Here is a 58,116-nt window from a genome sequence, read left to right on the forward strand (position 1 = left end):
TAGTTCCTTGTAGTAACAGTTTACCCATTAATCGATGGAAAACTGCGTAACAAACTGTACATATATGTACGTGCATATAAAATGGCGTATTAAAAACTAGGTAATGAATTAATAGCGTATTCATAAATTAGCACAAAACACTAATGCACCGTATATTGTATAAATGATTTCTTAGCGTATTTAATTAGCGCATCGTTGTCCAAGCCAAAGGCGCTAAAATATGAAGCCCGCTTTTTCAAGAATACACACACTATATGCACAAAGCCTCCCGTGACCCCTTCTCATCTAACATTGTTAGATCTAACATCAAACATTGGATTCAGGATGTTAGCCAGTCCTCCGAACTACGTACCTTTATAACAGCACTAGACGCGTTTAACCAATTTTGACCGGGGTAGCTTAAAATGTTTCCGTTTGTTGTAAATTCAATTACTTTAGAAAGTAAATTTAAATGGTCTTTCCTAGACTCCTCTGTAAAATAATGAAAGTCTAAATATGGGATCAAGGATGTTAGCCAGCTTCTGGCACAAGGATAACCTTTTTAATGGTATCATAGCTATTGCTATCATTTTGGTCAGGGTAGTTATATTGGTTTGGGATCCTTTTTTTTGAGCTAGACTTTTGATTCGATTTTCAACATGCATTATATTGAGACAATTAAGATTTTTTTTTCAAAAAAAAAATTATTTTGACACTGACGGTAATTTGAATAGCGACTCGGGCACACCCCACCGAAGCGAATAACCTAACTTCTGACTGCCGCAGAAAAACCCTTAAATGTTGCTAGTTGAAATGGCCTATTTAACAATATTTTACAATTTATCCACTTAACATCTTTTATCATTCGGAAATGATTTCTTGTCTGCTAATGTTATAAGAAAATATTTCACAGTGTTCAAAAGGTTACTTAAGATTTGAGTAGATATTGATCTCATTTTTTTCTATGATTATCACAGATGTATATAGATGCAACAATATATTTGTGAAGTGGTGTAAATCAGATTTGGATAGTTTAAAAAGCTTCCAAGGAATTTCAGAAAATTTGAAATCACAAGATTTTACCAAAATCAACAGCTTTTAAAAAAACTTATGACTTTTCAACTTTATACACAACCATTTCCCACGATAAATTAAACTGTTAAACGCCAGGCTTTTTGATATCATTGACAGCTGCGTTTTCAATAAAAGTGGAACTCGTAAATTTACTTACCTTGCCATCGGTCATTCGAAAAATTGTTTTAGTTTTTTAAAACATTCTGATTGTACACACAAATACTCTGAAGTTGACACAAAAAAGATGCTTGAGTGGTGGAGACTAGGTCTTCCAACAATCTACTAGTATTATAATTCCCAAGGGTACCCATTGCGCCCCGTTATTAGCAGACCTATTTTTGTATTCATATGAAGCAGAATTTGTCTAAAGTCAAGAAAACACTTGCTGTGGCAGTCAACGTGACATTTAGATATATCGACGACGTATTGTCAATTAACAATGGTTAGTTCCATTCTTATGTCGATACGATATGCTTGAAATGAAAGATAACGAAAAGTCTGACACATGTGTATGATATTTGGATATTTTACTTGATAAACACGTTAATGGTAATCTAACAACCAAGGTTTATGATAAACATGATGACTTTAACTTTTCAGTCGTCAACTTCCTTTATTCCTTCATCACCTGCTTAAGAGGTTTACTGTAAACCAACTTTTATTCGCGACGACTTTATTTCGCGATTTACATGGGGTAAACTAGTTCGCGACGATTAATTTTCGCGATAAAGATACCTTTTTAACAGACACATAGACTTTAAAAACCGGTTCGCGGCGAGAAATATTCGCGATGACGAAGCTCTCGCGAACTTCGCAAAAATTTCTCGCACGCAAATAAAAGTTGGTTTACAGTATATCTCTCAATTGATGTGATACATGTACGTAATTACATACTCTTACGCATGAACAATTTCTGAAACGAGGTAAGTTATTAACAAACGTTGATGAAACAAGAATATCAACAGTCTCTTTTAAAGTAATAATTTTGTAAGTTCTATGGTTGATACGATGGCCATGTCAGCAAAATCTAATTTATGATTAAGTCAAATGCCGAGTGATAGCAGTGGTTAGAAAGTCTGTTCTAGAGTCGCGAAGTAAGGAGTTGAACCTTACTTCCTGGGTTCGAATTCCACTGTAGGATGCGGAGACCGGTCCTTTGGATGAGACCGTACATGTATAACCGAGGTTCCGTGTCGCAGAAGGAATGGGCATGAAAAAGATCTATCACTGCTCAATGGCCTTAAGTGCCGAGTATAGGACAAAATATGCAGCTCTCCACCGGCAAGGGGTGGCGTCTCCATATGAGCGAAAAATTCTCGAGAGGGACTTTAAACAACAAATACTGAATAAGATTTTTCATACTAATTTTAGGTCATTATTTACACACTGAATTGTCGACAAATTTTTCCATTGTTTCCCGATCATAACAACGAACACACGGCAGGTGTGGAATACTGTTCGTTTATCTCCATATAATTTAATTTTGTTTATATTCTCGCCTCTCATTGGTTGATTTCCAAAAAGGAACGCAGAACATTTTGTATAATCTGGTTTGGTATGGGGACGCACCCCCTTGACGACCAGCTTAATCATCTTATCCATGCAATCCCCTCATTTACAAACTCGGAATCCATGGAAAATTCAAGATTTAATAACTGTATCTTTAATTTCAAACATTTACTCGATCTTACCTCATGTAAACACACAACATGGCTGCTAGATCTATGTATCAGTTATTACCTCCCCTCGCTTCACATCACTTCCGTTACTAAGGTTGTATTATTGCGCGGTAAATTTGAACTTGTAAAAAGCAACACAATTTTACATCCAAAGTTGTTTAATTATTTTAAAATTAAATTATAAGGAATGACTCTAATTCTTGGCCAAATTATCGAGTATAATCTGGTTTGGATCAGTTTACGCTTTTTTATAATCCTCTTCGCGGATTATAAAGCGTAAACTGACCCAAACCAGATAATACTCGATAATTTGGCCAAGAATTAGAGTCATTCCTTAAATATTTCATTTTAATCTTTATATTCTGAGGAGTTTATTCATTTATCTTATACATGTATTCTTTTGGCAAGCATTATTATAATCATTTACACGCATCAAAATAAGACTTATTCTGAACCTTAAATAAGCTGTATACTGATACGAAGAACAGGTGTGCTTATTCCCAAATGTTAAAATTCTTTGGTCTAAGTAATGTCGATCGGGTGCCGCTCTATTTATAAAACTGCAAAAAATGATCAAATTTGTTGAAAATCCTCGTCTCCGTATGAGACAAAGGATGGTATATGATTTTGATGAACAAGAAACTATCTTTTAAAATTCCGAAATTCATTTCCTCTGAATCAATGGCCTCTGGAGTTGGAGCGGTGCTATAGTGATCATACATGGATATGGAAATATTAAATCTGTGTTGAGACGTTATTCCCTTTAATATATTTTTACTGATTAAAAAGTATAAAAAGGGAAAAAATATGAGGATTTTAAATGTATTTAATACAAAGTACAAAAGGCACTTTAGTCAGATAGACTTGTTCATAACAGATGAACAACAAGACAACGCTCATATGAGTCACCACTGTCTTGCTTTTCTACATCAAGACATTTTTTATATTCCTATGTAAAATTTGATCACTTTTGTTGCCCCATCCGACCCGAGAGATCATGATGTAAGAACTCTCCTTTTATAATCCCAGTTGAAACTTTTGGGTAACACCCTACCCCGAGGTCTTAATAAAAAATGGTGGAACGTTCAAAGTCTGATGATGCTTCCGTATTATAAATTAAATTTGACAAATAATGCCTTTGTTGTGTTAGAAAACAATTTCTAGATTCTGTCCTTTATACCCTTGTAAATAAATGATCTCCAGTATTTCCTAAGTTCTCCTCACTCGTTAAACTTTGACTATTGTGGACCACCCTCTATAATAGTATAATAGAAAGACGGACGGAGGGATAAGAAAAGCTCACTTAATCCCTCAGCTCAGGTGAACGAAACAAAAATTAAATGTCTAATGTACATTTTTTTTATTATCATTCAACAGACAATAAATGCGTGACTGAGCTTCAAAAGATATAAAAAAAATTAAAATATTTTATATACTCTGTGTATATCAACAAAAGAATTTAAAACTCGTCTCCGATTACTCTCCTCCTATGTAAATTTATTTACCTTTGTATATCTGGACAGGTAGATTCAGCCAGGTAGCAAAGCTGGTAAGGATTTATCTCTAAACATGACGGCCCTGTCAAAGTATAGTATAGGTAAACATTAATTACTGAACTCTTTTTTGTGATCAATATTATAATGCATGTTGTGAAGTATTCTCAGTTTTGAATATGAAGTTAATTCTTTTGAATCAAATGTTCCATACAAAATTTGCTCAGAATTGTTAGAAGACTCACATCTATAAAGTTCGTTTGACTGATACACTCCTTTTGGACACGTTTCAGGAAATATATCTGTACACTTTTTCCGTGGGTCAAAAGAAACATTTTTTGTGACTGTATGGTAAACTGCACAATGACCTGCAAAAATTATTTAATATTCTTAAAAAATACTTTTATATGCTAAATCAAGATGATACACATTCTATCGATCGATTATTGATTATTTCCAGTGTTTGCCAAAACCATCTAAAAGAATTTAAATCCCAGTCCGGTGGTATATACACGTAATGACATGTTCCATTATGGTCTGGGACAATTTTGTAGGTAACATTTTGTATAGTTTTTTTTATTGATCTCACCATTTTAGCAGAACAAGGAATGGTAATATTTGATTGAGACTTTAATTGTTGACAGAACATACAATTTTAAATCAAGTAAGTAAAACGATTATTTTTCAGTTCGACAATTTTACGTTTCCCATTTTACTTGAAACATGTAACACTATGTGGAGATAAGAAGGAAACATAACGTGGATCAAATTACAATGTACCATACAGAACACTCACTTTTTTATCCTTCCTTTTTATCAAATTACAGAATGTATGATAGAATAATTGATAATCTATTAAATGCAGTACGAGTATACACTATTTGAATTGCAGGTAACAATTGCTTGATTTTGGATGAAAATGATTTGTGCTCATACCTGGCTGTATTGTTTGTGGAATGAAGCAGTCCTCTATTGTGTCATTCAAATTGTTTGTAGGGAGACAATGATAAACACGATTTTCAGTATTGTCACAGATTGTCTTTGATCTTTGTGTCCAAGATGTTTCATTCTTCGGACATTCCTTGCCACTAGAGTGTGGTATCATCTGCAAGAGCAAGTTTAAAAAAAATCTTCAACATATAGCAAATCACCTTATCCTATAGATGTGTCCTTACTGTTAAACAAGGTAGGTTTTATTTTACTTCCTATCTTTATTTATTTATTTTAATGAAATGTGTTTGTTTTGCCTCATGGGATATGGTATATATATATCTTGTTTTAAACTTCTTTTTTATTCATTGCAAAATGATCAATAGTAATAGCAATGCAGCAGTAATAGTCTTTGCAATAATTCTTGATTTATAACGCACTTCTTTACCTTTCAGTCTACAGCAGCAAATACTAGTACATGATGCATGAGACGCTTATACCAAGATCAAGGAGGTAATAAATTAATTTTTAGCTTTCATAAATTTATTTTAATGTTAAAAATGCATTGTCACAGTGGCATGAAATCAATGACAAATAATTAAGAATAACAAACTATGATCTTGCTCATAATGATGAATTGTAGGGATATATTTTTTGGAACCACAGTAGCAATAAGGTAATTGATATTCTGAACTTCTTAATAAACCACTAATTTAATAATAAATATGTATTTACAAGTAAGGTAGCATTCCACGTAACGTTCATTTATGATTTTTAATAGCATTTAATGAACTCTACATCAACTTAAATGTCTGTATTTTGTTATGATTCTACATACTCAGACAGTGGAAACACTTGTTTTGTAAGTTTGATTTTCTTTCTCTATATGTCATGATTTATACCTATCCAACTCAATCTGTTCATAAAATTTTCGTTTAATATTATTTTATTTTTTGCTATGAAAATAATATTTATTTATTATGTTTGTAAGATGTACATGATTGGAGATACTTATAGCTATAACCTTGAACAACCTTTGACAGTTGTCAAATTTTGTGAACTTTCATTTACTGAATTTTTATACAGTATTATCTTTCTGACATATCTTCATTAGCGAAAAAACATCTGCATTTTGTCTGTACCTTCAAAATGTAGATGTTTTGGAAATAATTGAAAATAAGCTAGAAAGAGACTACACCCACCAATACTTTCTATATTTGTTATAGCTTGATCATGTTGATTTGTAGTTTGCATGCCTTACTATATACATTTCCAAATATATATTTTCTTAATTAGATTCTTTGCAGATTAGAAAACAGCTCAGTTAATTTAAAATAAATCTACCAGGACAACAAGGACTCCACGGATTATGACATACTTCTGTAACAGGTGCAAATCAACTGTTTTGTTTCAAGAATTATCAGTGATTAAGATGAATTTGTGTCAAGTCACCAGACATTCACAAATATAACAAATATATGACATGAATTTCATTTTTGAAAATTGAAAATGAGTTTCAAGAACTACAACTCTTCACACATATGAATATACCGCGCCTCATGAAATAATTCGGAGTGAAGTGTTGTATAATTCAGGTTCTCGTGAATTCTCAAATCTTAAGAGACTATCTTAGAATACTGAATACATACCAGTGAAAATAAGTACACAAAATTTAACATTTTAGATAAAATATTAGGTTTTTTGTCTATGTTGTATCTATTTTTAACCGCATTTGCTAAAGCTAAAAAGAGAAATTAGGGGTATAGATCCCCATGTTGTTTGAAAAATACTGTAAAACACATACTAGTCATTTTAAGATGCAAATAACAGGTAATAAAATTGAAATCTGCAGGTATGCTCATGAATTTTCATAAGATACAATTTTTTTGTCATAAGACATATCTTGGAATTTAAGATAAGCCTTGACATGTAAAACTAAAGTAAACTATGAATATCTTAAATTAGTTTGAAAGTTCCATCCTATGCATTTTTTGAAAAACAAACATCACTTGTAATTATTTTGTATTTGCAATTCCATAATGTGAGCTAAAACATTTAAATAATCTAAAACTGCGATTTAAAAAAGTCTTTTTGGAAGTAATCTGATTTAAATTAATTGATAAGAATTCCAAGTAGACTATACATGACATAGTACGACACAGTTATACAGACCTCTCCATTTACTTTCGTAATGTCTAATTCATTTTGAACCGCCCTTCTTAACATTATTAATTTTAAGTACATAAATATAGACCCTGTATTATGATAGCCTTATAACTTATTACTTAGAAAATACGAGGGAGAGACGTAAATATATGGTGTTTTCTGTTGAACATAGAGAAAAGCTATAAAATCGTAGGCATGTAAAATTATCAGACCGAGGAGAGTAAGGATATTGGGCTGTCATGTTAATTTATAATTTATTGCCGTTGCTCGTTCAAAGTATACTCTCCTCTCCACCTCTCTCAATTTTGGAAAAAATCCTTTGTACTTTTATTTTTGAACGATTTAACTCCTATCAATTCAACTTTCCCCCATCACCCAGTCTAAATTCCTATATATGTCCAAAACAGTTTTTCATATCTACAAACCAAGCAACTGTATCCATCTCCATATAATAGGCGAGTAATTAAATGTTACTTTAAAAAAATACAGTGTATCAATTCATAGGTTTCAGATACCGTAGTTGTGTAGGGCCCATAAAAATGAAGTACAACTTCCCTTTCCCACCATCACAGGTCAATATTATGTTTTCTTTTGATTTTTTTCGTATGTCTTCAGCTGAGCGGTAACCTGTCTCTCCTCCTTTGATTTTAAAGTTGGATGTTTTATTGAAAAAAATAAATGTCCCTCATTTCGAGATATCAAATTCCTGAATCCGCCGTTGTCCTATTTATTGACTTGTTTTCATAATTTCATTCGTGCATACGTATTAACGATAATATACTGACAGTAGGTAGTGTCATTGAAGTGTAAAATTTGGCAATTGCGATTTCCATTTTGCATGGTAATTGCAGTTTACAAGCTTTTAATGGATACCGTTTAAAATACTAAGAAAAAAAATCAGTCGTATTGTGAACATGCTAAACCTTATATTAAAACATAAACTTCTCTATACCTGATGGCACAATTTGAGAAGAGCATAGGCGTGAGAAAAAATTCCTATCAATTGAATTCTCCAAATAATATATTCAACTTGGTAAAAAAAAACGACAGGAGAAAAAAGTTTGTTTTTCTTGTAAATAAACGTAAATGCATGATTTCGATATGCATGAGTAAAGTTTTTGAAAAATCCATTTATTAAAAAGTAAATCATCTCAACACATAAATTTGTAATGTAACTCTTAGGTACGATAACATACAGCGCTGTATGCATAGCATACTTGTTTTGAGGGAACCTAATTTAAACTGCTTGATTTCTTCCTTCAAACAATTATTATTATTAATAAGACATGGACAAGTCCTTGACTGTTTTTTCCCCTCAGAAATGTTATGCACACCGAAGGATCATATATAAGTGCTAAATAATAGCATTATATTTATCATGTGACGCTTGTCATAATCTACTGATTTTTGTAAAAGTCTATAACATATTTTGAGCTTTGGGGTTTTTAGCCAGTACATGTATTATTTCCACTCGGAGCTCCTCGAATCACTCGTACCTATAGTATCCAAGGCCTTCCGAGAGCAATTTGTAAATGTAAACAAAACAGCAAAAACAAGTTCGGTTCGCTTCTAATTAACTTATTTCACTATCATATCATTAGTTGCTACTAAGTACATCTCAATTTTCAGGATAATATTTTTTTCTCCAAGTCCAAAAAGCACTTTTTGTTAGTGTTTAGAGCTTCCTTAATGCTATATCAGGACTCAGGGGCGGATCCATAGTTAAAACACTGTTAAGTTTACATTTAGGCTGTTTACTCGACTAATGGTATTTTGTTAGCAAGTAAGATTATATTTACATATATCAGCTTCTGATTGTACATTCTGACAATTCTGTACATTCTGATTGTACACACAAATACTCTGAAGTTGATATTAAAAGATGTTTGAGTTTCTGATTTACAATATCTGTGTAGTTTTTGGAGACCAGGTCTTTCAACAATCTATTGGAATTCCCATAGGTACCAATTGTGCCCCTTGTATTCATATGAAGAAGAATTTGTCCAAAATCGTATACAAGAAAAGAAGAAAACACTTGCTGTGGCCTTCAACTCGATATTAAGATAAAGAGTCAGTTAATGATTGTTATTTCCATTCATACATCGTTAGGATATATATCTCAATTAGCTTGAAATAAAAGATACCAAAAAGTCTGACACATCTGTTGTAAAGGTATTGAATATTTACATGTACTTGAAAAAGACGTCAACAGTAATCTAAACTTTATGATAAACGTGATGACTTTAACTTTTCATTCTTCAACTTCCCTTACTTATGTAGCAATGTACCTTCATCACAAGGATATGCATGGGGCTTATATCTCTCAATGCAATCGATACGCAAGTGCATGCTCTAGTATCTACAATTTCTAATGACAAACAAGTTAATGATAAAAGAATATAAGCGGTCTCGTTAAAAGTCATCATTTCGGAAGTTTTTTGGTTAATACAATAACACTGTCAACAAATACAGTTTATGAAAGAGCCAAATACTTGGTGACGTTTTTTCATATTACCGGTAATTGTTACCTAGGCCATTATTTACACGTTGGATTGTCGACGGATTTTTCCGCTATTTCCCGATCATGACAAGGAGCACATGTCGGGTGTGAGTAGTCAACATTTGATGCTCACTCCTCCATAGCACCGGACCCACCCCTAATGTTTTGGAGGTCTGTGTTTGCTCTGTTCCTATTATGTATTTTTCAATGGAATTTAGCTTGAATACTGTTCGTTACCTGAATACACTTCATTGACAATATCTATGTCGTTTTTTAGGATTTTTTTTTCAAAACAATGTCTGAATTCCAAAGGTTAATTGTGTCCCATTATTAGCAGACGAATTTTTGTATTTTTTAAGATGAATTTGATATATCATTGTGATGCATAATCCAAAAAATAAAGCTTTTATAGGCAGAGATTTTTTACCAAGTAGTAAAATCCAGGTGAGGGAGGGGCTTATTTTGTACAGGTGTAAATGCTTTTGGGGCTAGCAGTCTACCTGTGGCCATCTGTCTCCTAATCCATATACACGGGAAGTGATTTTTAAAAAAATACACAGTGAAATACCCCGATGTCAAACTTTACCAGTGTTGGGTATTTTGAGACAATTTTAAAATTAGTAGTAAAAAGGTTTTTCAATTATAGACCGAATATTATTTTACTATTTGAAAACACCCCTAACACTATCCATTTAAAAATATTATGATATCATACTATAAATTCAAATATTAAAACAAAGATTGTTTTAGATGTAATTAAATGTATTAATTTGAAGAAAACAACTCTTGTAACAACCAAATTAGACTTAAATTTAATTCATTCATCCCCTGGATCCCATCTTTTAATTATTAAATGAAAAGAGAGCTGTGTGAACTACATTTCACAAAAAAAATATCTGTACTGTATAGGTCTATCTTAACCTTAATAAGGCTTTATCACCATGAAACATGCTAAAAATGATGTAAATTCTCATCCGAATAAAAAAAGAAAACGTAAGTGACCCATGATTAGAAACATTTTTAAAAAAAATTAATTACTTCACACAGTGCTGTTCTGAACTTTAATTATCAATAACATTTCCACTTTAAGTTTACCAATTAGCATATTAAAAATAATATCGAAATTTCATTGGAAAAAAGTTTTATGTACCAAAGTTTTTTTTGTTTTAAAAATGCATATTATATTATTATCCTTTCAAATACTAAAGGTATATTTAATTCATATATTAGCAATCTAAAAAAATTCATAGTAGTACAGTTATTCTGTATACCAATACATGTACCATGTTCAGTAAATATCAAAGGATCAAAAGTTAATTAGAAGGTCACCACGAGTTCCAAACAAGGTGTACAGGTTATACACAGGGACCAGTAAGTAAATGTCAATCAAGTTCCAGCATCCAATAATCGACCTTCACACACTTGATTGACAGGGCTACCCAGACCAGGTATTTTGAAGGCGGTGCTTAAAATCTCTGCCTTTAAATGCCTTAATTGATAAATAACTACAATGTTAACTGAAGCATGTCCATTTCATAGAAAACGTGAAAATGTTATCCATACTAATTAAGAGGGATAAATTTCTCATTTTTTCTTTGCATTTTTGTTCTTTATGTTTGTACTAATTAGAAAATCAGAAAAAATGTATACTGTATGCGGCATTTGATCCCAGAAGAGTATGATAAAATAGATAGTATGGTGTCTGCAGGGGGTTCCTTTGGAAAGATTTGAAAAAAATTAAAACAATGAAATTAATATTTATTCTTCTAATGAAAGAATGTTGCAAATAGATAAGTAAACATAAAAATGTTCACTCTAGATAGATAATCCATCAAGTAAACACCACAACACATTTCCAATGTCGTTCCACAAAATTGGGGCAACCGGAAGTTGAGAGGACTGGGTATGGGCACCAATGCATTGGATGACTAGCAGGTGATATAATAGTCAATCACTGATAATTATTTGATATTTTACGGGAGACTGTTTCTGGTTTAAACTCAGGGACCGTCATCGGTAATTAGCAACGTTTATATCTAGGCAAGAAAGGATAATAAACATTAGAAATTCAGATGCTGACTAGCGTTTTTATAGCGTTTTTATTACTAATTGTTAGGTCATTATTAACAAATTGAATTATTGACAATTTTTTTCGCCATTTCCCGATAATGACAAGAAGAACAAAGCGAGTGTGACCGTCGGAAGGGAATGCTCACTCCTCTAAGGAACCTGATACCATCTGTGATGTTTTGGAATTGTTTTTTGGGGTCTATGTTTGTTCTGATTCCGATTGGTACTATTTCAATGAATTTTTTAACTTGATTCCTGTTTATTATTTCCCTATTTTAAGATAATTAAGTTTTAAAGCTTATTTATAGATTACCTTTCACCATCTCTGATATCATATAACTCAAATATTATAAAAAACCTTAAAGTGTAAGATTCCTGGGGTTATATTGTGCTCAGACACGGCTGTACGCGGTCAATTTAGCATGAATTTCTTAGACAGTAGTTATTTATTTACAGATTATGTAAATAATTATATAAGGATTGCTTTAATTTTTGTATTCTTATTACTGTAGAGGGATTCGTGACGACATTGTATATGTTGTAATGCAAAGACAAGAGTTAACTTTGGTCCCTTTGTTTTATATACATGTATGTATATCAAAAGATAACCTCTAGTAATCCTCTAATATCATTCCACAAATATTGGTTAATTTGAAATACCTTCTTTGGCAATGTAATGCTTATAGGTTAATCTATTGTTATTAAGAGATGACATATTATTGCATTTAGTCATGGGTATCGGTCTTATACAATAAACCTTTACTACACGATGCCTCTTAAGAATTTTTTAATGTAATATTTTTTTCTTTGATCGCGTAGCGCATTGATGAAAAAGTTTTCCGTCCAAATTTTTTCTTTGATACATTGATCAAAGAAAAAAATATTACATTCATTTCTTATCATTTAATTATTATTTTAAATTAATAAAATGAAAGTGTCTTTCATTTTTCTATTAAATTTACGCATCAAAAACAGTGCGCACGAATACATCACCATAACGTTAACGTTGCTGAAAATTCAAAATGGCTCTAACCATACTAAGGAAAAAACCTTCTCAAATATTGTCGTGTGATTACCAACATTCTCTGAAAGAATTTACAGTTCTTTAACACAAAAACTTACCTGTTGTGTTAACCCTCTGGGTATATTTGTCACGGTAAGTTATCTTACTTCGTAAATATAAAGGGAAGCTACTCAAATATCCTAACATTTCTCGGTCACAGAAATTTTGGATTTCATTTGCGCATCTGAATTTCAAACCGAATATGTAAATAAGTATCTCACAACCTGTCAATGCTGTAAAACCTGAAAGAGTCTGCTGCCGACTGTTCAAGAAGAAAAGAATTCCGTCCTCAGTCATGAAGTGTCGTTTTTCTCGATCATTCGTTTCCCACAATTTAACAGATTTACGGTTTTCCCCGCTTTGGTAGCATAATAAAACTTTTTTTCAGAGTTCTATTGTTTCATACCAGATATCTCAAAGTCAAACATTTAAGAAGAATATGCCGATTAAACGATTTCTTCCCTTCTTTCCCATAACTGTATTGTCGTCATGCAGACGATTTGATTTGTTTAGCAAAGGGGGATAAATGAAACGAAAGTAGAATATAAGTCAGGAACGTAACAGACAGGTCCCGAAATTCAGGAAAATATTTATTAAAGTAAAAGTATTTAATTATTCCTTCAAAAAGTAATCTGGAAGCGGGAACATACATGTAAAGACTGCCAAAGTAGTTCCGGCTGCTTAGTGCAAGCGAACTCTAGATTTTATTAAAAGAGTTATCAAAAGAAATTTTTATCCAATCAGAATCAAGTATTTTATAGAAATTAAATGATTTTTGATTCATTACTATCTTACACAGGAAAAATGTCTACATGTGTTAAACATGTGTTTGGTTTCACATGTGTTCAACACGTTTTTCACATGTAATACATGTGTGTAAATAAACACATGTAAAATATGTGTTTCATTTATATGTAAAACATATATAATATACACGTGTAATACACCTGTGAAATAATATATATGTAAAACACATGTTTTTCACCACATATGTATAACACATGTTATATATATGTAATATATGTGTGCGAAAATACAGATGAATTATACATGTTTAATTTATATGAAATATATGTGTATTCATATTCACATGTTATACACATGTTTATTTTTTTCTCGTACGTGTGGGGGATACAGCCTATTAGGTAAACTTACGCTTTAACTGTATAGTGTTATTATACATAGGCAATTTAGCCACATATTATCAACATATGCATTGCCTTTCATATGATGATCATATGAAAATCATATGTATTTACAATCGTATGAGAATTTAAAGACCCTGCATAAGAGAATCATATGAATATCAGGGGCGGGGTACAGGATTTGTGGTTGGGGTGGGGGCGTGGATAACTTTGTTGAGGCAAGGGGTCTGGGGGCCGCCTTAAAGCCCCCAATGGGTCCAGGGCGAAGCCCTGGTGGGGGCCCGGGTGGCGACGCCCCCTGAAGTTCCTGGGTTTTCGTGTATTTTAGAGTAAAATCAGGCACAATAATAGTGCATATTTTTCAATTATGTTTGTTAAAATTGGCATATAGGTCCGGATGTTTGAATAATAATTCATTGCATTGAATGTTTCTCAATTTTCATTGTATTGTAACACATGCCACTATAATAAACGATTTACTTTCTTATTACTTACAAATAGTGGTATTGGTTAGTGTTGTTCCAAAGTACGATGTGTTTAATACTAGTCATATCATACTTTGAATGGTGGGGCCCAGGGGGCGCAGCCCCCGGAAGCTCCAGGATTTTTGTGTATTTTAAGAGTAAAACCAGGCAGAATAACAGTGGTTTGGTTAGTTTTGTACCAAAATGTGGCATACTAAATAATAGTCACATCATACTTTGAAAATGTTAGGGGGGCGTGCGCCCCCCCACGCCCCCTTTAAATCCGCCAGTGGTTATATGTGTGTAATTCACCACTAACATAACAACAGACAAAAATTTGACTCAGAAACGTGTTTACTCAGGTTATGAATTCATAAAGGGCATGAGTTTTTTCAATGCAGAAATGCTTGAAATCTTATAACACCAATAAAAGGCTTTTCATCGCAAAAAGTAAGCAGCAAACCAGAAAGAATTACAGTTTTTGGAGATAGTCAAAAATAAGAATTAGTCGATGAAGTGTCAATACCGGGTATGGCCTTCCCTTGAATGACGGCATGACAACATCGAGCCATGCTGTCAATAGGCACCCGGATGTTTCCAATGGAAAAGTTATTCTACTCTTTCACGAGGGCGTTTTCGAGCTCTGCCGAAGTCGTACGTTGTGCTCTGAGGCGTGAAAGGGCAACCTGCAGCATGTTCCTTACATGCTCAATCGGGTTCAAGTCCGGCGAGCGCGCTGGCAAGTCCATACGGACAATTGTCTCCTGCTGAAGATACTGCTCCACCACCCTGGGGCAATGTGGACGGGCGTTATCATCCATTAGGATGAACTCAGGGCCAACAGCACCAGTGTAGGGTCTGACGTAAACATCACATCCTGGTACCGCACCCCCCGTCATTGTTCCTCACTCCAAGACATGATGATCTGTTCTTCCATCCTGCTGATTCTACCCCAGACCATGTTGGAACCACCACTATAACGGTCATGTTCCCTGATGTTGGTATCATAGAAACGTTCACGTTGTCTTCGCCACACTCGATGTTTTCTGACTGTGATGTCCAAACATTACCTGGACTCATCGGTGAACAGAACTGTTACCCAATCGTTTTGTGTCCAAATGACATGATCCTCAGCCCGGTCCAATCGCTCCCGCCTGTGTCGAACAATCAGAAGGACACTAGTACATGCCCTTCTCGAGATGTAACCTGCATTGTGAAGCCGATTACGTAACGTCTGAGTGGACACATTTACCCCCGAGGCATTCATGAGGTCATTACGTAGGCTTGTTGCTGTCCAGAAGGGATGGCGTTGTGCCTGAAGAGCCACAAAATGGTCTTGGTGTTGAGTTGTCGACCTCTGACGACGATCACCCCCATGTCGATGTGCTGCTGTACCAAAAGTTTGCTGTCGGTGCCAGGCCCGGTTTACATCGCTTTGGCTGACGTTTAGTGCATTTGCAACGTCACGTTGTGAATAGCCAGCGTCAAGCATTCCAATACATCTGAGTAGTATAAGGCGTCTAGATAGGGGGGTCAACTGAGTGCACTTTTTATGCAAATGAGGTCAAAAATACTGGATTCTGATATTGGCTGAGGGGATAGGGAGGTCAAAGGAGTGCAGGTTGGGGGTCTGGGGGCATAGGGAGGTCAATTCAGTACAGCCCTAACCCTGGGGTTAGGTGGGTCAACTGAGTACAGCCCTAACCCTAACCCTAACCCCTAATCCTAACCCTACCCCCTAACCCTAACCCTAACCCTGGGGCTAGGTGGGTCAACTCAGTACAAAGCCCTTATATGTCCAGTAGGGCGCTTACATTATAGCTTTTTACTACGCTGCTACTACGATTCAACGTTGCTTCTACGATTTGGCAACGAGTCAAGAATGTGATTATGACGTCACGTTTTCATTCACAGTCAAAGCCTAGCCAGTTCAAACTGGATTTTCTGAAAACAATAACAACACAATACAGACAATAACAGATTTTATTCAGAATTAATACATACAGAATTACGATTCTTTTCATATAAAATTTTCTTTCATAAAAGATCTGGTTACTTTAAAAATCAGGGGATGTGTATGCAATACGTTGTTAAGACCCGGTGTCACTACAGTTTTCGATTTTGGTAAAAAACAAACGATCAAGATTTCTACATGATCTAAAAAGTAGATACGAATTGTTTTTAATCTCATGACATTCTATTTTTCTTAAAATATCAGTCAGAAAAAGGCTAGATTCCAAGAATCCTTATTTATCTCAGAGTATGATTTTCTGAAAATCCGTGACCTCTGACCCCCCATTGTGTCTATAGCTAAACCTATTTTAGCTTGATTTTTACCCTGATCATGATTCTTTTGAAATAAAAACTATATCGACACTCTTCCATAGGTCCCTTCTCCCTAACCCACATGAGTTTTCCTGATCTCACCCTTTAAAAAGACTTAAAAGACTTATTTTATACACTCGGGTCACTGGATTTCGCCTCGTCGCTTCGAGGTTTTTTACTCTTTTCTCCCCGACGGATGCATGTCATGTATCAATTCTAGTATGAAAAGAAGCAGGAAACTTACCTTGTTTAGACCTGTATCATGATGGAATCCTACTATGAATACATACTAAATAATCCATGAAAATGTATTCTTTCTCTTAGACACAACACGTTTCTTAGACATCAATTCTAGTATGAAAAGAAGCAGGAAACTTACCTTGTTTAGACCTGTATCATGATGGAATCCTACTATGAACACATACTAAATAATCCATGAAAAGGTCTAGGTCCCAAAGCACAAATCACACACAATTTCGGTTTGCCATGATATTTCGGCTCTCGCCATCGAGGTGCTCTCTTTAACGTCCGTAATTTGTGCATAAATACAGACGCTCGCCAGCAGTCGGCGTCATTCGTTAGTATCGGATCTACGACATGTATACGATGGCTCAGCAGGAAGATATTCCTAACTACTTTCTCAACAGCGGCGTATGCACAAATTACGGACGTTAAAGATAAGTTTCCTGCTTCTTTTCATACTAGAATTGATACATGACATGAATCAGTAGGGGAGAAAAGAGTAAAAAACCTCGAAGCGACGAGGCGAAATCCAGTGACCCGAGTGTATAAAATAAGCCTTTTAAGTCAGGAAAACTCATGTGGGTTAGGGAGAAGGGACCTAGGCAAGAGTGTCGATAGTTTTTATTTCAAAAGAATCATGATCAGGGTAAAAATCAAGTTAAAATAGGTTTAGCTATAGACACAATGGGGGGTCAGACGTCACGGATTTTCAGAAAATCATACTATGAGCATGTGTGTGTGTGTTGTTGTTGTTTGATGAAAAAAAAATAATAATAAATTTAAAAAAAATGTGTCTATGTGTTATATGAATTCATTAAAAAAGTTCATTCAGTATATTTTTCCTATATATTCTTTTCCATATTTATTATTTTTATTAAAAAATTCTAAGTTTTTATAAAAATATAAAAGTGACCTGATGTTAACTTGTTACACACAAAACGTTTCTTTTTTATACCCACTGTATAAGAAGGATATTCTTTTCTTAGACACAAAAGGTTTCTTATTACCATTGTATAAAAAGGTGATCTTTTCTTTTTTGACTGTATAAGAAGGGTATTCTTTTCTTAGACACAAAACGTTTCTTATTACCTCTGTATAAGAAGATATTCTTTTTCTTAGACACAACCACACGTTTCTTTGACTGTATTTTAAAAAAAGGTAATCTTTTTTCTTAGACACAAAAAGTTTCTTATTACCATTGTATAAAAAGGTAATCTTTTCTTAAACACACAACGTTTCTTTTTTTGACTGAATTTTTTAAAAAAGATAATCTTTTTTTTTCTTAGACACAAAACGTTTCTTATTACCTCTGTATAAGAAGGTATTCTTTTTCGTAGATACAACACGTTTCTTTGACTGTATTTTAAAAAAGATAATTTTTTTTCTTAGACACAAAAAGTTTCTTATTACCATTGTATAAAAAGGTAATCTTTTCTTAAACACACAACGTTTCTTTTTTTGACTGAATTTTTAAAAGGTACTCTTTTCTTAGACACAAAACGTTTCTTATTACCTCTGTATAAGAAGGTATTCTTTTTCTTAGACACAACACGTTTCTTTGACTGTATTTTAAAAAAGATAATTTTTTTTCTTAAACACAAAAAGTTTCTTATTACCATTGTATAAAAAGGTAATCTTTTCTTAAACACACAACGATTCTTTTTTGACTGTATTTTTAAAAGGTACTCTTTTCTTAGACACAAAACGTTTCTTATTTACCTCTGTATAGATGGCATCTTTTCTAAACAGTTGGGTGGCCGTGGAAACGGCCGGAGGGTGATTTTTGATAGGGTTTACTCCCTTAAGAGGTGCTGGACAATAGCCCCAACATCGCTCATTGAAAATTCTTCTCTTCCACTCAAGGGGGGGGCCTCACCGGGTCTCAGTTTCGACACAGGGGGCAGGGCTGCTGGTGACAAATAAGACGGGCCGCACAGAGGGTACAAGCTACCCTCTGCAGGCATCTCGCACAAATAAAATTGTTTACCTCTTCGTCAGACAAACATAATGTGCAAAATATGGTATCCTCTGCAACCTGGAGTCCCCAGGGAGGGAAAGACCCCTGGTGCCGGGCCTGAGATTGGGGATTGAGGGCTGGTGGCCTCACAGAATGGTCAGGGGATTCCGACGAATCTGGAATGTCTAGATTTCTACCCGCTGCTGCCAAAGGTGTTGGTGATGGGGGGCTAGAAGGAGGCGGTCTCTGATACGGTGTTGTCCTTCGCCTGCTACTTCTTCGTCTACTTCTTCTTTCTTCATTCATCCTCACCCTGCTCATGTTGATCTGCGCTAACACTCTCCCAGTGGCTATCCTCCGGACCAACATATATATTTCAATCTGGATCCCAGGTATCATATAGAGGTCCTCGTAGAAGCAATCTTGTTCATCTCTAGCAGTCATGTCTCCAAATCTGGATACTAACAGAATGACGCTGAGCTCTGGCGAGCGTCTGTATTTATGCACAAATTACGGACGTTAAAGAGAGCACCTCGATGGCGAGAGCCGAAATATCATGGCGAACCGAAATTGTGTGTGATTTGTGCTTTGGGACCTAGACCTTTTCATGGATTATTTAGTATGTGTTCATAGTAGGATTCCATCATGATACAGGTCTAAACAAGGTAAGTTTCCTGCTTCTTTTCATACTAGAATTGATACATGACATGCATCCGTCGGGAAGAAAAGAGTAAAAAACCTCGAAGCGACGAGGCGAAATCCAGTGACCCGAGTGTATAAAATAAGTCTTTTAAGTCTTTTTAAAGGGTGAGATCAGGAAAACTCATGTGGGTTAGGTAGAAGGGACCTAGGGAAGAGTGTCGATATAGTTTTTATTTCAAAAGAATCATGATCAGGGTAAAAATCAAGCTAAAAAAGCTAAACTAGGTTTAGCTATAGACACAATGGGGGGTCAGAGGTCACGGATTTTCAGAAAATAAGGATTCTTGGAATCTAGCCTTTTTCTGACTGATATTTTTAGAAGAATAGAATGTCATGAGATTAAAAACAATTCGTATCTACTTTTTAGATCATGTAGAAGACTTGATCGTTTGTTTTTTACCAAAATCGAAAACTGTAGTGACACCGGGTCTTAACAACGTATTGCATACACATCCCCTGATTTTTAAAGTAACCAGATCTTTTATGAAAGAAAATTTTATATGAAAAGAATCGTAATTCTGTATGTATTGATTCTGAATAAAATCTGTTATTGTCTGTATTGTGTTGTTATTGTTTTCAGAAAATCCAGTTTGAACTGGCTAGGCTTTGACTGTGAATGAAAACGTGACGTCATAATCACATTCTTGACTCGCTGCCAAATCGTAGTAGCAGCGTTGAATCGTAGTAGCAGCGTAGTAAAAAGCTATAGTGTAAGCGCCCTATTGGACATATAAGGGCTGTGTACTGAGTTGACCCACCTAGCCCCAGGGTTAGGGTTAGGGTTAGGGGTTAGGGTTAGGGTTAGAAATTGACCTCCCTATCCCCCCAGACCCCCAACTTGCACTCCTTTGATCTCCCTATCCCTTCAGCCAATCAGAATCCAGTATTTTTGACCTCATTTGCATAAAAAGTGCACTCAGTTGACCCCCCTATCTAAACGCCTTATACTTCTCATCTGCCCAGTTGTTCTGTTGTCAGGCGACACCTTACACGTTGAGGAGCCATTGTGTTGATAAATGTAGTGTAAACACTCAAGTGAGTTTTAAATCTTTGAAAATCGTGCAGTTGTAGTAAAAGCATAAACTGTGATGAGAAACGCATTTCACATAGCATGAAATGCATGTGCAATTAACTTGGACACAATATTGCCAGTTATGCAGTTATTATTTTTTTTAAACAGAAAAATAACTATGATTCTTATCAAATTTTGTGTTCATGTTCTTATTCACCCTATAACGATAGTCCAGCCGGGTACGTTATTACAGGTGACGTGAATATAGTTTATAATGAGAACCCTAGATTGATTGATTGTATACTGTTTATCGTCCCTCTCCAGAATATTTCACTGATATGGAGACGTCACCATTGCCGGTGAAGGGCTGCAAATTTAGGCCTATGCTCGGCACTTACGGCACTTACAGGGAGGGATCTTTATTGTGCCACATCTGCTGTGACACGGGGCCTCGGTTTATACGGTCTCATCCGAAGGACCGCCCCATTTAGTCGCCTTTTACGACAAGCAAGGGGGTACTGAGGACCTATTCTAACCCGGATCCCCACAGAACCTTAGATGACGTAAATATACGTTGTCTAGAAGGTAATAATGATGACCTTAAATTACTCTTTTTATTAAGTCCAAAAATAGGAAACCCCGATCCTTCAACTGGCGTCTGAATTTCACAGTTATAAATTATTATGGATTCTGTAGATAATTAGGCCAGACGATGGGCCAGGTATTTGACACTTAGTTAGAATGGATTAAGAGTGTAATCGCGTATTAAACGACTGAGGGGCAATATGAAAACCATCTAAACTTCTGTATTCAATAACCCAGAAGTGAAAAAAGAATCACATGACCAATACGTACTCGTCCCTGCTGACAAAGCAGGCAACAACATTTTCTTCATTTGTAAGGATCATTATATAAAATGTATTTTAGGGGAACTTGGATTCAATTCTACAAGTGGTAGTCCATCTTCGTTATACTCGAAGTCACCTTTGTAAGGAAAAAAAATTTCAAATGCTAGTTTTTATTTGTAATATTCCAAAGAACCAAAATGAATTTGAATTACCATAATTATCTATATTGGCTTTCGAAAATTCATAAAAAAATACTTACAAACATACATATCGAGTGCCAGTAAATGTTCAACCAGGCCTCTTTCTTTACACCTCAGTAACAGTTGTGGATATTTAAAAATTCCAATTAACCTTTGGAAAATTTGAAATCACACGATTTCACCAAAATCAACAACTTAAAAACTTACGACTTTTCAACTTTATACATAACCATTCTCCACAATAAATCGAATTCCAGGCTTTTTAAAACCATTGACGTCTGTTCTTTAATACCAGTGGAACGCATAAATTTACTTACCTTATCATTGGTCAAAAAACAATTCTGATTATAACAGAAGTACTCTGAAATTGACATTAAAAGATGCTTAAGTTTCTAATTGACAATATCTATATTATTTTGGAAACCGTGCCTGCCAACAATCTTTTTGAATTACCATGGATACCAATTGTGCCCCGTTATTAGCAGTCCTATTTTTGTATTCATATGAAGCAGAATTTGTCCAAAATCTTATCCGAGAAAAGAAGAAAACACTTCCTGTGTTGCCTTCAACTAGACATTAAGATATATCGACGATGTATTGTCAATTAACAATGGTTATTTCCATTTTCATGTCGATACGATATATCACGGTGAGCTTGAGATACAAGATAACAGAGTCTGACACATCTGTTTCCAATATGGATATTTTACTTTAAAAAGACCTAAATGCTAATCTCCATATACTAAAGAAGTGGATTACATGACGGTGTTTTTAGTTTCACTATGTTCACGATTTAAGAATTTTCCGCGACCTTTAAACCATCGTGATTATAATTTCACTTCATTTCTACCTAAAAACAGACAAAGCACCTGAATATCTACAACGATTCCTCGTAAAATTAAAACCACCGTGAAAGGTAATTTTCTAACAAACTTTTTTAGACACGTGGAATTAAAGACGTCTACAGTATTTTATTTTATCATTTTATAAACAGTAATTGTGGTCACCTTACAATATCATTACACAAATGTAAATTAACTCTGAACATTTTCTTTAGATAACGCTTAGACAATGTTACCTCAGGTCACACTAGGATTTATTATAATTACATGTAATATTCATTCTATTAAAATGATAACCTTTTACTGATTATTGAAACAAAATAAGATTCGGGAAATATGTGGAGAAGGATATGGAGATAACGAACAGTATTCAATCTCAAAGTCCATAAAAGCAATATAAAATAAGAGCAGAGCAAACACGGACCCCCGAAACATCAGAGATGGGATCAGGTGCCATGGAGGAGTGAGCATCCCCTGCCGACCGGTCACACCCACCGTGTGCTCCTTGTCATGATCAGGAAATAACGGGAAAAATCCGTCGTCAATTCAGTGTATAAATAATGGGCTAAAAATTGGTATGAAAGACGTCAGTCAGCATTTGACTCAATGATAAACTGTATTTGCTAACAATGTCATTGTATCGACCATAGAACTTACGAAATGATGACTTTAAAGGAGACTGCTGATATTCTTGTTTCGTCAACTTGCTTGTCAATAATTTACCTCGTTTTAAAAATTGTTCATACATGTATGTAGAGCATACTCTTGCGTATCGAATCAACTGAGATACATATTCTCCGTATGCAGGTCGCGAAAAGTATTCGAGTCCACAGAACATTAAAAAACAGGAGCGGTGCAAATACGGACCCAAAAACATGAGAGGTGGGATCAAGCTTAAGTTCCAAGGAGGAGTGAGAATCTCCTGCACACCCGTCACACTAGCCGTGTGCTCCTTGTCATGATCAGGAAATAACGGTCATGACCATTACATTTAAATTTTGCTACCCGAATTGATTGAAAAATGAATGTCATACAAAGTTTGGATTATATTGTTCAGTGGACTTACTTCATTATCATTTTGTAAAAAGCATAAGTTAAGTTTTAGTGAAATGGTTGGATATTTATTTATAAATATACCGTATATACTTGCCTATAAGTCGGTATTTTGGGAGTTAAAGTTTGGTCAAAAACTCTATGTCCGACTTATAGGCGAGTCATAAGGAGACTTTTTTTCTGGACTGTGAAATGTAGTATTTTATATATATTTCTGATGACTATTGAAGAACAAAGTCTGGATTACATAGAAACATATATGTATTCAAAGATGATACATAAATTACAAATATTTTCTAACTTTAATGGTTTTATTTTTATCTCAAGCGTGGATTGCTTATTTGTTTAATGATTTAAAATTAAATACTGGAATCATTTCGAGATATATTAATTAAAACTAGGTCAAAAAATCATTGCGTTGATTTAAAAATCCTTAGCCGATTCTGGCAAAAAGTTGCATCGACGTATAAGCGAGTCAATGGCAAATCCCTTCAAAATTACTCCAAAAAATACAACCGACTTATAGGCGAGTATATACGGTATATATTTTACTTATATAAATATATTTATTTAAAATGAATTTAGTGAATGTATGTCTCTTAAGTTTTATGAAATTATGTACCTTGCATGAATTTCTTGGAGGAAAATGGTTAAATAAGTTACTATTAATATTGGTATAATCGCAGAGGCTGTCATAAAAAATTAAAGAATTGGGATATTGTTAGTATCTGTTTCCTCTTCTCTGTTACAATAGGAAAAGATGTTGATGATGTTAATCATAGTCATAATCAAAATCAAAGCTCCTCCAACTGCAACCACAAGTCCTCTCACCAGAGGATTAAAAACCTTCTCTCCATTATTGACCATCCCTGTACCATTAATCGTTGTGTTAATGTTACCTGGAATATGTATATAATAATGATCATTCTAAATGGCAAATTGAAACAATAACTAAATTAAGTGCTTGCGTATCTTGTTTTGTAACTTCATTTAAAAAATATATAAAATCTAACAATGATCAGCTATGAAGTAACTATATGACATGCCCTGCTTTTTCCCGCAATGAAAAAAAAACCATAGATAAATATATGACCGTGATACAATCTGAGAAATTTTTTTTTTTATCTCTTAAATGAATAATTGAATTGAAAATATTAGATATATTTTATAAATGCATGTTTCTTACATAGAAATATATAGGAAAATTCTTTAAAAATCATCTTCTCAAGAATTGCAAAGCCATAATTGATCATATGCATATGAAAGCATCATCAGGTTGTTTAGATTCAAGTTTGTTCAAATCATGACCTCCAGGGGTAGGGCAGGGCCACAATGGCCGACCAAGGTTTTACATAGAAATATATAGGAAAATTCTTTAAGAATCATCTTCTCAAGAATAGCAAATCCATGATTGGTCATGGGACTACTTTTTAATATTTGGATTTTAATAGTGTTGGCACGAGTACCCGGTTAATCGTCGAACGATGCGAGTATCGGTTAGTAAAACTGCTATTCGGTTACTCGGAAAAAAATACATCTCATAAAGTAAATAACTAAAAAATAAAATGTTAATTTGTCTTTAAGCGTATACATAAACATTTCTCTAAATTTATTATTTACCGTTAGATTTAATGATCTAGTGTTTCACTAATACGATCAATTCGTTTTGATTAGTTTTCATAATTAATTGCAATTGATAGCTTTGATTGCCAGCAGGTTATACAAGTTTTGAAGACTTGAGTTATAATTACCTTATTAAAAACTTGAACAAGATGCCGCCAAAGACATATATAGCTTGGAAGTATTTAAAAGAACAGCTGATTTGATACCTGTAAAATGTAATTTATGTGAAATGGAGTTTAACGTGTCCGGTTGTGACTTCAAATATCTAGATAATTATTCTCCTTGATCATGACATAATAATATCGGGAGTCAAAACGTAAAAGGTGATGAACGGCATTGTAAAATAGCGAGAAACATTAAGCATTTTTAATTTTAATTGATTTAATTAATTTTCTAATTATAAATTCACGTATCAAAATTCTTTCAAGATAGTGCGTGCGTGGGTATCTTTAAGAATTCACAATATATTTGTGTTTTAATACTTCCGATGAGTAAAGGATGAGATAAATGATAGATATGAATATGAATAAATCATCCGAGTAACCGGGTACTCGATCAGAAGATTGAGCGAGTAACCGGTTACTAAAAATCGTCCGATTTGCCAACACTAGATTTAAACTTTTCAAAAATAAACCAATTTCTACTTTTTCCTAGCCACAGTGCTCAGGTGAGCGATGTGGCCCATGGGCCTCTTGTTTTTTATAGTATTGAATGGAATACAGTTTCAAAATATAGCTCAAAAATGCATAAATTTCACTCAAAATTCATAAACTAGAAGTTCAAGTATCTAATGTATTTCTGAATTTTTCAACACTGATGACAAAGAGTGCAAATACCACAAAACTCGTAGAAAATATGGTGTGAAAAAATGAATAATTTATTATTTGTGTGAAAGACGTCAGTTAACATATTCGACCAAATAACAGAATGTACCGATTGTTGTTCCGGGAGCCTCATCACTGCTAAGATGCAAATGAAATGTTATTTTTTCTCTGAATAGCATGCGGTAGGACAATTGACCTTTAAGAAAACCAAGGCCCGGCCCCAATACCATAAACTGAGAATAGACTTAATTCAAAATTTAGACTTTGAATACCATATAAGTGGAAATTTTAGCCAGACGCAAATTTAGCGATTTGTCCTTAAAAATGGGTATCTTATTTTTAGTGATGTAATTTTAACGATTTTAAAATGCTAACTAAAGAAACTATTACAAATAAAACGCAATTAATTTTAGCGATATTCAATTTTAGCGATCTCAACAACTTCGCTAATAATGCCAAAATAAAATCCTCGCTGAAAATTCTGCTTATACTTATATTAATTATCATTTAACCACCATCCTAAAAAACTTGCAAGTTTGTAAAATATGTTAATAAACACAACGTGAAAATTTGGTTTTATTTTGAAAATTTTACTTGGATTGGGTCAGTTTACGTTGTTTTATAATCCGCTTCGCAAATTATGTCTGTTCTAGATTTATGATCTTGGGGCCCGGTATGCCTTGGCATGATGATAAATACTGAGTAATCCTTATTGCTCAATGGCCCTGAATGCATGACACTTGTTAACACTAAAGTAGAGAATGCAAAAACCCAAAGTTTTCAACTATGTCGGACCCGTTTCCTCCATGAGTATTTATTTAAAAAAACATAAACAGAGAATATAGAGCCCATCTGAACAAATGTTGTCTTTAAGCAAGGCAAAGTCCCATGTTAAATTAATAATCTAGAAGTGAACATCCCAGAATCACATATATGGAAAATCAAGATTCACGCCTGATCCAGCATCTGAAGCAAACAAGATGAAATGCGTCCTTAGATGTATCAGCCATGCAAGTTTGGTCAACATAAGGTTTATAGCTCTTTGGGAACGAGACCAGAAACTTTAACTAGCTTCAAAAACATATAAACCAGGTCATTCCTAGCTGAAAACTTGACTGGTTAAGTGAAACACACTAAAAGCATCTTGCGTGCATATCTAATCAATGTAGGGCATGGAAGTACTTAAAAAGAGAACTGTTCCAAAACCCCAACCTGGGACGCCGACACCGACGCCAAGGGCAATACGTACCCGGTAAGCCCTCCCCCCCAACTTTGTTGAGGTTAGCAAAAAATTAATGATTTAGTATACGTAGTGTCCGAAGGTATAAAAGAAAACAACTAAGAAATATTTTATTTTCTTTAGGGGGAGAGGGACAGAACTCTTCGTTGTACTTAAAAGTTTGATGTAGAGGAAATAGAATAAACATGTATTTTTGAAAAAGTTGAATTCAGACTAAGTGTTTCCTCTTTCATTTTTAACTGATCAATTTTTCCTCACCTTTGGATTCATTTATTTGTAATAAAGTACTGGCGGCTTTCTCTGATGTAATTATGATCGTACCTAAGGTAAAATACGTATAGGGTAATTAATTTTTTTCATTCAACAAGATGTGTTTGTGAAACACTATGCGCCCGGCGGCAACAAAGTTCGGAAAAAGCTATTTTAGCATTAAGGTCACAGTCAAGGTCACAAGGTCATTGACCTTGGTGTCATTTGAAAGAACCTGATTAGTGGAGTTTGCATACCAAATATGAAGTCTCTATCTTTCATGGTTCAAAAGTTTTGGCGAAGGTTAAAGTTTGCTGAAAAAACTATTTTTAGCATATAGGCCACAGTCAAGGTCACAGAGTCATTGACCTTGATGTTATTTGAAAGAGCTTAATTAGTGGAGTATGCATACCAAATATGAAGTCTCTATCTTTCATGGTTCAACAGTTATGGTGAAGGTTAAAGCTCGGGACATACAAACAAACAGACAGACAGACAGGACAAAAACAATATACACCCTGGATCTATTGATCCGGGCGCATAAAAAGAAAAATAAATAGGGAAAGGAAAATTCTAGCAAAGCATTTTGAAGATCAAGGAAGAAACTCACTACTTAGCAAGCATCCGTGTACATAATCACAATCATTTTTACTACAGTTACAAATAGGATTACATCTTGGACCGTATGATGGGTAATTGCAGGGGACATTGCATTCCACACCATAGTATCCAGGTGGACATTCTATAAAATACAAGCAAGTCTAAAGTAATTTTTATATAAAATGAAAGGGTTTTGTACAATTTAAACAATATTTATGTATAAAAGAATGATTATATCAAACTATAAATATATAGACGAATTCTTTTTGAAAATGTAGTCAGTACATTGTATGAAATGGAAACACTCTCAAACACTTACCCTTTGAAAATGATAAAAAAAATAAATTATGAACGTCAAGAGGTTGCCTGAACACAGTATTAAAACTCAATGTACCTATACAATCAGTTCCGTTATAATAGTAAAACGGGCAACATACTGGTACATCGCCTGGCCTGAAAGATAATTAAGATAAAATATTATGAGTCATTTTGGGGTTTTCTAATATTGTTGAATTTAATTATGTTAATCGCATTTTTGTTTGTTTGTTTTTTTTTTTGCTTGTAGTTTAACATACGTACTTCTCGAGAAGAACCTCTCGGTGGAGATCGAGCTGCAAATTTTGACCTACACTCGGTACTAAGGGCCATAAATCAGTGAAGAATCGTTTTCGTGCAGCACCTACTGTGACACGGGGCCTCGGTTTATCCGGTCTCAGCCGAAGCATCCGTCTCCACCTCCCAAAATGGTATTCGAACCCGCGACGCAAAGATTAACTCCTCACTCAGCAACTTAAGCAGACGCTCTATCACTGTGCTAAGCGCGTTTTAAAAAAAAAAATTTAGAAAGCGATTGCGCCATAAAACGAAAATAATGACACGTTTCAAGGGGTGCGGTTCAATGATACGATATTTTATGTGTTGAAGATTGTATAAAAGGTAAAAAAAAAAAAAAAAAAAAAAATTAAAAAACGAAGTTTCTAAAATTGACTTGGGGTGATAATTGACTGAAAATAAATTTTCTTTAAAAAAAAATCAAAAGTGATTTCATATTTTGAATTGTATCGATGAAATTTAGTAACAGCATATTTCATTTATTGGTCATTAAATTAGTGGATTTTTTGGAAGTTAGATAAAAACGTTATTTGGAAACAACTCTTTTATGTTAAGATGTACGAGGGGCGTTCAATAAATAATGTCATTGGGGCTCGGAAAGAAACAAAAACGCTTTTCTATGACTTAGTCTTAATGATTTAACTAAAATATTCTCTTTCAATTAAAACGCATATCCGTAACATTTTCATTCAATTTCTAATTGTTTTTTGAACACATTTTTGAGTATGACCCTTCGTACACTGGAAGATGGCAGATCCTATGATTTGATATACTTGTTTTTTCCTTTCTGATAGAGGTTTTTCTAAGTTTAGGAAATGAAACAAGTCAAAGGTTGAAAGATCTGGTAAATTTTATTGGTGTGTCAAAACATTTACCTTCTGTTTATCCCCAAAACTCCATTACTCTTCATGGCCTGTGGGTTTGGCCGCCGTCATGAAGACATTTAATGTAGTGTACTTCTCATTCTGTTTCCTTCCTCTTATATACCTTTCAATTTTTTGCAAAAAAATGTTTTCTAGACTCCTCCAGATATTTGAACTTCCTCCCCGAATTTGAATTTGAACAACAAGACCGCTAATATATCAGAAAATAGCATATAAATTTTACACAAACATGGATAAGAACAATTTTTGATTGTTTAAAAGAATTGTTTGGATATGCCTACACGCTGTCGTTTTCACTAATTTTTCAAAATATAGAGTGACCTTTGAGTATTAAACTGTTTATTTAAAACAGTATGAACTATCCCCAAAATGATTTTTATGAATTTTGCTATGTGTCTTAAAGTCAATAAAACATAATCAGTGATAATTTGTTAAAATTTCGCAAATTTATATCGGTTGTTGTAAGTCATTATTGCCAAGGACAGTACCCATTTTTGATGTCCATTATATAATTTTTGTTTATTGAAATCTACATGTTCACCTGTCTATTAAACAGGCATTGGTTGCTGTTACTTTCACATATTTCAGTTAATATAGTTTTGGGATATTAACAAGTTTTACAGCTCTTTTAATGAAGCGTTTAATTTTACTCTAGTTAACTTATTCTTGACCATTCATTTTTAATGCAGTGTCTCGAATAGCCCTTGTTTTCAAGCTTCCTACGATGAAATAGTGCGATGAAAACTGGTCACACAAACTGTTATCAATTCATTAAAGATTCAATAATGAGAGAAAATCAAGCTTTATGTCATATGACTACTATGTTGTATGCCATCGAGCTAATGACATTATTGATTGAACGTCCCTCGTATGAATATAGCTGCATTTTCTCTGACAATTCATATGGCCTTTTTCTTACTTGGTTACACAGGGTTTTAATCTACTGTACCCAAGTATAACATGTGTAACCATAATTATACACCTGAGCTTCAGTTCCGTTTCTGATATTTTATCATAGAAAATGTTAGCCTCTTAACCCTTGTATCCATTTCTCATAGTGTTGTAACCTGCTGTACCAAATAACATTCTGTGTAACTACTGTACCCCTGAGCATCTGCTCAATTATTTGGAGTTTTAACTTCTAGAGAATTTCAGTCTTCTAAACCCCTAGATATCCATTTCGTATAGTGTTGTAACCTGCTGTACCCAAGTGTACCTGTGTAACCACTGTAGCCTGATGATCTGCTCAATTATTTGGAATTTAAACAAAGAAAAAAAAAATAGTATTCTTAACCATTATATCCATTTCTCATAGTGTTGTATTCCGCTACATACCCAAGTGTACCATACGTGTAACCACTGCACATCTAGCCTCTGCTTTGTTTCTGAAATTTTGGACCTGTTTTTGAAGTATATCTCCGATTGATTGCTTGTTTGATGTTTAAAGACCCTCTCCAGAATTTTCCACACATATGGAGGCGCCACTACTTGCCGGTTGAGAGCTACAAATTTTGTCGTATGCTCGGTTCTTAGGGCCATTGAGCAGCGAGGGATCTTTTTCATGCCAGCACCTACTGTGACACGGGACCTCGGTTTGTACGGTCTCATCCAAAGGACCGGTCTTCATGTCCCAAAATGGGATTCGAACCCGTGACGTAAGGATAAATTCCTTACTTTCGCGACTCTAGAGCAGACGCTCTAACCACGCGCGCGACCATAGTTTTATTAGAGGATCGTTACCGGAGTTCAACCCTTGTTCGAGGCGGAAGTGGGTATCCTCCAACGATAAACTACAAGCAATAGGGTTTCTCGAGTTGAAATTATGCTGTACTGAATTTTTTTCTTTCCAGTTACTTCGGGTTCTTTAGAGATTATGAATTTATTGCCGGAAAAAACCCAGATTTTGGGTGAAGAATCGTAGGTTCATGAGAACAAGTGGAGCAAAACTAATTTAATATACCGGTATTTCAACGTTACAGTCTCTATAAAAAATACATTTCCTTTTTGGAAAATATCCACCTTATACAAACACATTTTCCCTTCCTACATAATTATATACAAAAGAGAATTTCGTTGGGTAAAATTCTCGTGGTTTAAAAAAAAAATCTTTGTTCTTGGGATTTTAATTTCGTGGATGAAGAAATGTCAAGTAGTTATGTAATATGTAACATTTTTAAATTTAGTCGTGGACATGAATTCGTGGGTCTCTTCATACCTAGAAAACAATGCAAATTTAACCTCACAAAAATTTGTGATTTCACAGTAATCAGTAACTTTGTATGGTTTAATATATAAGCTTCATAACATACAATATTCTTTAGGTTATTTCTCTTTTATTTTAGCAGTTTTTAAAGACTGAAAACAGTGTTTTCAAATGAATGTGTGTTGTATAATTCTTTGACAGAATTTTTTTTTCGCATTTTCATTCATGATTAAATTTTACTTAATTTGATTGATTGATTGTTTCAATTTTTCTCAGTTTAAATCTTGAAATCTCTATTGATTTTCTGCACTGGGTTTTTTTAAATGGTGTGTAAAGATACTTTACAGTAAAATAGAAAAGACAGAAATAATAAATGCCTAAAATATTTAGAAATATAAGTTTTTTCTTTGATACTTTTATATGCAACATTGTGGCTTTTACTATATAATTCTACATAAGATTTTAATCATATTTTTCATTGTGAAGTCCTAAAAATATCCACTTTTACCTGGCAAGCATCATTCATGTTTCTTAATTGAAAATAAATTTTTCTGAAATATTTTTTAATTTAAAAAAGTGTATATGTTATTTATCTTACCCATACGATTTATAAGATGAACACTTTGATTAATTTAATACACTTGTCATCATTTTTTCTGCATAGTTAGTTAAAACATTATTTACAATGTTTTCTTACTTGGATGGTTGTTCACATATACTTTGGCTGCTTCCAGGGTACAAAGATTCAAAAAAGCCAAAAATAATTAAACAAACTGTTCTTCCAGCCATCCCAATCCGGAAGTGTTCTGCCTTGTTGTTTCGCTGTATATGTGATCAATTTAACACGGAAAATAATAATTCACATAGTTGAAGTGATAAAAATATCAGTTAACATTCTATTTCTATTTAAAGGTGTTCAAATGCATCGCTGTAAATTTATATAAAAACGCAGTGTCTAAACAATAATTTTTGTTTGAATGTGTCTACCATTTTAAAAACGGCGTACTTGTATAATGGTAACATAAAAAGGTTTAATTCTTTTATATCATTGCATTCTCAATATATGTCATGAAATAAATTTTGTAAATCGAGAAGAAATGAACAGGAGGTTCAATCATTTAAAACAAAGTCTATACATGTATACAAAAGAAAGACGAAGTACGTGTTATTGTACTTGGAATTAACATGATTAATGAAACTAATTGTATTTGTCCTTGTGTTAAAATTCATATCAGTATGATTATAAATAATTATTACTGAAGAAAAATGTTACAGACATGGGGATTTACATACAAAATGTCGCGCTTCCTCTTAAATTTCACGTGCGAAACATCTGATCCAATCATGGCATCAATTACGTCTCCAAACCACAAGTTATGTAATGTATTGATTGATTGCATAATTGTTTAACGTTCCTCTCGAGAATTTTTCACTCATATCGAGACGCCACCTCTTGCCGGTGGAGAGCTGCAAATTTTGTCCTATACTCGGCACATAGGGCCATTGAGCAGGGAGGGATCTTTTTCGTGCCAGCACCTACTGCGACACGGGGCCTCGGTTTATACGGTCTCATCCGAAGGACCTGTCTCCACGTCCCACAGTGGGATTCGAACCCGCGACGTAAGGATTGACTCCTTACTTCGCGACTCTAGAACAGACGCTCTAACCACTGCGCCACGCGGGCGACAGTTATGTAATAGAACCTTACGGCCAACTGCATGCAATTAGATTGTGTATTATATTTTATGAGGCAGTCCGCCGAAAAAAAAAAAACAGGCAATGCGTGGCACATCGCATGTCATGGGTTTTCATTATTTTTTGCATGCAGACTAATTAAAGCAAGTGTTACATTTTGGTGTTCCTCTAGTCCTTTCTTTGTTAATGCTTAATCTAAAGTGCAAAAAGGTCATCATGAGGATAAAAAAATACTACGTTTTTATTTTGTTTTATGAAAGATATGGAGATAACAAACAGTATTCAAGATCAAAAGTCTATAAAGAAATACAAAATATTTAAAAGGCGGACAACTTAAACTTTTTATTTTGTCAATGTGTAAGTTGGAATTCTAAAAAAAAAAAGATTAACCATCACACAAACAGTCTATCACCGGGCATACATAGAAGAACATTGGATTAAAAAAACTAGGGAGAACCTTTCCATATGGATGTAATGACACTGTTAATAGTTTTGAAAAAGCTTTCCAGTCCAGAGTGTAACAATGTAAAAAATGCTGGGACTTTAAAAGAAAATTAAAAACAGAAAAGTCCATTTTTTTGATTCCTCAACACCAGAATGCAGGCTCGGATTTGTTGTTATAGATATTGCAAATCACAGATTTTTAAAACATCCACATTTTACAGAAGAAACCCCTGCGAAATGATATTCATGATTTTAAGAACCTTTATGAGTTGTTCATAATTGTCCATGAATGGTTCTTAAAGGATTCTTAACAGGTTCATAAAAGTAGTTCATGAATAAAATTCATGAAAACATTCATAATTCATGGTTCATGAACAAACGATGAACAAATATGAATATTTGTAATTTTCAGTTTAAAGAAAAAACTTAATAGTTCAAGGTAATGAATGTTCATGAATTTTCATGAAGACTAAAAATATAAAAATAATTGTCACAAACGATCGCCAGAAAACACTCATTACTCCCATAATGCAACTTTTGTATGCAGATGCAATTGTTGAACAAGTCCCTGATTTAACATGCTTTTGTTTTGATTTTGATAGTATGGGATCAGAGCCGAGTAGGGGAACATAAGAGGTTAAAATCACTATTTTCTACTCTGTGTAATTGATAACTTAGATTCTTCAGGATAATAAAACTCTGTTATGAACTGTCCAGAAGGGAGATTGTAATTAAATTATGATCGTAATTTTAAAAACCGAATTTTCTCTATTTGTCAAACTTTTAACAAGTTGTAAGAAAATGAAACAGACTTACAGTCTAGGAAAAATTTCATAATCTTCGTAAAAACGTATCATAAATTTATTGACAACTAAAAAATTATATCTCTTGTCCGTACTGTACCGTACCATTCTTGGGTCGAAAAGCTTTATATTTTGATGCAGTTATAAAGTCACATTTTTCTGTCCATCGTGTGTAAATGATACAGCACAGGCTGCATGGTTGTGAAGAAGCTATGGCATGAACCACATTCGTATTTTGTAGCCTATTCTCCTATACACTTTCAAAGCTCAGGGTACTCAGTTTGAGGGCGAGTGGTTTCAAGAGATATTTGTTGTCCTCTGATATGGAGGCAGCCATACTTGAATACGAAACTATGGCTCTACAGGTATAATGTAAAAAAAAAAAAATCCAATTCAATAAATGATATAACTTATATTAATTTCAAAAAAATAATTTCAGTGAAAAATCATTCAGATGGTATTTGTTATTTTTTGTTTAACAAAAATCTTGGCAATTCGAAACTATTTCTTAATTAGCTCTGCATGACACTTTTTAAAAGGCGCAAACTTTGAAACGCGCGAGACGTTGGAAAGGGAATCGGTAGAGTGGGAGGATTATTTATAGCGTAGATCTAGTCATTCTTTGTCAACCTTTGAAGAAAATAACAGAATACGAAGAAAGAATATCCAGAGGATTAATTTACTTCGATAACTACAGATATTAGTGGTGAGTTACAAAAATATAAAGGCAATCGCTGAATCTGTGAGATATTTGTCAAGATGTTACTGTCTATTTGTAAGATTTCAGTCATGTCCTTTTTAATGAAAATTTTGTCAAACTTTGTTATGAATAAGGATCCAACCAAATTACGTTACATTTAATAATTAAAGATTGAAACATTCATCCTGTTCATCTATAACATCTTGAACATGGCGGGCAAGGGAAACAGGCTAAACTCCCGCTCGGAATGCTTTAAAATATGGCAGTGCCTATGATGCAGAATTAAATGAAACAAATATGCAAAAAAAAAAAAAAAACAAAAAAAAAAACAACAACAACAATTAAGTCTTAAGTTTTCACATTGATGAGCATTTTCAGAAAATCTTTGTTCTTGTAGGAAAAAGAGAAGCAGTTCACAGATAATGTTGATGAGTTGAAATCAGAAGATTAAAAAACTCTGGCTGCCAAAAAAAAAAAAAAATATAAAAAATCCAGGCTCTTGAAGAAAAACAAAAGAAAGGAATGAAAATATGAATCGTAATCCATCAAAGGATCCAAGTGATGAAATTCTGAAAATTCCACAGGGAAAGCCAATAAGATTTTTTTATTTGACCACCTCTGCTCAAAATCCTTGAAAGCCCTTTTAGCTGATGCCCTAATTGCTGAACACAATTTTCTGCCAGACAGTGAGACTTGGATTAAAAATCATTCCATTTTAGGCATACACTTTGAAATAGGCTGAATACGGAACCCACTTTCCTCTTGACCAAGTAAGGTTAAGGATTCTGCAAAGAGTCGCGTTTGAGTTGAAATTTTTCATAATTTTACTAGGAATGAACTACATAATTTATTTATTATCGTTATTACTTATCAGAGTTGTTTACTTTAACAAAGATTTTGTTACCATGATTGGAAAACGAAAATTCTGTGAAATCTTTCAAGATGCTATTAAAATATTTTCTTTTACAGTTTTTCATTTTGCATAACTTATTACATTTTTGTTTACAAAAAGCAAGAACATTCATGAATAGTTCATGAACATTCCTAAATAACTTTTACAAATTATTCATGAATAGTTCATGAAAATGCATTGAACCTATTAATATCATTCATGAACTTTTCTTGAAAGTTCAAGAATTATTCTTGATCATTTTGCAGGCATTTAAAAAAAATCCAAGTTTGTTCATGAACAACAAATAGTTCTTGAATATTCTTGAACTTGGTTTTCATGAATAAAATCCATGAAATCATGAGTGTCCAATTTTAACTTCATGGATCTTCATGAACAATTCATGAGCAGATTCAAGAATATAATTCATGAACTTTTCTTAAAAGTTCAAGAATTATTCTTGATCATTTCGCAGGGGAAATCAACCTTTTTTTTTTTATATAAATTTCAATTGCAACATGCCAAGAAAGGAATTGATACGGTTAATATAAGTAATATTATTAATCACAAAAAGTTCCATATTCTATCAATATCATATTTAAAGTTGAAGACTTCACCATGTATTTTCTACAAATAAACATCGACTACTGCTTCCGAAATTTTTACTTAGAAGAAAACTTTACAGACCCAAGATATATCTTCACCCTACAAATATAGTTCTGTTGGGCACGTTATTACTGTTGACATAAATATAGTAAATAACAATGCCGTTAAGCCATTAATTTTCAAAGGGTCTAAAATTAGGAAACCCCGACTTTTCAACTGGCGTCATAATTCCATCATTTTAATGGATTCCGTAAAAAAATACGCCAGGCAAGGGACAATACATGAAAAAGACCTTACCTGTCAAAAAGGATGAAATATATGGAGAAAACAAACAGTATTCAAGATCAAAAATCCCTAGAACAATACAAAATAGGAGCAGAGCAAACAAGGAATTCCAAAACATTAGAGGTGTGATCAGGTACCATGGAGGAGTGAGCATCCCATGCCGACCGGTCATACCCACCTTATGCTCCTCGTCATGATCGTGAAATAACGGAGAAATACGTTCTCAGTGTGTAAATAATGGAATAACAAAACGTCAGTCAGCATTTGACTCAATGATAAATTGGATCTGCTAACAAGGTCGTTGTATCGACCATAGAACTTACGAAATGATGACTTTAAACAAGAATGCTAATATTTTTGTTTCATTAACTTGTTTGTCATTAATTTATCTCATTTTAGAAATTTTACATACGTAAAGCATGCTCTTGATGATACATTAAATGTACGAGATGTATTTTAAAATCTCGTTTTAAGCGATAAGGGGGTAATATGAAAATCATGAGTATCCTTCTGTATTCTGTAATTCAGAGGTGAAGAAAGAATAAGATAGGTTACACGGTCAGTATGTAATGGTCCCTGCTGACAAAGCCAGGGACGTTAAACAACATACGAACAAACAAAGGGTCCTTCATCACATGCATACTGGGTATATACCTCTTATTTGATTAGATACATAAGAGCATGCTTAAGGTAGCAATTTCTAAATTGAGGTAAATTATTTACAAACAAGGTGCTGAAACAAGAATATCAGCAGTCTTGTTTAAAGTCATCATTTCGTAAGTTCTATGGTCAATACATTGACTTTGTCAGCAAATAAATTTAAAGTCAAATACTGACTGACGGTTTTCATACTTAGTTTTAAGCTATAACACTTAATTGTCGACGGATTTTCCGTTATTTCCCGATCATGACAAGAAGCACACGACAGGAGATGCTCACTACTCCATGGCACCCGATCCCAACCCTGATGTTATGGAAGTCCGTATTTGCTCTGCTCCATTTTTTTTTTGTTTTATGGACTTTTGAGCTTGAATATCCATATACTTCACTCAAGACTAAAGTAAGAAAACATACAGGATTTTTGTCTAACATTAAAGATTTCAGCGATCAAATTGAGGAACTTCATCTTTCATATTTTGAATTTCAGAAAGGTTTTTTTTAAAGAAGTAGGCGGAGATGTATAGGTGTTTATAATCTGATCTTTTTTATATTCATATTTATTCAAAAACATCTACGTGAAAATAGGAAGGTTCTTGTCATTGTCATCAATTCGACATACAGATATAAAGACAGGATTTTATGATTCAACAATATTCATTTTCATTCCTTCGTTGATTCGATATATCTCTTTGGAATTGAACAAAAGACATATTGCACAGAGTATGACACATATGTTCAATATCTGGATTTATTTTTATCAGAGAAACTTTATTCTAAATGTGATGATGTTTCTATCATCAGCTTTCCTTTATTTAGTGAAGCAATCTTAATTGTCCCTTTTCTCAGTTGATTCGATACACAAGAGCATGCTACATGCATCTGCATACAAACAATTTGTAAAACGCGACAAATTCGTGATAAATTCATGATTCATGAATATTAAAAGTCTTGTTAAAACTCACAAGTCAAAGTGGTCTTAAAAAGACACATTTGAAAACCAATTACACCATGTCAAAATTTCTGAGGGTAATTTTTATGGAAGAAAAAGGTGTCTGGATATCAAAATCCCGCTTCTATTTCATCATGCGAAAAGTTATATAAGGAAAAGAATGTCGTTGATGCTAAACACTTTTAAAAATGTTTAAAGTCTTAATTTCCAAAATAGGATCTTTTAAAGTCTTTGTGTATTTGCATTTAATTTACGCCATTGTAAGAATTTTTTTGTTCTAAGTAAATCTGTACGTCTGAAGTTTCTACAAATTTAAGTTCTTAATATTAATTTTCCTACATATTCGTGCGATTTAATTAAGCAATATAGAATATTTTTATGATCTTGTTCTACATGTACCTATAATATCAAAACTCTAATCAGGAGAATTGAGATTTTAACTTATGTCAGCGGGTTTCAAAATTTATTTCATGATATTTATTTAGAATGCAATGATTTTTGTGTGCAAGTAAACCGTTTTTAAAATAGAAAGTACACCCATACAAAAACTATTATTTAGACACTGCTTTTTTAAATAAATGTACACACATTTGAACATTTTCATTTCAAAATGCAATTTAAATTTTAATGTTAAATTTGACATTTTATAATACTTCAACAGTGTGAATTATTTTCCGTGTTAAATTGATCACATATACAGCGAAGCAACAAGGCGAGACACTTCCGGATCGGGATGGCTGGAAAAGCAGCTTGTTTCATAATTTTTGGTGTTTTTGAATCTTTATACCCTGGAAGCAGTCAAAATATATGTGAACAACCATCCAAGTAAGATAACATAGTAAATGATGCTAACTCAGTGTACGATGTAGGAAAAATGACGAAAAAAGTTATGTTAATAAAATAATCAATTTGAAAGTGTTCGTCTTATAAATACCATATATATAAATCATATTGTACTATCAATTTACACTTTCTTTAAATCTTATTAAACTTTAGTAAATTATTCACACATGTGTATAAAAGCAATGCGAAAAATTCATAGTTATTTCAGGATTTTGACTAAAAGAAATTATTTTCTAATAATACATGTTTTTTTTCTGTAAAATTCAGAAAAACCCATCAAATTAAGTAAATTTAATTTCAATAAATCAGCGATGAAAGTATCAAAAATATTCTTTCAAAGTTCTATACAGCTCACGCTCATTCTAGAAAACTTTCTCTGAAAATGCTTAAATTGAAGCGAACTTACAACATATGTATATTCATATACATAACATTACAGAGCTTTTGACTATTATCTCTATACATGTATATTTAGGAACAGAAAGAGTGTTTTGGTATAAGGTGAATATTTCTCAACAGGGAAATTTAATAGTATTTGTAGTGCGTATATATAAATAGTAAGTTGGATATTGGTCCGTGTAACACTTCCAAATCAGTTTGAGTTTTTGAACTAATATATTAACATCCTAAAACTCTAAATCGTTTTAGAGATTTGAATTGTTAAGTGTTACACAGACCGATATTGTTTTCCCTCGTTCTCATGAACACACATTTTTCAAATCACCCTAATCTTTTTAAGCCCAGTAATCGATTGTTTGATTGATTGTATATTAACGTCCCTTTCGAGAATTTTTCACTCATATTGGGACATCGCCATTTGCAGGTGGAGAGCTGCAAATTTTGTCAGATACTCAACACTTAGGGCCATTGAACAGGGAGGGAGCTTTTCCTTGCCAGCACTAGGGCTGGGTATTGGCCCGAGATTTCGTATTGCGATATATTGCGATATTTTTTTAACTGTATTGCGATATGTATTGCAATATTTTCAATGTAATAAAAATGGCATTTTCTTACTATATTTACTTTAATTTACATTCAGAATGTACATAACTATGATAAGTAACCAACACGAAAAAAAAAAATCTTGTTGATTTCATTTAGGCTCTGCAATGTTTCCACAAAACAACCTTTGACTTACTGTTTGGCTTAAGAACAAACTTTCATAAGTCCATTTTTATATTTAATGACAAAATCCCTTAATCTAAAAATATTGCCAATATATCGATATTACTAAATCGTATTGCGATACGATATTTTTTGTCATTGTATTGCAATATATTGAAATATCGATATTATTGCCCAGCCCTAGCCAGCACCTACTGCGACCATCCGAAGGACGGCTCTCGTCTCCACTTCCCACTGTGGGATTCAAAGCTACGACGTAAGGATCAACTCTCCAGTAATTAAAAATTCGGAGATATTTCGTTTTTGTCCTGTCTGTCCGTCTGTCTCTTTCTCTCCAAATAATTTTTTTAATATTGCCCATAACTTTTGGTTTGTTGGAACTATGGCTCTCATATTTTACATGTATATTTCATGTGAAAATGCTAATTTGAACTCTTGACCTTGACATTTTCTTGTGTCCAAAAGGTTGCGTTGCAATAAATGTCCCTTTTTATCCTGCATAAATCATAATGGTTATTTGTTTTGGTTTCCTTCTACTTTTTTTTTAGTCTTATGGATGTCGTTATGTTCTTTTGCTTGATATTTACATTAACTGCATCGTTTCTATCAGTTATCAAGACTTAGTCTTCACAGTTCTCCCTCAATTTGTAGTATATTCGAAATGTAATTGTTTTACACCTTGAGTATTGGGTTTCAGAGTCAATGCTATATATAAAAAAACAAATGTTTATCAATATAACATGCCCAGTTACCATGCAGAATTTAGATATATAGTAAAACGAATATTTTTCTCTACTTAAAACATATTGTTAAACTTAACTACATAGTTCTTTAATTTAGAGAGATGTCTCTTTAACATAGAAAAATATTTCGTTAAACTAGAGAGACATCTCTTTAAATGTAAGAGGTGTTTCAAGAGAGATATCTCTTTAACTTAGACAGATATCTCTTTAAGCTAGAAAGATAAAGGGTCTACCATACACCTCAGCGGTAAGCCTCATTAGTGACTGTTTCATCGACATCAATTTTTTTGTCTTGGCAGTGGAGAATTTTTTTTCTGTTTTCTATTCCCATTTATTTTACTGGAGAGCGCTTGATTAGGACAATAACTCAAATATCACGTATAAAACTTTCCCCTAGCTATTCCCAGTAAATTGAATTCTTCTAATAATATTTTTTTCTATTATGAAAATTGCTCCTTTAGTTTTGAAGTACTTATATGATTAATACACATTGAATGATCAAAAATACATTAATAATATGATTTATAATGAAAAAAAAAATTTTATGAAAAGAACTTCTATTTATAAGATATTAAGATAAAAAATTGATGTTAATTTCTTCCTCCTTTAGTTTTGATATACTTATATGATAAATTAACACTGAATGATTAAAAATACACTAATTATATGATTTATAATTTAATTAAAAACAAATAAAACTCAGATCCCAGAAATTCTAGAGGTAGGGTCAGGTGCCTAAGAGAAGTAAGCATTCCTTGCAAACACCTTGCCAAATACCACTTTAAGTGCAATAAAATCGCATGACTTGAAATATATTGTCAAAGTGGGATATGTTCAAACATCTTTACAAATGAATTATTGTTTCGAATGACTTTGAACGAAGTCAAAAATCCAACAACTAATGGTCAATACATGGCATAAGCTGTATCTAAAAAAAAAAAGAAACCAACGAATCAATTCAAAATTTGATATCACTTTTCATTTTTCTTATATATATTTTTCAATTATATATGGCATGAAAAACTTTAGTTTTCTTTATTATAACATTTAGTATTCTTTTTTTACCATTCACCCACTCGTAAGCACATAATTTATTGTGTCTCATGAAATTTTTCATTATTTTTGTTATGCTGCAACACTATCTCAAAAGAGTTTTTTTTCAAAACGCAATTTATACCGTGAATAAAAAATTAATTTAGAAAAACCAGAATGAATAACACTATAGCTAGAAATATTGATTGTATATTTTCACTGCAATGTTACATGTATGTATTTCATCTTAATTTGTAAAATGTAAGAGCTAATAAAACAAAGAATGAATAATACTAAGTAAATAAATATTCTATCTTAATTATCTTTCAGACCAGACGGTGTACCAATATGTTGCACATTTTACTTCTATAACGGAACTGATTGTATTGGTAAATTGAGTTTCACTAGTACTATTGTATTTAACAATCTTTTAGTATTTAAGGACAGATGATACAAACAAACTTTTGTAAAAAATTTTGAAAATAACAACAAAGGTCATGTTTTAATGAATAAGTTTCACCGCATAAATTTTATTTATATTTTATTCAAAGTTGCACAAAAATAATATTTGAAGTGAAAAATATTTGTGTAAGGATAGTTTCAGAAGGGTTGAATTTTGAACATCATAGAAGGTTTACAATTTCTGTATATTCTAGAAATTTATTATTTGCATTATTTGCAAAGAAATTACGTCAAAAAATATATACCAATCCAGGCATTCATTTTTTGTTTGTATTATCTGTCCTTAATGCATTTTCAAAGGTCTTGAGGCCGAGATTTTTTTTCTATTTCATATCATGTGCTGAGTATATTTTAATAAAGAAATCGTTTCTTTACGAATAATCCGTCTATGCATCTATAGTTCAATACTTTAAATTGTTTAAAACCTTTCATTTCATATATATCACTTTAGACTTCCTTATATTTGATAGAATGTCCACTAGGATACTACGGTGTGGAATGCAATATCCCCTGCGTTTACCCATCATACGGTCCAAGATGTAATCCTATTTGTAACTGTAGTGAAAATGATTGTGATAATGTACACGGATGTTTGTTAACGAGTGAGTTTCTTTTTTCTGAACTTCAAAATGCTTTGCTATTACCTTCCATCTTTCCCCTGCACAAAACAAATTTAAGTCTAATTCAAACTTTCTAAACAAAAAAAATATTTACCAAGTAAGCCAAAATGTTTTACCATTGGTGCAATCACAAGCACAACAGAGAAAGCGGTGAGAGTTGTGACCAATTAACTCAACTTTCATATTATGAACGCAAAGCCATGACGAATAGACGAAAAAAATGACAAAATTTAAGATTTACATAAGTAGTATAAGATTTGTTTGAAGGTAAAGGTTTGAGAACTTAAAAATCCAAAAGACTAAAATATTGCTTCATTTTGCTTTCTTCCCGTTTTTGGTATGCACATAGCTCAGTCAATAGACATGAATGTCGGATGTTCGAGGATTTTAAAACATTTTTCAAAAAGATAATGGTTTTAATCTTTACATGCTTTAATTCAAAACAAAGGTGTTTACAAATGTCATTCTCACATGCATGGCCTAGTTGGAGTGTCTAGTGACCTCTGCTCTAGAGTCGCAGGAAGAGATGATCCGTAGGTCGTGAGTTCGAATCCCACCGCGGGAAGAGGAGACAAGTCGTATGGAGGAGACCGTGTAAATCAAAACCGCCTGTGCCCCGCCACAATAGATACTGGCACGAAAAAATCTCTCACTGATCAATAAATCTTTAAGTCCCGCAAGTGATGGCGTCTCAAAATCAGTGAAAGATTCTCGTTTAGAAGTTCAATAACAAATAAATACTTAAAAATAAACAAACAAGTAAAGTCGATTCAAACAAAAACATCAAACGCATACAAAATAAGCATTTCATCACTAGTACGGGTTCCAGAAAATTGACACACTTTCAGTGTAGTTGTTAACCCCACTAATTCAAAATAAATGATCAGAATTTGTATGTCAAACCTTTGCCCCTTGGACCATGAACCAGACTTAGGCCTCGGGAAAAATATAACTAAAACGTTTATTACTAGTTCACTAAAACTAATTTTGTTTTGAAAAAAGCTCGAGATTGATAACACAATATTTATTAGATTTTTTTGTATATTGGATTGCTCCAATCCTACTAAATACTAAATTGCCTATTAAATAACTCCATCGCAACAGAGAAAATGCAATTCCAGCTAAAGATGTTACATGATCACAAAACCTGATGAAAAGTTGACAAAAATTAATAATCTACTCGATCAGTACAATGGACGCACAAGAAACCATAACTTCTCCTAGGCATCCGATCGCTACTTCGGAATTTCTGAGGGTCAGTGTCATACCCCTATCGCAGATTTGTATTGTTTGAAGTTTTGATGAAACCTTCCACTGTTCGTTATATTTACCCTTTTGAACCTCTAAAACATCAGAGATGTGATCAGGTGCCATGGAGAAGTTGGCATCCCCTGCCGACCGGCCACATCCGCCGTGTGCTCCTTGTCAGGATGGAGAAAATAATTGAAAGGATCGATGATAATTCAGTGTGTAGACGATGACCTAACAATTAGTATGAAAAATGTCAGTCAGCATTTGATTTAATGATAGATTATATTTGCTTACAGTCATTGCATTGACTGTAGAACTTGCTAAATGATGACTTTAAACGAGACTGCTGATATTCTTGTTACATTTTTTTCCCTCAATAGCTTACATTGTTTTAGAAATTTCGTCCATACATAATGCTCTTCCGCATTGAATCAGCTGTGAGATATAAACCCCGTGTGGTCAAAATTCTCATAGAGATTGTCAATCAGAAGTTTTATGTTGTTTTTAAAGTAAAATTTTGTTCATTCAAAATTTCTAAAAATTCCTTTGAACTTTTTAATATTCCCTTTTGATTTACACCCATTTTCAAATATCTTGTAGCACAGTACTCCTGAAGATTTCCATCATGATTGTAAATATATATTTTAGTGAGGAGTAAAGAAAGAGGCTTGTTAGAACATTTATTGGAAGCTGCTATGTTTCTTTGTATGTAAGTTTTTTTTTGGTGAAGTTTCGTAATCCAAAATAGATATGGTAATTCAAACGTTTGGTTGTTGGGAATAATAAAAATATTCGAAATTGACATAAGATTTTGAAGAATTTCCTCCATAGAAAGGCAGGTATGAATATACGCTGGATTGCCACTTGTAGAATTTTAAGTTTTAAAATTCAATTAAAAAATGAGCCATGCAAACAATGTTGTTACTTCTTTTGTCAACAGTGACCAATACATACTGATCGTGTAATCTATCTACACTCTGTTTTGGCTTCTGCATCATTCGCCTGCGTGGAGCAGTGGTAAGAGTCTGTTCTAGAGTCGAGGACAAAGGAGTTGATCCTTATGTTGCAGGTTCGAATCCAACTGTGGGACATGGTGATCGGTCATTCAGATGAGATCGTATAAACCAAAGTCCCGTGTCGCAGTAATTGCTTGCACGAAAGGGTCCCTCCCTGCTCAAGGCCTTGAGTACCAAGCATATGTCAAAAGTTGTTCTACATTGGCAAACGGTGGCATCTCCATTTTAATGACACATTTTCAAAAGGGACGTTAATTAATCACTGGTTTCATTTTATATCGTTATTTCAGACAACGTGAAAACAATCTTCTTGTTTTCGTCAATACTTTTATGTACAAAACAATATAAGGAACCCTGTTGTGTACATAACAATACAAACTGCAGCAGCCCATATGTCAATCCTATTAACGATAACTGGCACTTTTTGGTCGTTGTTCACATTTGAGATACCTCTCCAACACAACATCCTACAAATCAATGATTAATAATTAATAATTAATATTTAAATGTTTTAATAAAGGCATGTTTAGCTAAATTTTGTTTTTGAGAATTTCACGAACATATAAAAATATCTATCAAATGTTTTTCATGATATGCGCAACTTGAAAATTAGTTGATAGGCTTATTATATGGTCCAACCCCTAAATATATCCGTTTTTCTTGTGACAAGATCTTTTTATGCGCTTTAAATATCACTTGTAAATAGTTAAGGTTTAATTCCTCACTTGTATATTTAAGAACCCTCTATACACTGCGCACTAGAAAGTTCCAATTCCATGTAATTTTAGTGTTGTTAGAGTTATCTGTCCTTAGGTGTAAAATTTAAATAAATAGAAATTTAGAGATAATAAATCAATTTGTCATAATTTCGATCCTTCTAAACATTTCATTCAGTTTACATGAATAAACTGAAAACGTTATGTGCATATCATTCTCCAATTTAGGTAAGCAACAGTAATTTCTGTTCATCAAAACTTCATTGTTTTTTAATATCCTCAATCAAAGATTTGAACGTGCAATGCATATAGTTTTTGCCCTGGCCGTTCGTCTGTCTGTCTGTTTGTCTTTTTGTTCGTAAAAATTAAACCTTGCCCATAACATTTGAGTGGGTGAATGGGGCTATGGCTATCATATTTCATAGGTGTATCCTTCTTTGTGTAGCGCCAAATTTGACCTCGTGACCTTGACCTTGAATTTCGACCCATCTTTACAAAAAAGTTCCGGATTTTAGCTTCGGCATAACTTTTGTATAATTGAAACTAGTTCTTACATACTTTATGTGTATTTACTATGACAAAACCTTAGAATGGATATAAATAATTTTGACCTTTTGACCCTGACATTAGAGGTTGAACTGATTTAATTAAAATTCTAACCATGGTCATTACTTTTGAACACTTTTTACACGGCCTTTCATATTTCATGTGAGTATTCATTTTAACAAGAACTTCCTTTAGATAACGTAGTTCAGTCGGTAGAGCGCTCGCTCCGTGATCGGGAGGTCGTGAGTTCGTATCTCGGCCGCGACTGACTCAGTCGATAAAATTGGAAGCAACTGTTCCTTCGCCATGCGCTCGGCACTTTGAAGTGAAACTTGCGGGTCCTTCGGATGAGACCTTAAAAACCGAGGCCCCGTGTCAGCGGCAGGCGTTGGCACGATAAAGATCCCTCACTGCTCAATGGCCCTGAGTGCCGAGTAAAAGTCAAAATTTGAAGCCCTTCACCGGCATACGGTGACGTCTCCATATGAGTGAAAAATTCTCGAGAGGGACGTTAAACAATATACAATCAATCAATCAATCAATCCTTTAGATAACAACAATTTTGACCTTGACGGAGTTTGACCAGCATTTGAGAAACCAACATTCGCCATAAGCGGCCAAACGGGGGTATCAATGTTTCACAAATATATCATGTTTTTGGGAGAAAAGGACAGAACCTTATGGAAATAAATAGATAAATTTCATATATACATCTTTATGTAATCTAGTTTCTGTAGAGCCCCCCCCCCCCAAAAAAAAAATTCGTTGGTGTATAGAGGGTCACTTAATTTACTTCTTTAGAAAGAAATTGACATTATTTTTTAGGCCACATCGCACTTGATCATGTCTGATCCATTGGTGAACTGATTTGTTAGAGAAGTATCATAAACAGATTCACATTACTTCGGTATTAGCAGACTATAATTTTTGTAATTCTTCGTTATTTTTTTTTTTATAAAAAATAAGAAAACACTAACTGTGATCTTCAACTCGACATTTAGATCTATTGACGAAGTACTGTCAATTAAGAATGGCCATTTCCATTCTTATGTCGGTTAGATATATCTTGGTAAGCATGGAATAAAACGCTACAGAGTCTGACAAGTCTTTTACATTAGAATATTTTACGAATAAAGACGTTAATGGTAATCTAACAACAAAGGTTTAAGATAAACGGGATGGCTTTGCTTTTAAATCGTCAACTTCTGTTACGTTTGTAGCGATATACCTAACTCCCCTGCATACGGGGTTTATATCTCTCAGTCGATTCGATTCTCAGGAGCATACTCTACGTTTGAACAAATTGTTATCGTTTTTGACAAACAAGTACATGAAACAATAATATCAGTATCAGGAGTCTCGTTAAAAGTCATCATTTCATAAGATTTATGGGCGATACAATGACTTTGTCAGCAAATATAATTTATCATTAAATGAAATGCTGACTGACGTTATTCATATTAATTTTTTTGTTACTTATTGTAAAATCATAATTGACACAAGAAGTGTGATTATTCCGTCATTTCCCGATTATGACAAGGATCCCACGGCGTGTATGACTGGTCAGCAGGGAATTCTCACTCCTCCATAGCACCTGATCCCATTCCATTAATGTTTTAGAGGTCCATATGTGCTCTGCTCTGATTTGTATTGTTTTATTGACTTTTGAGCTAGAATGTTGTTTGTTATCTCCTTTTATTTCATTGCATAAATTAGGTTGGATAAATGTTCAAGTTATTTCATATTTTTCCTGGAAGATAATGTCCTTAAAACAATAAACAACAAAGTACAGTCTTTCATCAGCAAATGTCTCCGCCATATCCTTAACATCAGATGGCCGGAAACCACATTAAACAACCGCACATGGTAGAGGGGAGATAACAAACCAAATTCACATAGACATTGACATAAAGAAGAGAAAATTGGAGTTGGATAGGCCACACTTTACGCAAACCCTCGAAAAACATCACAAAACAGGCTCTGGATTGGTATCTACAAGGAAAAAGGGTTGGAAGACCCGGGTCCGTTTCACAAAAGGACTTGTGACTTTAGACCAAATTCAATTCTTCATATAACTTTTTAATTATATCGAAAATTATTTCAAAGTTTTTAAAAGAAATGTGGCAAGATATTTTTACAAACAATTTAAAAGAGAATTATTCATTTTGCGAAATTTTAGAATTATTTGAAGTTTTTGGTCTTAGTCGTAAGTTCTTTTATAAAACGGGCCCCAGGAAAAGGGACACCGTGAGAATTGAGGTAAAAGAGGCAGGTTTTACCTGGACCCTTTTTAAAAAAAATATAGCCCAAAACTGTGCGTGGTTGCAGCCCTTTGCTTCAAAAGCAGCGAACCAGAATAATTCAAGTTACTATTTTTAGTTATAATTCTTCTTACTAAAGCTCAATAACAATTTTACTTTCAAAATTTCTCTCAGAGTCGCTATGAAGGTTTCTTGAAATTCCAAAAAGGGCTAACCACTGTTTTACTTACACTTTAGCAACCAAGAATGCGTTTTGAGACGTTATTAGTACAGTTTGTGTACATTTACTGAATAAATCTGTCAACCCTTGTACATTTTTTCGCCCTTCAATCCTGTTAAACCATAAATTAATTAGTAAAATTTTTTGGTCGATACACAAAAATCATTCGTGCAGATGTTAAGGATCGAAAATGCGAAGTCAAAATGGACTACAGTCAAATAAGCTCAGCATGGACTTGAAAAAATTGATATTGATTTACTTTATTTACTTGAGACTGATTAGGTGAAGCTAAATGAGTTAATAAGTATCGTTTACGTATACAAACATCTTTTAATTTAAAAAAAAAAATGAAATGTGGGTTAAGTGACAAAACTGTGGCCAGCAGGAGGGATTTGATTCTAGCGCCATTGAAAATATCACCAGGGACTTTTTCTGCATTGGAGTATATAAGAGTTGCTTTAAACTCCACCTGCTCCACTGAATAGTTGGTAAGGTGGTCTATATTATAAAGTTCGAGGGGTTTCACTCGCTAATTGAACAATTTGCCGTAAAGTAAGACATTCTGCAAGTTAAAACGTGACAAAAAAGTAAAACTAGAGTCTAAAATAATTTGAATTTACACTCAAAAATTTCCTTCCACCGTCAAAAACAAGACGTTTGGAAAGAAATTTCACAAAATAATTTCAAGATTTTTATTTAATATTTTAACACACCAGTGCACGTAAGAGAAACTATAATGCTGTTTATAGCTAAATAGAGGAACGGTTTTCGCATTGTCCATGTTCATTAATTGTTATTTTCAATATTTTGGTTGCCTTGTTTTATGACTATTGCTAGTTGTTTGACACACATTTTTCATTGTTTTCCATAGTTGTAACGTTGAGCAAAGTAATGCAATGGCGAACTCGTTAGCTGAGGTTCACGATCTTACTCAACGGCACTTGTTTCGTATACGTGGCACCCCTACTCATTTTTATCTCAAGGTAACCAACTCATTTTCAGGTTACCCTGCTTCAAGCTTTTATTTTATTAATATATCAATCATTAATCTACTTTGAAATAACATCATTTGCTTTGAGAGATCTTTTTATTGCCAGTTGAGTCGTTTCAAAAGTCTCTGGTCGAGCCTGTTTATAATGTTTACCAATCATTTATTCCTCAACATTTCCTCAATACAAAATAAGACAGTGGATGAGATACATCAATATCCGGTTGGGGTTAAAGATATAGGATAAAACCAGAGACTTCTGAACTATGGAATACTCCGAAGTCCCTGAAAAATTATAATAATTTCCTACTTCTTATTTTCTAATTTCTTATAATAATAATAATCGTCGATATATTTGTTTTTGTTTGTTTGCTCTTGTGTTTGCCCCTCTCCAGAATCATTCACTCATATAACGTATAAAGTTAATTAGGAGAAGGAAGCAAATTTAAACATATTCAGCCCATGGGGTCTTTGGGCAGTGCAGGTGCAAACACCTATACTGCGACCTTGATTTATAGGTGTAATCCAAAGGACCGGTCTCCATGTCCAGCAGTGGAATTTGAACCCTTTACGTAAGGATCAGCTCCCACTCCTCGACTCTAGAACAAACACTGTAACCACTGCGACATGCGGCAAGTATAGATGTAAAAAGGGACGATAACGAACAGTACGTGATTGATCTAAAATAAAATCTTTTCAAATAATAAAACACGTATTACATAAATACATAACGACAAACGGGCAGACAAATCCGGATAAAGTGAGTTCTCAATGTCGCTCTGCTCTACAGGAAACACTTAAACAAACACAAAATATTTACCTATCAAATACCCTGAAAATATGGTTTTTAAACAAAAAGAGCGTATAATCATTTTATCATAAATGTCGTAAGAAATCATCAAAATTTGATTAAACTGTCATATAATATATGTTAAATAACAGCATTGAAAACAACTGTTTATTACTTATTGTTATTGTATATCGAATAAATAGAATATCTTCTAATTTGCTTTTAATTTACATGTAATTATATTTTAATGCTATTCCATTCAAACGCTTCCCCTTTTAATATAAGAGTACAAGTATGCTTTAGATTGGTTCAGGAATAAATCCCGGAAACTTTTAAAGAATTAATTAATGATAATAAGGGTATTAAAAGTTTCGAGGAATTCATAACTTCATTCTCTTGGGCATCATATTTCAAATGCAACAAATGTTGAAAAATATTATACAAACATCATTATTTTTGCAATTTGTTTGTCCTATAAGAACAGAAAAAGATGGAGTTTGTTCAACTGAACGTGAGTAAGTACTTGTGTTTTTTTTAATTGCTAACATTTTGAAATGAAGCTTCTTGTGTCTTCTTGAATTTTTTGTCTTTTTCCAAGTAGCTGAACAGTTCCAACACTTGAAGCAACTGTTTGACCACTATACTCTAATATCTATATATGGTGTTGTGCTCATCTTTCAAAACAAGTTTGGATAAAAAGAACCATTTAGAATATGTTCAATTTTTTGAAATATATTTTCTTTGAATCATCCAAGTATTTTCATCGATCGATATCTTTCAAAAACCCTAGCAATGCATGGGTTTTTTTCTTTTTTTGTTTATGAACATCTAATGGTACTGCGACTTTGAAGAAAATTTTTTTTTTAAAACTATCAGTAGTTAAGGTACGTTGATTATGTCCTTAAATGTAGTATTAAATTTTAATCTCTTTTTTTCATAGACCCATAAGATGTTGCACCGACTACAAACAAATCAAAGATAAATGCATTGGTATGTATTCTTTAAGAATAAATATGACCGACGGATACTGAATATTTTGCTTAATAAGAAGAAATGTGTAAAAATAAATAAAAATATCTGTAACTTTATATGGTATTCTTACTTGTAACGCTTTACAAAAGTACACCCCTGTCGGTCTAGCGGTGACATTCTTTTTATATTTAGTAACACTGACCCATGTAATGTTTACCATAAATTCATATCCTGCTTAGAAAGAGGTGCGATAAATTGGGTTCAAACTCTTTGAGGGAAAGGAAACATTCAATTAATATTTACAGCTAAACAGTTTTGTTCTTTAAGGACTAGAATGAGTTCAATGAAGAATGATTTTTTTAAAAAACTTTTCTTAGACAATGTTAGAGCAAATTGAGAATTATATAAATTGGTTTGACAGCAGTTTCCTTACATTGTCCTTTCAGCTTGCAATGGTAGTTTTGGAGTTCATTGTTCTCGAGACTGCCCTGTTGGTTATTGTGGTCATAAATGCTTAACAAAGTGTGATTGTGAGGACTGCAATAGTCATAACTGTGCATGTCCTGCTGGTAAGTTTATATATTTATTTCATCATACACTTGATTATATAGGAAAGATTACATAATCAGTACGTACTGGTCACAGATGACAAATAACAACATTGTCTTCGTTTGTAAGGCTCATTATATAACTTGTATTTTAGAAGAACATTGATTTAATTCTACAAGTGGTTATCGAACTTATACACATAGTTTCCTTTCTAAGAAATAAATTTTTCAAAATGATAAGTCAGTTTTGAATATTTTGAAAGTAAATTTCAATTACCACACGATTTTGGATTCTAAAATTTCATCAACTTCATAAAAATCCTTACAAACAAAGAAACATAGGGGGCTCCAGTAAATCTTCAATCAAGCCTTTTTATTTACTCCTCTCTAAAATATAGTGAAGGAGAAACTTCAAGAATACTGTGCAACAATATAAATATATTCGCTAAGTGATGCAATTCCGATGAGGATACTTAAAAATCCAAGGAACTTCTGGAAAATCTGAAATCACCAGATTTTACAAAAATTAACAGCTTAAAACTTTAAGACTTTTCAGCTTTATACAACCATTCCCCACGAAAATTAAAGTCCAGGCTTTTTGATTTCATTGACAGATGCTTTTTCAATCAAAAATGGGACTCGTAAAACTACTTACCTTTTTATTGGTAAATTGCAAAATTATTTTGTTAAAAAACCATTTTGATTGTAAATACAAGTTCTCTGAAGTTGACATCAAAAAGATGCTTGAGTTTCTAATTAACAATATCTATGTGTTTTTTGGAGGTCAGGTATTCCAACGATCTATTGGAAATCCCGTGGATACCAATTGCGCCCTGCTATTAGCAGTGTATTCATATGAAACAGAATTTGTCCAAAATCTTACACGTGAAAAGAAGAACACACTTGCTGTTGCCTTCAACACGACATTTAGATATATCGACGACGCATTGTCAGTAGACAAGGGATATTTAATTTTTGTGTCGATACAATATATCCCGGTGAGCTTGAAATAAAAGATACCATAGAGTCTAACACATCTGTTTCATATTTGGATATTTTACTAGAAGTGATATTAATGGTAATTTTATGATTAAATTGATGATTTTAACTTTTCAATCGTCAACTTCACTTACATATTCAATCGCCCCTGCTCTCAGATTTGTATTTTTGTGTATTTTATTATATAACGACCACTCTTTGCTTTTTTTTCTCTCAAAAGACTTAATATTACATTTGATTGTTTAATTATACTTATAATACTTTGTTTCAGATACGACATCAATTCGATCTTCTAAACAGGACATTTTACCTTTGCTGTTTGCAATACTTCTTCCCGTCTTTGGAATTTCTTTGACAATATTGGTATTTTTTATCTTCAAACACTATTGGTAATTGTTTTAAAATTCTGTCGGAATTTAGTTCTTTTTCATTGTTATTTGTAGCTCTATTGTAAGAGAACAGGTGAGCCTCTGCAATGTTAGATGTTCGTCGTGTGTAGAAACGCTATGGAGACTTCTCACAGTTTTAGTCAAATTTAAATAAGTATAAGTACATAAAAATGGATACCATGAACAGTTTTTAGAGTTCTTTCAGAACTCTATTTCTACAGGCTTGGTACAATTTCAGTAAGTATTCGTTCTCTATACCACAGTTTCGGATAAAGAAACGGGTTGCAAAGTTTAATAAATAGGTTAAGATCTCCTTCTTTCGTCTATTGTAAAGTAGGTATGACATTGAATTTGCAGTAATAATTATTAAATTCTTGCTCGCTGAGTTTTTTTTTTCTGAAGTGTATGTTTTTTTATCATTGACTCGCCAAAAATTTAGGGTATATCTGTAGATACATACAATAAATAAACTTAGTTACTAATAAGAATATATATCAACGATGACTAGTACAAATAATAAATTCAAACAGATACCTTCCATCTTATTTAAAGAGAACCTTAATTATGTTCCCCAAACGGAGTTTGGGAACATATTGATTTTACTCGGTTTCTTATTATTATTATTATTATTAAGGTCTTCCGTCTCCAACGGAAGACCTTCTTGTTATTCTTCGGTTTCTTTTTCCCTATTATTATTATTATTATTATTTTTCTTACCGATTTTGTGCACGCGATTTCTCGTAAACTACTGGGCCGATTCTCATGAAACTTTCACATCTGATAGGTACTGATCTGAACCTTATTGGAAATTTTTGTTGTTGACGTCGTCACTTCCGGTCGTGAGATATGGACAATTTCCTGATTTTAAAATGCAATTTTGTCTTGATTTAGTAGCAAAAACTGCTTAAGATATGAACTGAAGATTAATTGGAGATGATAGTTCATGACTTATAGCGTTGCAGAATCGCCTTGCCGTGCGTCGTCAGTACTTCCGGTCGATACCGGAAGCGAATTTAAAAATCGCAATTTTTCAACTTTTCTTTTTTGATATTTTTGTTTTAGAATTGAATAGAGACCCTTTTGCAGAAGCCAAATATGTAATTTGTTTGAAAATCAAAAAAGCCAATCTCGAGATATTTGCATTTGAAAACGCGAAGCGGCGATCTCAATGGCTAAATGGTTAGCGCGTTGGATTGTCACGCGGGCGACCCGGGTTCGATCCCCCGTGTGACCAAAAAATTTTATCATTTTTTCTGCTCGATTTTTCGATATTTTTAAATTTTAAACCAATTGGAACAATATATTATAAACTTTTCAGCATATCTTGCGTAATAAGGGGTCACAAGGGGCCAGAATATCACATCTTTGACGCTTTATATCTTAAAAAGGGGGAATATTTTGATAAGCAATATCGAACAAAAGATGGTCAGAATAATGTTCTAAACAATATACATACTTTGAATTTTTGTAAAACGGCCCCATTAAGGACTTGTAGGAGTGGCCCCTAAATATTTTCATTGAGCATATCTCCACAACGAAAAGAAATCTCTGAATAAGTGTTGAACAAAAAATCTTCAAAATCACAAGACATTTCATTTGGTATCAAGAAAATGGGGCTGACCCCTCAAATTAGGGGCTCATAGGGACTAAAAGTCTTTTATCAATAACTCTCTAACGATCTATATTTTGTTATACATTACTGAAGCAAAAGTATTTATCTTACCGATTTGCAAAAATATATGATGATATTTTAATAATGTTTTACGTAATAAGGGGTCACAAGGGGCCAGAATGTCAAATCTTTGACGCTTTATATCTCGAAAAGGGGGAATATTTTGATAAGCAATATTGAACAAAAGATGGTCAGAATAATATTCTAAACAATATGCATTGTGGCAACGCACTTTGAAAAAATTACGCACTTTGAAAAAATTTTTCAAAGTGCGTTAAAATTGGGACAAAATCAACGCACTTTGAAAAATTTTTTCAAAGTGCGTTAAATTTTGGACCAACTCAACGCACTTTGAAAAAATTTTTCAAAGTGCGTTAAAAGTCTACATCAATATATTTAACCATGGATACACTTAACGCACTTTGAAAAAAAATATCATATTTTAGTCATGGAAAGATTTTATTTATTATTTTCTTTCAAAAAACTAAGCCTAACCCTAACCTCAAAAATGAATTGATTTACTCCCGTCGAAAAGAGGAGAAGACGGGTATAAGATCCCTAAGTCCAAATCTTTATCTTTCCAATACATAGGTGTCGGTAACAAACGGGGGAGGGGAGCAATAAACCTAAAAAGGGTACGCTGCATTTTCAATGCTTATACGATGTATATATATTTTCAAAATAAGTGGGGGGGGGCCCCCCCCCCCCCATCCCCTCTCATGGCCCATCGCCCAGTCTCGAGGCCTATGCTATACTCAAAGCATTCATATAATTATGTATTTACCTAATTGGTATGACGTTGAAAACTTTCAATATTAAATGAGTTAATTAAAACAGATGAATACTAGAAATTTTGAAGTACAGTAAAACTTATGAGAGAGAAAGAATTTTCATAGCTTTGAACAAATCAAATTGGCCCCTTTTTATTATGATAGATGCTAAGTTACTTGAAGCTGTCCTCTGTTAGTGCCCCCTATACACCTGTACATCTACTTATCAAAGACTAGAGTAAAAAAAAGAAGAAACGAATTAATGAACTTAAATAATCGTCACTCTTTTTGTTCAAGACCCTTTTTTCCCTTTTATTTTATCCAAACCTTAAATATTTAAAACGTCAATATCTCAGGTCCTACAGTGACTTTATCATTAAAAAGTTATCAAACCAGGATCTATTATTTATCATACCGATTATTTAGAGGAACATTGACAATCTTTACATTTTTTTCAAAGTGCGTTAATATGGTCGATATTAACGCACTTTGAAAAAAAAATATTTTTTTCAAAGTGCGTTAGCTTGGTCCCAAATTTTAACGCACTTTGAAAAATTTTTTCAAAGTGCGTAATTTTTCAAAGTGCGTTGTAACAATGCATACTTTGAATTTTTGTAAAATGGCCCCATTAAGGACTTGTCGGAGTGGCCCCTAAATATTTGTATTTAGCATATCTCCACAACAAATATAAATCTCTGAATAAGTGTTGAACAAAAAATCTTCAAAATCACAAGACCTTTCATTTGATATCAAGAAAATGGGGTTGACCCCTCAAATTAGGGGCTCAGAGGGGCCAAAAGTCTTTTATCTATAACTCTCTATTGATCAATATTTTGTAATACATTACTGAAGCAAAAGTATTTATCTTAACGATTTGCAACAATATATGATACAATTTTGATCATATGTTACGTAATTAGAGGTCTGAAGGGGCCAGAATGTCAAATCTTTGACGCTTTATATCTCGAAAAGGGGGAATATTTTGATCAGCAATATTGAACAAAAGATGGTCAGAATAATATTCTAAACAATATGCATACTTTGAATTTTTGTAAAACGGCCCCATTAAGGACTTGTAGGAGTGGCCTCTAAATATTTTCATTGAGCATATCTCCACAACGAAAAGAAATTTCTGAATAAGT

At 33.3% G+C, this 58,116-nt stretch overlaps 2 protein-coding genes and 2 long non-coding RNA genes across 4 annotated transcripts; 2 read left to right on the forward strand and 2 right to left on the reverse strand.

The window, feature by feature from the left end:
- Positions 1 to 4,208: 4,208 nt before the first annotated feature.
- LOC134239564 (uncharacterized) lies at positions 4,209 to 15,135 on the reverse strand. The gene is made up of 5 exons (XM_062721727.1): positions 15,090 to 15,135; positions 6,805 to 6,896; positions 5,162 to 5,330; positions 4,471 to 4,593; positions 4,209 to 4,310 (listed from the first exon to the last, which is right to left on the reverse strand). The coding sequence occupies exons 1-5, from the start codon at positions 15,133 to 15,135 to the stop codon at positions 4,234 to 4,236; spliced, it is 507 nt and encodes a 168-aa protein (XP_062577711.1). The 3' UTR covers positions 4,209 to 4,233.
- Positions 15,136 to 24,371: 9,236 nt separating this feature from the next.
- Positions 24,372 to 32,777, reverse strand: LOC134239560 (uncharacterized). Its single transcript, XM_062721726.1, has 5 exons — positions 32,678 to 32,777; positions 28,676 to 28,734; positions 28,292 to 28,423; positions 27,691 to 27,753; positions 24,372 to 24,644 (listed from the first exon to the last, which is right to left on the reverse strand). Exons 1-5 carry the CDS (start codon positions 32,767 to 32,769, stop codon positions 24,448 to 24,450), a joined length of 543 nt encoding a protein of 180 aa, XP_062577710.1. The 5' UTR covers positions 32,770 to 32,777; the 3' UTR covers positions 24,372 to 24,447.
- Positions 32,778 to 39,749: 6,972 nt separating this feature from the next.
- On the forward strand, positions 39,750 to 44,075 carry LOC134239562 (uncharacterized). The gene is made up of 3 exons (XR_009986247.1): positions 39,750 to 39,836; positions 43,085 to 43,143; positions 43,687 to 44,075. It is a non-coding gene; the product is annotated as an uncharacterized LOC134239562 (long non-coding RNA).
- Positions 44,076 to 52,042: 7,967 nt separating this feature from the next.
- Positions 52,043 to 54,446, forward strand: LOC134239563 (uncharacterized). The gene is made up of 4 exons (XR_009986248.1): positions 52,043 to 52,139; positions 52,565 to 52,614; positions 53,043 to 53,165; positions 54,415 to 54,446. It is a non-coding gene; the product is annotated as an uncharacterized LOC134239563 (long non-coding RNA).
- The last annotated feature ends 3,670 nt before the right edge of the window (positions 54,447 to 58,116 follow it).

Source organism: Saccostrea cucullata, unplaced genomic scaffold (genome assembly GCF_032062105.1).
Source record: "Saccostrea cucullata isolate Sc308-1 unplaced genomic scaffold, CSIRO_AGI_Scuc_v1 ctg7293, whole genome shotgun sequence".
NCBI classification, from domain to species: domain Eukaryota; kingdom Metazoa; phylum Mollusca; class Bivalvia; order Ostreida; family Ostreidae; genus Saccostrea; species Saccostrea cuccullata.

Excerpts from the sequence above, each read along its gene's own strand:
- LOC134239564 (XM_062721727.1), bottom strand. The coding sequence starts at position 15,135 with ATGGCTCGATGTTGTCATGCCGTCATTCAAGGGAAGGCCATACCCG. Across the intron at positions 4,594-5,161 it reads TCCACAAACAATACAGCCAG|GTCATTGTGCAGTTTACCAT; the intron begins GTATGAGCACAA and ends TAATTTTTGCAG. Across the intron at positions 4,311-4,470 it reads GTCAAACGAACTTTATAGAT|GGCCGTCATGTTTAGAGATA; the intron begins GTGAGTCTTCTA and ends ATACTTTGACAG.
- LOC134239560 (XM_062721726.1), bottom strand. The coding sequence starts at position 32,769 with ATGGCTGGAAGAACAGTTTGTTTAATTATTTTTGGCTTTTTTGAATCT. Across the intron at positions 28,424-28,675 it reads TAACGGAACTGATTGTATAG|AATGTCCACCTGGATACTAT; the intron begins GTACATTGAGTT and ends TGTATTTTATAG. Across the intron at positions 27,754-28,291 it reads ACACGGATGCTTGCTAAGTA|GTACGATCATAATTACATCA; the intron begins GTGAGTTTCTTC and ends ATTTTACCTTAG.